The sequence below is a fragment of the Ursus maritimus genome, unplaced genomic scaffold, assembly GCF_017311325.1.
Source record: "Ursus maritimus isolate PB19 unplaced genomic scaffold, ASM1731132v1 scaffold_23, whole genome shotgun sequence".
NCBI lineage: Eukaryota > Metazoa > Chordata > Mammalia > Carnivora > Ursidae > Ursus > Ursus maritimus.
In genome coordinates this window covers 41308026-41378498 of record NW_024424786.1, presented here as the reverse complement: position 1 = coordinate 41378498, position 70473 = coordinate 41308026, and the positions used below count along the sequence as shown (strand labels likewise).

Here is a 70473-nt window from a genome sequence, read left to right as displayed (position 1 = left end):
CTTAAGAAAAGCAGATTCAGAAGTATTCCTCAGTCAACATGCTGGATAAATGTAACCGGAACAATCTGTCGTGGACTAAATGGAATAACACGTCAGCACTCCAGCCTTCTCTCGCTCTTCAGGCGCGGCTGTGCAAAGGAGGAAACAGTCCTACGTTGCAGAGTGCTCAGGGAAACGGTATTTCCACTGCAATGTGGCAAGCCTGGGAGTTAGGAGGGGACGCAATAACGGAAAATTTTAGAAGGAAATGTACGTGGGAGCGAGAAATTAATGAAGAAATGCTCATTTTAGCATGTAAAACGGGAATGGAAATAGGGCAGCCAAGTACAGCAGTCTTGCAGGATGTGGTCACCGAACGGAGAAGTCATGAAGATATGCTTTGAGCATCATCTAGGTGGCAGGACATAGAAGAGGAGAAACATAAGGTCAGGCAGTAAGTCTTGAGAGAGACCTTCAGATATGAGCGGAAGAAAAGGAAAGTTCCAGAAAGAGACCAAATGAAATGGAGCCATGAGGTCTACGAGATAGAGCACAAAAATACAGTACGTGCAGGCAACACAAGTCACGAGAAATATGGACAGCTAGACATGGATTATTTGGAGAAAAATGAATTTGACTTCTCACCAAACACGGCCTCCGAGGGCGAACTCTAGATCTACACCGTCCAAGACAGTAGCCACGAGCCACGTGTGGCAACTGACCACTTGAAATGTGGCTAGTCCAAAGTGAACTAAATGTGCTCTCAGTGTAAAACGCTCGCCAGCTTCAAAAACTGAAGAGGAAAAAAAGAATTTAAAACATTTCATTAATACTTTTTATATTGATTATATGTTGAAATATTTTAGCTTTACTGGGTTTCCAAAGTATCAAAATGAACTTCATCTGTTTCATTTCACTTTTTAAATGTCTTTACTGGAAAATTTTAAATTACATAGATGGCTGACCTTATATTTCTGTTTGGACAGCCCTGCTTTTTTCTTTTAACATTTTATTTTTAAGTCATCTCTACACCCAACGTGGGGCTTGAACTCACCACCCTGAGATCGAGAGTCACACGTTCCACCTACTGAGCCAGCCGGGTGCCCCAGGATACAGCACTGCTTTAAACTGACTACAGAACTAAATGTGAATAGTAAAAAACATTACTGTTAATAGAGGAAAATGTAGGAGAATATATTTGTGACTCAGGGAGGTAGAAAAGGACAGCTTATACAAAACTGCAAAAGCACAAACTTTAAAACAAAAATTAGATTCCATAAAAAACTAAGAATTTCTGTTCAATGAAGAGCACCATGGACAAAGTTAATAATTTGGTGGAACAACGGAAAATATTTAAAGAGATCAATGTCTAGAATGTATGAGAAAATCCTGCAAATCAACAACAAAGAGGAGATTGCAACCACTAAGAAAGTTGGGTAAAAGATATGAACAGGAAATTTAAAGAAGTACAAACCCAAAAAAACTAATATGAGGAGCTTCTTAAAATCACTAGTAATCAGAAAAACAAATTAAAACAACAGTGCTATATCACTTTATATCTATTAGACTAGCAGAAATTAGAAAACTGGACAATGTCCGACATTGGCGGTCACTGATATACAGGGCCCCTCATGTGCTGCAGGTGGGAGGGTAGACTGGTACGGTTTCTCCAGAGAACAACCTGGCACTACTTAGACAAGTTAGTACCACATATACCCTATGACCCAGCAACCTAGCAATTCCACCCTGGGTTTATATCCCCCCAAATTCCCACAGGGATCCAGTAGGGCACACATAATTACCATAATGATGTTAATTGTAACCTTGTTTATAATGGTGGGGAGTTGAAGGCAACATGAATGTCCTACACGTAGAGACAGATAGGTAAAATACGGTGGTTGCACGCTACGGTGTATTACCCACTGATTAGACAGTACACGGCAACGCAGGTGCTTGGTGAAAAAACTAAAACAATGAGCCATGCAACGCAATTTACATAAACATTTACATAATTTACCCAAATACACAATCGATGGACCTTGTTAAGATCCACGTTAAAAGAAACCAACTGCAAAAAAAAAAAAAAAAAAAAAAAAAAAGAAACCAACTGCAAAAAGACATTTGCGACAACCTATGGGAAATTTTAATATAAAGATTAGATAACATTAGCATAGTCTTAATGTTTTAATTAGAAGTAGATAGTGAAGTCCTTATAGACAAAATGACATATCTGGGATTTGCTTTTAAAAACTCCAGAACAAAAAAAAAGGTACAGGGATGCCTGGGTGGCTCAGTTGGTTAAGCGTTTGCCTTTGGCTCAGGTCATGATCTCAGGGTCCTGGGATCGAGTTCCACATTGGCTCCTTGCTCAGCAGGGAGCCTGCTTCTCCCTGTGCCTGCTGCTTCCCCTGTTTGTGTTCTTTTTCTCTCTGACAAATAAATAAAATCTTAAAAAAAAAAAAAAGTACAGGGGATAGATAAGGTCGGCAGAATGTTGATAACTATCAAAGCTGGGTCAAGAAAGCATCCATAAGAGTTCATTATAATATCCTCTATGCCTTTTTGAAAATTTCCACAATAAAACATTTTTTAAAATGGATAAAGCAAATGCACACTGGAAAGACATGTCTGGCAAGAACACAAAATAATACACATTAAACTCATTAGAATGGTTGCCTATGAGGGAAGGGGAAGTGAGATAAAAGGGAATAAAGAAGAGTAGGGAAATAGAAGAGGAGAGGCAGGTGGAAGGGTGCAGTCAGAGCTATGAGAAGGAACAGTATAAAAACACGGGAGAAAAGGATGGTGAACTAAATGAAAACTTCAGAGGGGTGAAAACTTACAAGGACATTAGTTTTGGTGATCTCAGAAAATTTGGGGACTTGGAAAAGGTGGACAGAACCCAAAACACAGTGTATGAAGGTGGGCAATAGCAGGTTCAGACTCTCCATTTGCAAAGCAGTCTGGTCTGGAACACAGGGAAGGAACCCAAGATAGAAAACATTCATAGTTAAAATGAGTGGAAGCTATTTCAGAAATGGGTAAGGAGGCCCCTTTACATGTTTTAAAAGTCTGAGTGTAGAGAGAAACTGGAAAAGACCAAGAGGAGGAGGGAAGGGGAGAGGTAGATAGAATTAGGTGGGAAAAATCATGAGTTGTATTAAAATTGGAAGGACAGTCCCTCTTCTGAAACGGCTGGGAAAAAGAATTCAGTGAAAGAAACATACCAAAGTAGCTGGGGAGGAGGAGGGAAGCCTGGGGGATTTGTGCCTGATGGTATCAGAAAAGCTTCTATGGAGGCACCACAATGAAGAATGGTGACTGCAACCACCCTGGCATGCTCCACTCAGAGATAAGCTGGATCCATCAATCTCCATAAACGTCTATTCTTTGTTCAAGGGTGACAGTGAGTAATCCACCTAATAGCTTCTCTTTTGCCACTAGGAGGCGCCCTTGGACCACAGCTGAATTTTGAATGCTAGAAAGTGCCGGGAGTCCCAGTTGCCTAGACCTCCAGCAGCTTGGTGTGGACTTGGAGACGCTTTCTCACCCCAGACCCCCGACCCGTCCCAAACAAGGAACTTCTCCGGGCCTCTGCACCAAGTATTCCTTTGGTGTATTCACCACGGACCAGGAACTGTGAAGGACACACAATTAGAGCTAATACTATAATTAGATAAAAACAGCCCACGTACATGCATGAGCAAACAAAATGTGACCGATAAACGTAGCCTGGATACAGTGCCTCTTAGAGCTATCCCAGCTCTGCCATCTTTGGTTCTGTTTCCTCACCAGTGAATAAAATGCTCGCAAGGAAAAATATTAAGTTATATTTAAAGCTCTACAAAAATTGACTACGTTTGCTTAAAATGTGGCTCTTCTGCGTCTCTAAAATGTTGACCCAAGCTACCAAACTGGCTGGCCGGGAGCCCGCTAAGAAAGCCCCCGTTTAGAGGACCCAGTGGGATAACCCTTTGTCATCAGCTACCCTCCCCCCGCCCCGCCCCAACTGGCCCAATAGCACGATCCATTGTGATGGTTAGCTACTCCCCGGGCTTCTGATTACACCAAGGTAGTGGTTGCGTCCAGAGCCCTTCTGACGCTTGAGCGCCAACCCTCCGCTTCCAGAGTGCTGATTGGCTAGCCGGGGCTGGGGGCGGGCTGACCTCCGGTCCGCAGCGTCGTCACCAGCTGGCCCCGCCCCCGCGTCGGGGCGGCTGGGAGCCTAGCCTGGGGCAATCATTTGTGTGCGGCCGCGGGATTGGTCGCCCGGCTCCCGCGAGGGGGAGGGGAAGGAGGCAGCGCGCACTCGCGCGTGCGTGAGCTGGCGCGCGAGAAAGGGCCCGGTCGCGCCGAGGCTCGAGCGGCCGTCGCCATTTTGTAGGGTTCTCTCTGACGCGGGAGCCGCCGCCACCGCCGCCGCCACCCGGAGGTGCGAGGGGGTCTTCTGGGTGTGTGGGGAGGTCGAGGGCGGGCCGGGCTGGGCTTCTGGTGGACGGTGCCAGCCCACGGTTTGGGTTTCTCTTGCTGCGGGAGGTCCGGGGAAGACAACGGGAGGAGGCGGGGCCGGGTCTTCGGAGGGGGCGGGGCAGGGGTCGGGTCGAGTCTTTGTTGGGGCGAAAGAGCTGGAGGTTGGGTCGCTGGGGGTCCGGGATTGGGGCCAAGGAAGCCTCTTTATTCTTAGAGTATCTTTGAAGGTAATACCGCACGGAGGAGAGGTACACCGATTTCCCTCCAAAACCTCGTTGCCAGGGACACTCGAGATATATGCTTCTTGCCCCCTTCTTGAGCTCTTCTCTTTCCTGCCCCCCAAAAAGAGTATTTTGAGACATAAAAGAGCCAGCCCTGTTATTTAAATGCTCATTTCACGGAGATGATAGACTGCAGTGCATGCTGACCCCGACCTGTTGGGGTGTCACACATATCTCACACTCATGTACAAACCTTTCCTCTCTATTAAGAAAAAAATAAGGAACGTTTATGAGAGGGTCTTGAATCTTAAAGGTACCAAGAATTTCTTTGGAGGATTAAACCAAAATGCAGTGCACTGAAATTTCCCACTCCACCCCTAACTTTTGGGAATCTTATTTCCTCCCTCCCAGGCTCTTGTCAGGATGGTGAAGCTGTTCATCGGAAACCTGCCCCGGGAGGCCACAGAGCAGGAGATCCGCTCACTCTTCGAGCAGTATGGGAAGGTGCTGGAATGTGACATCATTAAGAACTACGGCTTTGTGCACATAGAGGACAAGACGGCGGCCGAGGATGCCATACGCAACCTGCACCACTACAAGCTGCACGGGGTGAACATCAACGTGGAAGCCAGCAAGAATAAGAGCAAAGCCTCCACAAAGTTACATGTGGGCAACATCAGTCCCACCTGTACCAACCAGGAGCTTCGGGCCAAGTTTGAGGAGTATGGTCCAGTCATCGAATGTGACATCGTGAAAGATTATGCCTTCGTACACATGGAGCGGGCAGAGGACGCAGTGGAGGCCATCAGGGGCCTTGACAACACAGAGTTTCAAGGTGAACTGCTCTGGGGTCTGGGTGGCAGAACTGAGTAGTGGGGTCTCAGGTCAAGACAGAGACAAGAACATGGGACCAGGCGGCTGGCAGGGGGTGTCTTCCATTCTGTTTTAGCTGGATATACTAGAAAGATCGCACGTTTACCCTTCTTCACTACAGTTTACTCTTGGAGAAGCAAACACTCCCCTTTCAGATTTATTTGCTAGGATGTTCCTCAACAATTGTGTAGAGTCCCCCACTGGGTTACTTTGTCCCACAGCCTTCATTCGAGTGCTGTTGGAAGTTTAATCTTCCTGGGCAAATGAGTACCTCATGGGAGAAGGGAGGATAAGTCTGTGGATTACCTGCTGCTTTTGTTATGATCAGAAAGCCTTATGTTTGAGAATTTAAATGCTTAGGATTTATACTCGTTACGGCCTGGGGTGATAGGTTGTTGTGGGAAAGAGGAACAGAGACATCTAGAGGGATCCCTGTATTATAAATCTGGATGGTGAACCTGGATTTGGGGAAGTACCTTATGAGTGCTCAAATTTGTTCAGTCTGTGAACTATACAAGCAGGGTCCAAATCTATGCCATTGGACTATTCTCTTCCACCTACTATTATTTAATCCTAATGGGAAAAAAAAGAAAAATTTTAAAAAATACTAGGTTGAATGAGATGATGGTTCTGCTTCTGAAAGGTTCCAGTAAGGGTGTCATGAAGCATATTGTATAATTTTACAAATTATAAAGATACATAGGTTATCATTAATACCTCGAGGTTGTCTGAAGACTCTCCACTGTGCTGTCTAATATGGTAGCCCCTAGGCACATGTGGCTATTAAATAAATTTTAAATTTCAGTTTCTTTAGTTCTACTGCACACATTTAAAGCACTCAGAAGTCACATGAGGCTACTGGTGACCGTATTAGTGTAAATAGAGAACATTTCCATCATTATGGAAAGTTCTGTTGGGCAGCGCTGTTCTACAAGATTTCTGTTGACAGTGTCGTCTTGAGCCACACATTTACAGCCACTTCTCAGGTTCATAAGTTAACACCATTTTTTCTGAGTGCCACTAAAAGGTTTGTTGAGAAGTACTTAAGTGTCCTGCTAAACCTAGAAAATAGTGAGAAAAGAAATGGCAGAAGAGGAAAAGTTGACCAGAAAAGGGTAAGAAAGTTTGCAAATAGTGTAGATTGCAAATGGTGCGTCAGATCTCTCTGGTCTCGGCCAGTGGTGTCCTGGCCTTTAGCTCCTTTCTAAAGCATAGGGCAAAAGTCATAGATAACTTGCTACCACTAATGAGTTGTGTGACTTTGGACAAGTGTTTTAACCTCTCTGCGTTTCATTTTCCCCACTTATAAAATAGAATTAATGGTCCCTGCAGTACCTCCCTCACAGGATGCTAGTGAGGCTAGAATGAGGTAATAGATGTGAAAGTGTATTGACAGTAAGTCCTGTATGATGAGAGGTGAGTGGTGTTTGCAGCAATGAGTGGGTTTCCATTACGGTTAGAAGCTTATTTAAAATGTGTTAGTTAGCGTTCCTCACTTACCTATCTTATTTTCGTTTTTCTTTTATTATTTTGGAAGACTGTTGCACTTCAGACAGCTTTAAGAATATTCTTAATTATTTTTCACTTGATTGAAATGGGATCATGAATGGACAGTGTTAGGGGAAAATAGGAGTTCTGTCTTGACAGGTAACAAAATGTAAAAAGAATGCAATTAAAGTTGTGTCCAAACTCTGCAAAGATGTCATAGTAATGTCATACTGCATGTCTTTTTTTAACATACAATTGAATAGGGGCGCCTGGGTGGCGCAGTCGTTAAGCGTCTGCCTTCGGCTCAGGGCGTGATCCCGGCGTTATGGGATCAAGCCCCACATCAGGCTTCTCCGCTTGGAGCCTGCTTCTTCCTCTCCCACTCTCCCTGGGGGGTGTTCCCTCTCTCGCTGGCTGTCTCTATCTCTGTCAACTAAATAAATAAAATCTTTAAAAAAAAAAAAAAAAACATACAATTGAATAAAAGGATAAGAGCAAAAGCATGCATACAGAGGTCAGTTAATTGTGGGGAGTTGGCGTGGGAAGAGTGTGTGTTAATAAAGCAAGTTTAATTACTCTAGTAAGTGGATGTTTGAGTAACAGCGATCCAAGAAATTCTTTAAAATGTTATCACTGGAAAAGAAGAATCATTTGGTTTTCATGTTCTTAGCCTGTCCACTCTGGAGAAAGCACTCTACTCGGAGTTTTACATAAAGACATTTTTATAACCAGCTCTGTTTTCTTCCAGATGACCAGAGAGAGTTTAGCATGGGATAATATGTTGCAGTTTTACAGCAGATATCATCTAGATACCAATTTGTCACATTTGTCTATAAAGTCTTTTTGGTCAGCTCCTAATGAAGGTGGCCTCTGAAGAATGCCACTTTGAACGTCTTTTGAACGTTTATTAATAGTTGCTGTTTAGGCTTCTGCATTTATGACTTGTAAAAGGAAGCAGCAGAACCTGAGTTAACCTGGGTCTTTCCAGACCTGTGTCCTCTCCACAAGCAGCAGTGAACTGAGCCACCGTGGAGTTGGCGGAGTTTGCATTGGCAGACCCTACCTAAAAAAGCTGTTCCCAAGTAATATTCAAGCAACTGAATTGGGAATGATGTATAAGACGTCTGGTGTCTTGTTTTTCCCCATATGTAAACGAGCACTAAACTGGGGTGCTATTGTGGATCAGCTGTGCCCGCAGCCTTCTCTGGGTCCTGGCACATGATAGGAGTTCAGCACTTAGGACCTCAGGTTGCCCATCTCTCAGCATTTTAATAATCTTTTCTGTGCCAGCTTTCAAAAGAAGACACTTCTATTAGGCTCGTTTTCTGGGAAATGTTGGCAGCATATTTTAGTAACTTTTGGAGATCTCAGAAAATCTTTAAACTTTTGGCCTCTCCAAGTGCAGCAGAGTGGCAGAATTTAATCTTTCAATTTTCTTTTTGCCCTGGATCCATAAGGTAATAGAGAAGCACGGTATTTTTCAATTATAAGAACTTTAGGGGATTTAAATTAAAAGCCTAGTTACAACTTTTGGAAAGATTGGGGGGGAAAAACAATTATCACTTCTATTACAGATTTTTTAGTTCTAGTTAAAAAATTTTGTTTTCCTAAATCCTTTTCACAGTTGCTACAGAGGTAGATTATAAACATAGATGTTTATAAACTTACGAGTTCTCTCAATAAAACAGGAACGAAGATTGGATGTAGTTACAAATACCAAGGAAGAATCACTGGGTTTTATTTCTCAAACAAAACAAAACAAAAAAAACCACCAAACAAACAAAAACTGGGCCAGAATCTATAAAAGTAAAAAGCAAATTAAATTGATTTTTTTTTTAATGTACTTCTAAGTCTCTAAATTGGCTGCTTTTTATTGGCATGGTTATCTGACTTCAGAATGGGAACAGTTTGTGTCTATCACGCAGGTTAATGTCATCATGCATGTTTGAAAACTAACTTTTAGTCTTCCAGTCTAAATCATAGGGAACTCTACATTTGGGATATAAATTGGGGTAGAAAAATGTGTTTCTGTTCTAAGCAGTTAGCTCGTGGCCCTTAATAACTTCTAAGAATTAGAATGGGAGTATTTAAATCTCTGAAAACAATGGGTGGCTAAATGCTACAGAGAGTTATTGCCATTTGGTATCTGTTGACTGTCAGTGGTGATGGTGGATGCTGCCTATCTGCTGGCAGCTAGAAGTAAAAACCTGAGCACTTTTGTTTTTGCTAAAGAAGGGGTTTTAGGTTGGAGGTGGCAAATACTAGAAACTGGGGTGGTAGGAATCTTAGACATTAGGGAGAACTGCGTTTGACTAAAGTGATATTACTGCACTAACCCGCTCCCCTCTCAGGGTCAGTGCATGGCGCTGTTCTGGCTGCCGTCCTGAATCGGGCTGTTTCCAACAGGATGGTGGAGCACGAGGCCTCCTATCGCATAGCTTCATCCAGAACAAGGTCTGTTAAAGAGAGAGCGACTTGCTGATCATGGAGGGGGGATTTGTTCTGAGCAGCCCTTAAGAGTGATGTGAAACCCCTGTTCTCTGCATCTGTAGTGGCTGCCTTCTGGCTAAATTTGACAAATACTGACTTGATCTCCAAAGTCTTAGGCAGTTTGGGACTAAATACTGCCAAGAATATTCCTTTCCCTTTCCTCAAACTGCTTTTAAAGACCTTGGATGATTTCATCAGTAAGGGTCCCTGGGCTTGGTCGTACCCAAGCCCAGGGCAAAGATTGTTTCTTCTCTCAGCTGTTCGTAGTGCTGGCCATTTCCTGGAAGAATGGATGTTGCTTGTTTGTATGGGTGCCCAGAGGCTTTTAGGCAAATGCTGCATTTTTCTAACAAGTAGATATCCCCTATGAAGAAATGTAAGCTACCTGGCGGGATGAAATGCGGAATTGCATGGGAACACACTGTCCCTAAGAAACCAGTACTGCTTCAATATCTAATTCTTGCTGTTGAGAGACCTTGGTCAAGGTTTCTTTCCCACAGTAGGCATGGATTCGTCCTTGCCGAAAAACACGGGGCTAGGGTTGGAATCTGGAGGGTCGCATAACTCCTAGAGGTACTGAGGTGAAGCAGGTATGATTTGTGTATCCAACATAGCCTTCTGGTGACACCTGCAAAAATGGCTGGAGGAAACAAGATGGACAGAAGATTGCCATGGTTTTTAAGCTACAGTAAATGCTGAGGCCTTATATTGCCCTGAGTAAATCAGTGAGAGGTTGGTAAGATGCTTTTCAGATCTGGCATAACTGAGGTTGTTGGTTATTTGATTTGGAAGAATTGGCAGGTCTTAAATCGTTACAGTTCTTAACAGTGGTACGTGGAAAATTTAGCAGTTTCTGTGTTGGGGGCCAGGGGAAAAGAAGGGAAAGTTGTGGACACAGAAGCAGGGACTCCGGCTACCTGATATAAGAAAGTATTGACTTGGTGTCTGAGGACTCACATTTTCTAGCTCTCATCGGTATGAAAACTTCAACTTCTTTTGGAGGGGATTGCTGAAACAGGGTCTCAGGAGCGTGTGTATGTATGTGTGTCTTACGCCAACTAGTTTACTTGCATTTGGGGGAGGATTAAAGAATGTCAGTGAGTTATAATAAGTCTTCTTACATCTATTTCCTCAAGGCAAAAGAATGCACGTGCAGTTGTCCACCAGCCGGCTTCGGACTGCCCCTGGGATGGGAGACCAGAGCGGCTGCTATCGGTGTGGAAAAGAGGGGCACTGGTCCAAAGAGTGCCCAGTAGATCGTACAGGTCGTGTGGCGGACTTTACCGAGCAGTATAATGAACAGTACGGAGCAGTGCGCACGCCTTACACCATGGGCTACGGGGAATCCATGTATTACAACGATGCATACGGAGCCCTCGACTACTATAAGCGTTACCGGGTCCGCTCTTACGAGGCAGTGGCAGCGGCAGCGGCAGCCTCTGCCTACAACTACGCGGAGCAGACCATGTCCCATCTGCCTCAAGTCCAGAGCACAGCTGTGACCAGTCACCTCAACTCCACTTCTGTTGATCCCTACGACAGACACCTGTTGCCGAACTCAGGTGCTGCTGCCACTTCGGCTGCTATGGCTGCTGCCGCTGCCAACACTTCCTCCTATTACGGAAGGGACAGGAGCCCCCTGCGTCGTGCTGCAGCTGTGCTCCCCACAGTTGGAGAGGGCTACGGTTATGGGCCAGAGAGTGAGCTGTCTCAGGCTTCAGCAGCTGCACGGAATTCTCTGTATGACATGGCCCGGTATGAGCGGGAGCAGTATGCGGACCGAGCGCGGTACTCAGCCTTTTAAAAACGAGGTGAGAGTGGGGTCGGTGTGGTTAAGAGACACTAGTTTCCTTGAAAGAGATCTGTGCTCCATAGAGGTGGCTAACGCCACCTGTTGGTTTGCTGTTAGGACAGTATCCAAGAGATATAAATTAACATATCAATCTTAATTTATTTCTCTAGCTTAGGCCAGAGGTTCACTTGGCCTGTTGAAGTTTTTTAGTGTATGACTCCAACCAGCTTGTTCCTTCAGAGAGAACAACAGTAAACTCAGTTAGTGAGAATATTATTTAATCAAGTATAAGCAGTCTGGGTTACAGAAACATAGTTCAGAGAACATTGCTGAGTGCTCTCTTTGTACAGTACAGCATTTAATCTATACAAAAAGCCTTTAAGATATTTTCTCTTTTACAGAGAAGGTAACGAAGGCTCGGAGAGGTTAAATACTTTGCCTGAAGTCATCTGATAATTGAGAGGTAGTCAGAATTCAGACTTAGCCGTGGTGGACTGCAAAACTACTCTCCCCACTAGAAACGTCACTGCGGTGTAAGCGGAAGAGTACAGGTTCAGGAGTTAATAATGAATGTCACAGTGAGAATTTTAACTACAACTTTAGACTTCTCACTTGCTAATATAACTACTACTTAGGTCATTAGTTTTTAGCAGAGGAAACTCTTCTAATATCCTAGATCTGTAAGCCAGATAAAGTCCTATAAGCTTTAGGTGTTTAGTTCTAAGACCCTTGAAAGCAAAATGTTTTGGTGCCACCGTCCCACGGAGTCCTTTCCTTATTAGTAATCCAGAGAACCTTATTCTGCATGAGCACTTGAAGCCATGTATCTGCACAGCCTGGTTCTGTCAGAGCCCCAACACTTCTCATTTTTTTCTAGCAATTTTGTTTTTGGTTTTTGTTCAAGAGGAACACATAAGGGTCTAGATAAAACAGGTAATTTCTGAATGTGTATAAGATCCCACTGGTGGTACCCTCAGAAATTTAATTTTTCATACTTCAGAAAAGGTATACCAAAGATGTTGGAATGGCAAGAATAATTAGTAGGATGATCTAGATAAATTTCAGCTGAGTGGAAATGGCAGCGTGACAGCTTTCTGTTCTCCTGGTTTTCCTTGTACCTTGAAATCGAGCATCACTTGAATAGGAAGCCTCCTCAAGAAGCTAAATGGAATTTCCAGGGTTCCGAACTTATCCTGTTGGTATATATGTGTAGAAGAAAACAAAGCAATAGGAATTTGCCCTTTTATGTAGTGAGAAGCAAACAGTGGTTTGAACCTGTGATACATTATATCCTGTATGAGCGTGACAAGACTGGGGTCTCCTGAGACCATCGTGTAGCAGTCTGTGTGCATGAAGTGCCTCATCTTACAGCTCGTGTAGTTCGCCCTCATTTTTACTTTTAATGCGGCTGGATCTGCCACGAAATGGGATATTTCTCTAAAGGTGGTATCATCTATCAGATAACTTCTGTTTTTCTCAAATGTGTTTTATAGTTAAATTAATATACTGTAGTCTTTAAAAGGATATCGCTAAGGTATTTTAAAGTGAATTTTGACTGCAAGCAGTGGTTGTTCAACTAACCTCTTTTTAGTGATGACTTTTAAAGAAACTTACCTTCCAGGTGTGAACCTCAAATGGACTGAATAACCCTGAGTTGGTTGCAGTCCCAGGAGCCTGATGTTAATGAGGCTGCCAGGATGAAATACTCCAGAACTGTTGGGGATCTGAATTTGGGTCTCACCCTAGCAGAACTGATTCAAGAACGTCACAACTTTTGAAGTCGGTTGGTACAGATCAAGACCAAGATTTGGCCCTTTGTCTGTAATAAGTAGAGGAACTTGGTGTGAGTTAACTTCTTTTTTCCCCCAGCCATTGGTGTCTGGAGTTCCCATCATCAGTGGAAGAATTAGAGAATTTTAGGATTTCTTCTTTTGATTTGGTAAGGGAGATTTGACCAAGTAGGGGAACTACTGGAGTTATGGCTCTAAATCTGTGACAGTATGACATGTCGGTGTGTTGGAGGGTGAATGAACTGTTCCTTGATACCCTCTGTGATTGTCATTTCTGAAAACTTGTTTACTCTGAAAGAATAAAATGAAACAAATTTAGAGTAGTGCAGTTGGCCATATTTGAGATCTTGGCATCATCTGCTGCTCTGGACACAAAAACTAAATTACGGTTTTTGATAGTATCTGTGGATGCCCTTTTTGTTGCAGTGACAGTAGCCTTGTGTCACAGAGGTTGTCTTGCCTAAAAGATGGATTAGAAAATGAGAAAGATATATTTTACCACTAACACAGCAGTCTTCCAGATAGATTGCTTCTTATTCTATAAATAGCTATAAGTAGATTCCTTGGTAATTACACGGGATGTAAGTTTGATCCGGTCTGACTTGGTTTTGTTTTGTTCTTTGTTCTTTTCCCCCTGGAATACAGGACGGGACCAGGGCCCTTGTACTCGGAGCCAAGCTGCTCTCCAGGCATTGTGTAAGCCTCTTGTGTTGTGCTCTCTTTCAGGTAGGATAATTGCGGACTGAACCCTCGGGCTGCGGTCATATATGAGAACTTGCTCCGCGCGGTCCCCTTTGCCGGGATGTTTCCATTGCTTCATGTTTCAGTAAACAAAGGAGTTTGTGACCAACTATGTTTTCTTTCTTAATTTAATTCTTCTAAGTTGACTTTTCTTTCCTCCTGATACTAGTCTCTGTAGCCTTTCACTCTGTTCCTTATATTCTCAGCCTCTGAGCAGCCCTAGGTAAGGATTATGCTGGCATCCCCTTTTTCCTGTACAGTGGAACCCCTCTTATCTTGCTTTCCTTAGGAATTGAACCCTTCTCCCTGTCTACCCGCAACATCTCCTTTCCCTTTAAAATGACCATGTAGTGGCAAGCGACCTTTTACTCTTCTTTGTTAGCTCTGGACTCTAACATTGAAGCTAATCTTCTGAAACTGCTAGGACCATTGGGGTCTTGGGGGTGGGGGTTGTTGTTTTGTTTGTTTTGTTTTTTTATGTCTGACCTGTGATCGTGGTACAGCATTAGCTGAAATTTAGCCTTGTTTTACTCCACTCCTCCCACTTTTTTTTTTTTTTTAATATTTTGACAAATAAACGTTTCTAACACTTAAGTACCTTTTTTGTTTGTGTTGACTGTTATTTACCAGCAGTAACTTCTGGCTTGTTCTTAGTTGTGCTGAAACTCTAAAATTTGAATGAGTAGATGCCGGAAATTTAGATGTAGAAGGAAGGATTTAGTGCGGTCTAAGTAATAGGCCTCAATAACGGGTAGAGAAAAGTTACCCAGCATTTTGACATTGATAAGTATGCTACTGCTCGTGGCTGGGTTCCTTCTTTCTAAATAACCAGAGCTACTCTTTCCACTTTACAGCCTAGCAAACCCAGGTTAGAACCCCTGTATCAGGAAAAAGTTAAGCCAGAATATTGCCAAGGACCTATCAGGTTGGCTCAACTTGACTTCATAGTATATGTTCAATTAAATTCACTTATGAACTACTTAAAGAGGTCTCCAGTGGTGGTAATATTCTGCTAGGTTTAGACTATGGCTAAAATGAATAATTGTTACGAGAGATCAGAGAGAACTGGACATATTTTTAGCAGAAAAATAGGGTATTAATGATTAGCAGTGACAACATTCTGCAATTAAATGTGTCTATAGAATTTTTTTGAAGATTTATGGACATTATATTTTATCATTGCTTAGGTCCCCATAAAAACAAGTTTAGTGATGGACTCAGTCCTACTTAAGCTTTAGTTGAAACCTATATGTAAGTGCTAATGTGTAAACTCTGACTACCTGTGAATTTTAATCTAATTTTATAGCATTTCCCCCACATATTTTGTACTTAAAATAATCCTGACATACAGGCACCTGGGTGGCTCAGTCAGTTAAGCATCCAGCTCTCGATCTCAGCTCAAGTCTTGATCACAGGGTCAAGAGTTCAAGCCTGGCACTGGGCTCCATGCTGGGCATGGAGCCTACTTAAAAAAAAAATCTTGACATAGGTGAAGCGAAATTTTCCCTGTTTTTTTTGGGGTGGGGGGAGGATACAACAGTCTGAAGAGGCTAACCTGTCCATGCACCATTGCAACAAGTGGTAAAAGTACACAGGTCCACGTTAGCTTCATTCCCCAAAGAGGCAGGGCTGTTTTACATATAGGAAAAAAAAGCAGAGGTACTGGAATGCCCTTGTAACTGATGTATAAGGCCCCAGGCGGAACAAAGAGAAATATGTACGGGTTTTGCTGGCCTCATCAAAATCTCAGGTACATCTGTGGTTTTCGTATGTATGTGTGCATGAGTGCTAACTTTTAATGTAACAGTTTAACATATCTTGATTTCTGTCTTGCTGGCAAGACAAAAAATGGGAGTCTGCAAAACAGTTCTACATCTGCTCTGTCCAATAAAACTTGGCAGTGTTGGAAGTGTTCTAGATTTGTGCTGTCCTCAACTTATAGCCGTTAGCTACATGTGGCTATTAAGTACTTGAATGTGGCTAGTGGAGATGAGAAACTCAGTTTTTTATTTTAGTTACAATTAGCCACACATGGCAAGTGGCTACTATACTGGACAGCAGTTTAGATGGTAAAATAAGTTCCTTGTATGAGGAGGGGGAAAAAAAGGCCTTATAGAATCCTACAAAATATTTTTCCCTTAAAAAATAAACCTCTCATGGGATGCCTGGGTGGCTCAGTTGGTTAAGTGTCTGCCTTCAGCTCAGGTCACGATCCCAGGGTCCTGGGATCAAGCCCCGCATCCGGCTCCCTGCTCAGCGAGGAGCCTGCTTCTCCCTCTCCCTTTGCTGCTCCCCCCTGCTCATTCTCTCTCTACGTAAATATTTTTTTTTAAATCCTTTCAATTCCCCCCAAAATAGGTAACACTGGGAAAGGGACTGTTAGTTTTTAGCCAATTTTAAGAGGATTGTTGAGTAGGAACAAATTGTTTATTTCTAAATCTCCATTATTACCATGAGAAATTGCATGTTGTGGACATAAATCCCTTTTATTCACTAAGACTAGGTTTCTCATTATAGACCATTTCAGAGTCCTGTGAGGCCTCTCACACTAAAAGCTCCTGTGAATTCATTTATCAGTGATTGAATTCCTACTATGAGTCAGGATTTGGGTGATGAAGGCGGCCTATGTGGTTCCTAGCAGAGAGGCAAACCTTAATTACATCTCTGGTAAGTACTGTGGAGGGTCGAGTACAGGATGCTATGAAAACAATAGTGACTAATTTGGTGGGTGGGGGAGTGGGGCAGTTGCTACTCCAAGTGAGGAAGCAGCACATGGGAAGGCCCCTGATCAGACCGACTGTGGCACCCATTAGGAACCAGAAAGGGAGCTCTGGCAGAAGGAACTACAGTAGGCATCTGAAGAGGTAAGTTATGGGCACAGTTCATTAGAGCCTTACAGGCTGTTAGGAATTTCATCTTCACCCTAAAAGACTAACTGGAAGCCATTAAAGGGTTTTAAATTGGGGGTTAACAGGACCAGATTCCTTTTTCTTAAAAGATCACTCTGGAAAGGAAAAAAAAATGAATAGCATTATAAATGTAAATGTGAAATTTATGTGATCTATAAAAGGTTTCTCCCCTAATCATGAAGCCAAAAAAAGATGACATTTTAAAGGGAAAAAAAATACCCTATAGACAGGAAAAGGGCCATTCATAAGGACATGTGATTCAAGGGGCACTCAAATGGGTAGGGTTTAAATCCCTGAGGTTAACCCATAAATAACAGAATGCCACGCGCCTCTCCCACCCTAACATTTGCTGAGCACCTGTTGTTGGTTGTTGGCCAGGCCCTGAGGGCTTTGCACAAGGCATCACCAAGGGGCAGGAGAGATGAGATAAAGTCTCAATGGTATGACGAAAATGTTAATTGCTAGGAGAAATGTAAAAGCATTGTGTGGAGTTCAGAGAAGGCAATTATTTCTGCAATCCTACCAGAACTCTATTGCCAATTCTTTGTGCCTAAGACCTCTCTTCTTCAAAACAAACTTAGCAGTTTACAGAGACAGTGAACAATGGAGGGATAATGAAGGCCAAGGGGATATCCCTGGCCCAACTTGCGGGTGGGGGATGGGAATGAAGACTATCCCAGGTCTTCCATCTCCACGAATTTCTTCCTGAGCAGTCCACTGTTTGAGCTGGGATTCTGAGCATCCACCCATGCAAAGCCCAGCCACAGAAGCAGCACTCTAAGGCATGTCAAGTACAAAGCAAAATCAATCCCAGCCTGATTTAAATATTGTTGCCCAGAAGAAAGGCATCCAGATTCCCCTAGGTGGTGTTTGAGAACTCCCTGAGTTCTACAGCAACACCTTCCCTGGGGTGGTAGGGGAGAGAGAGACTGCCGCAGCTTCTACTTGGCAAAAGTCCTACTGTAGCCCAAGCCTTGCTCTACCTTTTAGGCCAGCAGCAGCCTTGTAGAGCTAGACAATGTGGCACAAAAAGGTATCAGGTGTCAGAGGTATCAGAGCCTGTCTGAAGGGGGAAAAGGGTTGGCAGGCTGCAGGACAGCCCAGAAAAGGGAAGCAACTTGTCCAAGATTGGCTTCATGGCTTGTCAGGATTTGGCTCACGAATCTGGTCCTTGAAGAGTCTCCTGCCCTAGGAGATTTGGGAGGAGGAAAGCAGAGATCAAAATGCATTCCTAGGAAAAGCTGTCAATTTATCGGAATAACCCATCTCAGGGCTTTAAGATCCGGGCTACGTTCTGCTGAGGAGAAATGAAGTACCAGAAATGACAGATTAACCCCAGGAACCCACAGGGAAGAGGTTAAGTTCTGGTGAGATGATTTTCATCAGTAGTGCCTTAGTTTTGCAGGCCCTTTGAAGATCCCAGCCAAATTCAAACTGCACAGTGGCCCTACAGATTTGACGACTTACCCATCATCTCTGCTAGTCCATAAGAACCCAATGTAGCATCCTTTGCTGCCCTGGTAATTAAAGCAAGAGGTTTAAAAGGCTAAATGACTTGGCTCCCCTCCCCCAACACAATGCTGAGGGAAAGACTTCTGATTCGTTCCTAGTGTTTGCTCTCTCTAGCAGAAAGCCACAGTTAAGCAGCTACTGGAGAAGAGGAGCTGGCAAAGGGACCCAGCAGTCTTAGGGGTAGACCCTGTCCACATGGAAGAGATACAATGGGAGGTTTTTAAGCCTCTTCATTTGGCAAGGTGAACTAGACTGCCAGTGATGGTGGCCCTGGACTGCCCTTGGCTCTGGTATCTCTGAAGCAGGGCAGGGGCCATGAGAATTGGGAAAATGAGTGGTTAGGGGAAGGGTTCTCCCCACTGAAGTTACCATTATATTCCCTCCATCTTGGTGTGTGGCGTGCTTCAGTGGCTGTGTGATGTGTACTCCACCTCTCCACACAGACACAATGAAGACTTTTAGACAAGATCATCTAAGTTGGGCAACTGGCCAACACTCCAGGGACCACACTGGTGCTGGTATGTGTCCCCACCTGGAATCACTGCACTGGAGAGGGCTGGGCGAGCCAGGCTTGCATCAGACAGGCACAGAGCCCCGGGCCCCACAAGGAAGCCAGAATCCTGTGTGCAACTCACAATAGAGCTCACTCATACCCAAGAGTAGAGCTTGCACTGCCACTAGCATACTCACTAAAGGCTGAAATTCAGGTTCTGGAACTGGAGTGCCAGAACTGAAATACAACCCCTTTCTGTGACAGGCATGTTTCTTAACCTCTCTGAACCCGTTTTGTTTTTTGGGTTTTTTAAAAGATTTTTATTTATTTGAGAGAGAGAGATAGCAAAAGAGAACACTTGAGTGGGGAGGAGAGGGAGAAGGAGGCTCCCCAGTGAGCAGGGAGCCTGACGCAGGGCTCAATCCCAGGACACTGGGATCATGACCTGAGCCCAAGGCAGATGCTCAACCGACTGAGCCACCCAGGTGCCCCTCTAAGCCTGTTTCATCATAAATTGGGAATAATAACCTTCCTGTTAAGAGCTGTTTGGAGGGCGTGCCTGGGTGGCTCAGTTGGCTAAGCATCTGCCTTCGGCTCAGGTCACGATCCTGGAGTCCTGGGATTGAGCCCGAAGTCCAGCTCTCTGCTCAGCGGGGAGCCTGCTTCTCCCTCTCCCTGGCACTTCCTCTGCTTGTGCACTCTGTCAAATAAATAAATAAAATCTTAAAAAAAAAAAAAAAAAGCTGTTTGGAGTAAATGTAAAGCACTCAATTGGCCATTCCTATCACAAATGAATTGTGATTTGGGCAAGCAAAAGAGAAGGTTCCACCCCTTCTGGAGCTCACCAATTAATGGAGTAGGTGGACTCTCAAAGATACAAGTCTATAATGACAAACTATCAAGAGGGCTATGCGTGCAGAAAGGTAGAGGAAGAGAGGTGACATCACACTCTCTGTAGTCCTTCAAGGATTCCAGCTCCCCCTCTTTCCATTTCTTACCCAGCTATGAGACCTAAAGACACTCACTTGCTCAGCCCTTAGGGATCATCACATCTCAAAGCTAAAGGGCTCGCCTAGGTTATCAAACAGTTCTACCTTCTCTGCTTTTTACTAACTGAACTTTTTTGGGATAGGGCACAACTCCAGCCCTAAAAGTGGCTATCCACCAACCAATCCTCTGGTCCTACCTACCCCAGGGCCTGGTTCTATGCTGGCACTCGTTTCTTGAATGACTATGACTGCTAAGGCATGGATGGGGGCAAGGGCAGAAGGTATTATGTTCTCAAGAGGAGCACATAATTCAAATGATAGCTTACATACATACATTCATTATTAAATGTCTATTATGTATCAGGCACTGTTGCCTAGCACAGGGGCAATTCCCTGTTCCCCTAGCTTATAATTTTGTGAGAAAAATGTTCAATAAATATGCAAAGAAAGCGGGCTAAGTACAAAATACATAAACTGGGCACAATTGGTAGGGAAAATAGAAGGGAGCTCCGTCTACTTAGAGACAGGGAGGACTCTCTGATGCTTGATCCTGAAGCTAAGATCTTAAGGATAAGAAATTAGCCCTAAAGTCGTCAAGGGGAAAATCCTTCCAGATAGAAAGCAAGCCCTGAGGGAGTTAAAGTGTTTAGTGAACTAGGTCCTAAAAGAAAGATCAGTATAGTTAGAAAAAGATGGCTGAGGGGGCGCCTGGGTGGCTCAGGCAGTTGAGCGGCCAGCTCCTGATTTTGGCTCAGGTCATGATCTTGGGGTCCTGGGATCAAGCTGTCCTCCTCTATGGGCTCCACGCTCGGGGGGGGGGGGGGGGTCTGCTTGAGCAAGATTTTCTCCCCTGCTGCCCCTCCCCTTGCACACACTCTCTCTAAATCTTAGAGAGGAAAATAAAAGAAAAAAGAAAAAGATGGGTGAGGGGGAAAGGTCCTGAGATTGGAGTGGGGTTGAGGTCAGACATTTCAAAGCATTTTAGGCTAAAGTAGAGGACTGGCATTGTTCAAAAAAAAAAAGGAAAATTGCTGAAAGGTTCTAAGTTATGGAGTAACAATCAGATTTATATTTAACAAGATCATCCAAGCTACTGAATGGACATTACATTGAAGCGGAAAAACAGGAAGATAGAAGACAGGCCAGGAGAAGGCTACTGTATGTAGTAGTCCTGGTGGGAGATGAGTATATGGTCTTGACTATCACTGTGGCACAGACATGGACACAAGTGGCAACACTTGATATAAAATGTGCTAAAGAACTGATGAGAGGGGCTCCTGGGTGGATCGTTAAGCGTCTGCCTTCAGCTCAGGGCGTGATCCTGGAGTCCTGGGATGGAGCCCCACATCAGGCTCCTCCGCTGGGAGCCTGCTTCTTCCTCTCCCACTCCCTCTGCCTGTATTCCCTCTCTCGCTGGCTGTCTCTGTCAAATAAATAAATAAAATCTTAAAAAAAAAAAAAACTGATGAGAAATGAGAAACGAGGGAGGAATCGAGGATGACTATCAGAAATCTCCCTGGAGCAATTTCAGGGATGGAAACACTATTTAAAGATATGGGAGGGGCACCTGGGTGGCCCAGTTGGTTAAGCTTTTGTCTTTGGCTCAGGTCATGATCCCGAGAGTCCTGGAATTGAGCCCCGCATTGGGCTCCCTACTCCAGGGGAGCCTGCCTCTCCCACCACCGCTCCCTGATTGTGCTCTCTGTGAAATAAACTAATAAAAATTTTTAAAAAATAAAAAAAATAAGAAATAAAGATATGAGAAAGACTGAAGGAGAAATCATTTTGGAGTGGCAAGACTCAGGAATTCTATTTCAGACATATCAAGTCTGAGCATATTAAGACAACCACGGAGGGGCACCTGGGTGGCTCAGTTGTTTAAGCATCCAACTCTTGGTTTTGGCTCAGGTCATCTCAGATTCATGAGAGAGCCCTGGGTCAGGACCCACAATCAGCACGGTCTGCCTGAGATTCTCCCTCTCCCTGTGCCCTCTGTCCCCGCTTGTGCACCCTCACTAAAATAAATAAATCTTTGGGGATGCCTGGGTGGCTCAGTTGGTTAATAAGCATCTGATTTCGGCTCAGGTCATGATCCCGGGGGTCCTGGGATCGAGCCCCACGTCAGGTTCCCAGCACCCAGCAGGGAGTCTCCTTCTCCCTCTGCCCCTCCCCCGGTTCGTTCTCTCTCTCAAATAAATCTTAAAGAACAAAATAAATAAATCTTTTTTATTTTAATGATTTTATTTATTTGACAGAGAGAAACAAAGAGAGAGGGAACACAGGCAGGGGGAGTGGGAGAGGAAGAAGCAGGCTCCCAGCAGAGAAGCCTGAAGTGGGGCTCGATCCCAGAACGCCGGGATCACGCCCTGAGCCAAAGACAGACGCTTAACAACTGAGCCACCCAGATAAATCTTTTTATAAAAGAAGACAACCAAGGAGAACTCTCTTCTCTGTAGGTCTCTGGATCCCTAAACTCTGAGCACAGAGGAGAGGTTTGGGACAAGAGAAGTAAATTTCATTCTTCAGCATCCAGATCAGCATAATCCAACAGAAATATAATATGAGCCTCAAATGCAAGCTACATATGTAGTTGACCCTTGAACAAGATGGGGGATGGGGCACTGACCCCTGCGTAGCCAAAAACCCACATATAACTTTTTTTCCCCCCACATATAACTTTTCATTCCCAAAAAGCTTAACTAATAAGCCTACTGTGGACTGGAAGCCTTACTGCTAACATAACGGTTAACACGTATTCTGTATGTTTTACGTAGTATAGATTGTATCCTTACAATAAAGGAAGCTAGGAAAATACTAAGAAAATCTGTAAGGATGAGAAAAACATACTTACAGTACTATGCTCTTATTTACTGGAAAAAACCCACATGTAAGTGAATCCACACACTTCAAACACATATTGTTCAAGGGTCAGCTGTAATCTGAACACTTCTCACAGCCACATTTAGAAAGTAAAAAGAAACAGGTGAAATTAACTATTTAATCATTTTATTTAACCCAATATATCCAAGATTTCATTTCATGTAATTTGATATAATGAGCACTTAAACATGAATGTCTTACATTACTTTTCACACTAAGCTTCTGAAACCCCATGGGTATTTTTACACTCACAGCACCCTGTAATAGGTGTGTGGCTATCTTATTGGTCACCACAACTTCAGCTGATATACAAAACCAAAGGAATTAATATAATTGCCTAGAACAGGGTTTCAAACTTGGCACTACTGAGATCTGGGCTAGGTAATTCTTTGGGGAGAGGAATTCTTTCCTGTGCATTGTAGAATGCTTGGCAGTATCCCTGGACTCTACCCACTAGACGCCAGCAGCATCCCCCCCGTTTTGACAATTAAAAACTTCACACTGCCAAATGTCCCAGCAGTCAATCACCAGTGATTGAGAACTACTGACCGAGAGAGAGGCTGTAGATCAAGAGCGTCCAAGAGAACCCTGGAGACGTCCAGATTAGCAGCCACCTTAGGGAGTATACATAGGGAATTAAAAGGAACAAAAAGGAAGGAAGGGGTATGGTGATTTCACGTGAAGACCTGAGAGATCCAGTTTCTAGCACATAAAAAACCCACCGACGTCTCTAACAGCTACATCAAGTCTTTCCCACCACCCCTTGTAAGAATTAAGTTTTTCTCCTCTGACCCCTTCCCTCTAGACCAAGGAATATCCATGGAGTTTCAAAAGCATAAACCGAGAACCACTGACTGTCCTCAAAAAAAAATTCTATACCTTTTTGGAGAGAGTGGCAGTTATCCAAATTAGAGAAAACCATAGGAACAAATTCAAATCTCAAACTTCCATTGCCTTTTGAACAGACAGCCTGCTTGAGCATAGAGAAGAAAAGCTGGGGGCTGGAGATGCACATCTGGGAATCTTCAGAACATAGACGATAGGCAAAGCCAAGGGAACTGGCGATACCACTAAAACGAGCACGGAGAAAAGAGAGAACAGAGCAGCAGCTTCCTTTTCCCGGCCCTGAAAACTTATCAGCTTCCTTTTCATCTTGAAAACCCAAATCTCCTGTTTTTAAAAAAGGGGAGGACTTTAAGGAATATCTAGAGAATAGCCAGTGTAAATGCTAAGGGAGAAGAAGCCTCGCTGTTAAAAGTCCAGGATATGGTACAGCTGAAGCCCAGTGAGCAAAGGAGTAGGACAGAGAGCTAAGAGGAGAAGCAGGGCAGATCATGCAGGGCTTTACAAGCCTTTCACTGGATTCTGACTCTGACTGACTGACTGAAAGAGCCCCTAGATAGGGTAGGGGGATTAAGGAGTGGGGTGTTTGACATTATCTGATTTCCATTTTAAAAACACCACTCTTGGGGCGCCTGGGTGGCTCAGTCGTTAAGCATCTGCCTTTGGCTCAGGGCGTGATCCCAGGATCCTGGGATCGAGTCCTGCATCGGGCTCCTCCGCTGGGAGCCTGCTTCTTCCTCTCCCACTCCCTCTGCTTGTGTTCCCTCTCTCGCTGGCTGGGTCTCTGTCAAATAAATAAAATCTTTAAAAAAAAAAAAAAAAATCACCCTGGCGGGCACCTGGATAGTTGCTGGCAGAGTGCAGAATTCTTGATCTCTGGGTTGTGAGTTCAAGTCCCACATCAGGCATGGAGCCTACTTAAATAAATAATTATAATAATAAAATTTAAAAAAGGATCACTCCGGTTGCTATAGCGTGACAGACATTAGATAATGTAGAAGCAGAGAGATCAACTGGGAAAGAACCTAGGAAATCCAGGTGAGAGGAACGTGGTTCTTACTAGAGGGCCAACAGTCCGGAAGATTGTGAGAAGTAAAACCAGCAAGATTCCTAATGGATTGAATGTAGGTGTAATCAAGTTCTTGGCCAGAATAACTGAAGGATGGAGTCTCCCATCAACAGAGATGAGGGGAAGAGTACAAGAAGAGTGGTGGTAGAAGGGGATGGATACTCATCAGATCAAATTTACACAACTTTTGAAATATCAGACGCTCAAGCGAAAGTATCAAATGGGCAGTAGGATATGAATCTGAAATTTGGAAGATCTGGACCAGAGATTTAACTTGGGAATGTTGATATACAGATGGCATTTCAATCCACAGAATCACCAAAGACCCAGAGCTGAACTATGGAGACTCTTAACATCAAGAAGGCAGAGAGAGGGGCGCCTGGGTGGCACAGCGGTTAAGCGTCTGCCTTCGGCTCAGGGCGTGATCCTGGCGTTGTGGGATTGAGCCCCACATCAGGCTCCTCCTCTATGAGCCTGCTTCTTCCTCTCCCACTCCCCCTGCTTGTGTTCCCTCTCTCGCTGGCCGTCTCTATCTCTGTCAAATAAATAAATAAAATCTTAAAAAAAAAAAAAAGGTAGAGAGAGAGAGGAACCAGCAGAGGAAATTGAAAAGGTAGAAAAACCAGGTGTTGTGTCCTGGAAGTCAAATGAATAAAGTGTTAAGGAACAGAAAGTAATCAACTACGTCAAAATACTAACGCCAAAGACAGAAGTAGGTAGATGAGGACTAAAAACTGACCAGGGGCTAAGGGGATTAAATGCAAAGCAGCACCAGGGCCTTTTGGGATAACAAAAATGTTCTTCACCTTTAATTTATCAATGTGTCAAACTGTATTCTTAAAATCAGTGTTATTTTAGTTCATGGAAAGAACACCTCAATAAAGCCTTTTTTTCTCCCTTCTTTATAAAAGGTGCATCACCCTTAAAAACAATACAAGACTATTTCACTCAAGAGTAAAGGCCAGGGGCATCTGGGTGGCTCAGTCCACTGGGTGTCTCTGCCTTCGGCTCAGGTCATGATTCCAGGGTCCTGGGTTGGAGTCCCACATCAGGCTCCTTGCTCCATGGGGAGCCTGCCTCTCCCTCTCCCTCTGCCTGCCGCTCCCCCTGCTTGTTCTCTGACAAATAAAGAAATAAAATCTACAAAAAAAAAGAGTGAAGGCCAAACAGGTCTTAGATGATCTGCCCCATCATTTAAGGATCTAACCTCCTCTACTACTTTCTCCCTGTCACTCCACTCTTGCTCCTACCAGCCTTACTGTTCAAACAGGCCAGCTACAATCCCACCCTGGGGCCCCTTGCTCAAGCTGTTCTCTCCACTTAGAATACTCGAAGTCTGTTTGGCTAACTCTTACCTCATTCAAATCTGCTCAAATCTCAGTTTCTCAGTGAGGCCTGGCCCCCTATCAATCACAGTAATCTGCACACACATACACTGCTCTAGCTCTCCTACTCCATACTCAACTCTTCCCTTTTTAATACAAAGCTATTTCCTAACACACAATTTCCTATTACCACTGTTAATCCTTGAGTCGTAAGGACTAACACAGAGGAGGAACCACGCTACCACCACAACAGACATGTGACATGAGCAAGAAATAAGCCTTGATCTTTTCAGCTATTAAAAAAAAAAAGAAAAGAAAGGGACCCCATGACTTAGCAACATAAAATCAAAAGCAATGTTCCTGTGGAATGGTAGGGGTGAAAGTCTGATTAAAGAGGGTTTAAGAGCAGGTGCCTTGGTGGTTCAGTCAGTGGAGCGTCTGCCTTCAGCTCCGGTAATGATTCTGGGGTCCTGGGATCGAGCCCCACACCAGGCTCCCTGTTCAGCGGGGAGCCTGCCTCTGCCTCTCCCTCTCCCTCCTGCTAACTCTCTCCATCTCAAATACATAAAATCTTTAAAAAATGAATAAAGAGGGTTTAAGAGAAAATGGAAGGCAGTATTAGAGACAGAAACCATAGAAAATGCTTTTGAGGAGTTTTGCTACAAAAAGGAGTGAAGAAATGAAGTGGTGGTAACAAGCAAGAGAAATACTCAAGCAATGTTTTTAGTGGGAATGACGATATTTGTAATGCTAATAAGATGGACCTAGTGAAGAGGAAAACTGGATGACAGGAGAGGTAAAGAATGCAGCAGCAAGCTGGGCCCTAAGGTATTAAGCGGGGCACTAGCCCTAGGTAAAAGCAAGCTAACCAGAGGGAATGTGATGTGGCTGCAGATGCTGGAGGGGCCCAAGTGTGACGAGAAGACTAAAATTCCCTTCTGATTGCTTGTTTTCTTAGTAAAAAGTATGAGTAAAGTAGGCCAGTAGCTGAGTAAACCTAAGAGAGGAAGTGAAAGAGACAGAGAACGGACTAGGGACCCGTATTCCTGACGGCCTGGGAGAATCACGGGTCTATACAAGACAAGGTTTGTGAACATTCATCAAAGTGAGACCAATCACTGTTTTTCTCCATCACCTTCAGCCTCATCAATCAAGTGATGAACTGGATTTAATCTGGGATGTGGTTCTGCCAACTGTGTATGATGAAGCTGGGGGACTGGGTAGCCCCGGGGCTTGCAAGGAGAAGGCTGTAAGCAAAGAAATGATAATGACTGGCATGTATTTCAAGTTGGGTAAGGAACTGAGAATATAAGAGGGTGAGGGACAATGAAAAGCTGTATCAACGAATTAGAAGTTCCAATGGGACTGAAGGATTGGAGTACTGAAGAAAGCAACCTGGAAAGACACAAGATAGCTGACATAACAACAGGAAGTAAATGTTAAGAAATTAAGAGGCTGGCATTTCAGAAGGATGGTCTCCAAACCAAAGAAAAACCAAGACACCCTTCCACATCAGTTGGTGCACCACTGATGTTATTTACCCATTGGTGGAGGGGGGAAATACTGCCAGTCAGATTTCTTAATCTACTTCCTATCTTAAAAGATTTCCAACACTAAAACCTAAAGGAAATTTGTTTCAAGAAATTTTTTATGACTAATTTGATTTTTGAAGATGTCCAGCTACCATTTCCATTATTTACTTTGATAAAAAGCCTATCACTATGGTTCTAACATAACTTTCTAAATCCAACTATATGAGCTACAGAAGAAATTAGTTTCTGATGAAAAACCACCCACCAGTAGGAATGCTGGTCTACATCATGCCATGTCAAGTCTGTCAAATAGTTTAGTGAAATTGGGAAGGGGGGGGAACTGTTCTTGCTGCAGCGTAAGAATGTACAAGAACTGAATGACAAGAAGGGAAAACAAAAACAAAAAACCCATGGCTCTGGACACCAAGAAATTAAGATATCTGCTAACACAGCACTATAACTTATAACTTGACCTACAAGCACTGCAGAAAAGCCACTTGGGTAAAGGTTCAGCAAGTCTACCACTCAGTTAAAGACCTGGGGGACTAAGATTAAGAGCTCCATTCAGGCCAACATAATGGCCTGTAACTTGGGCCAAGTCTAAGATATATCTTGCAGTCAGATAACTTACATATTGTAAAAGGCCTACTTCAAGGAAAAGGCCATAAGACCTGAGGAAAGAATAACTCCTAAGAGCGAATATAAGAACAGGCCAAATAGGCCAATGCACAGATGGAACCAGAGCAGCCAAATCAAGTAAAATGACCCCTTTCAGCAAGTAATTTTTGTGATTGCCAATGAGTATAATTGGCCAAAGAAAACTTCGAAAGCTAAGGGGTTAAAACTTAACATGTCTGCCCCCAAGTTGGTATGCATGCTTTCAGAGCTAGAAACAGTGTTGTAACATAGAGAAGAAACAGGTGAGGAGAGAAAAATCACTCTCATCCATCTTGACTAAGACCAAGATGGGTCCCCGTAGGCCCAATCCTGATAGAGAAGTCCTGGGCATTGCCATAAATGGATTGCAGAGCACCACCAGTTCTTCATCAAGTTCTGTAGGTTGAATCCTGAAGGACAGGAATGCCAACCCCAACAAATCTGATTAACACTCCGTAAAGTAAAGCCTAAGTACTTCATTTTAAGCACTTTAGGCACAGATTCACAAGGGCTGATTTTGCTGCCAGGCCAACCCCCAGAGACTATGACTTAATAATTAGTCTAAGGCAGTGGTTCCTCCCTGGATAAGCAGGAGTTGTTAAAGTAGGTAGGAGGCATCCATGTCCTGTTTATTCCAGTCTTTCATCAAAAAGGTTGCTAAAATTTCTTCCTTATAATCAGAAAAGGAGCTATGATGTTCTAAATAGGATTATTTTCATCCCTTTGTTCCACTGCAATTAAATTGGTATTTGTTTCAATTTGTTCCCCAACTGAGTGGCCATCTAGAAAAAAAAGATTGAGGGGCGCCTGGGTGGCACAGTGGTTAAGCGTCTGCCTTCGGCTCAGGACGTGATCCCGGCGTTATGGGATCGAGCCCCACGTCAGGCTCCTCCGCTATGAGCCTGCTTCTTCCTCTCCCACTCCCCCTGCCTGTGTTCCCTCTCTCGCTGGCTGTCTCTATCTCTGTCTAATAAATAAATAAAATCTTTAAAAAAAAAACGAAAAAAAAAAAACAAAAAAACAAAAAAAAAGATTGAGATCTACAGCACACTTTATACAAATAAATTCCAAACAGATTAAAATTCTGAACTTAAAAAATGAAACCATAAAAGTACCAGAAAAAAGTTAAGAATTTTCTTATCTTCTTCAAGTGCAGAAATCCCAAGTATTATGCAAAATCCTCAAGTCCTAAGAAGAAAAGGCTGGAAATTCAACTACCACACGTTTAATTTTTCTACATGGCAAAAACATCATGAAGTGACAAACTGGAAAAAACACTAGCAACTCAGCATCACAAAATTAATTTCCTTAATTTATATATTACTTCCACAAATTAATAAAACCAATAGCAGTTTTTAAAAAAGGTTAAGGACTAAGGATATGAAGACAAAAAGGAAATACAAATGGCTGTTAAAAATATAGATGATCTAGGGGATCCTGGGTGGCTCAGTCGTTAAGCGTCTGCCTTTGGCTCAGGGCGTGACCCCAGGGTCCTGGGATCGAGTCCCGCATCAGGCTCCCTGCTCTGCTGGAAGCCTGCTTCTTCCTCTCTCACTCCCCCACTTGTGTTCACTCAAAAAAAAAAAAAAAAAAGATGATCTACCTCACTCATTATAAAAACAGATGCTAAGTTTATATCATTTTAAACTATTAGGTTGGAAAAGATTAACAATGCACTGGATCAGGGTTTAAGGAAACATTTTTATATCCTACTGGCAGGAATACAAACTATAATAACTTTTTTTGGGTAAAGATGTATCTTAGAGAGAGAAGGGTAGACAGAATCTCGAGCAGACGTGCTGAGTATGGAGTCCAATGTGGGCTTGATCCCATGACCTTGAGATCCTAACTTGAGCTGAAACCAAGAGTCGGATGCCTAATGGACTGAGCCACCCAGGCGCCCCTACACTGTATAGCTTTTGAGAACAGTATACATGTACCAAAATGTAAAATGCCATTCCACCTCTAAGAATACAGCCTACAGATACACTTGCACTCCTGCAACATAACCATATCTCACTGAACACAAAAGGTCACTGATTTTAAGGTGCATCATTATTTTACATACCACTAAATTAGCACTGCTAATCAAACTACAGAAAATTTCAGAGATACTAAAAAAAGTGAGGGAAATTAAGAATTGATTAAATATATAATCCTATAACCTCATATTAATTTCATTCCATAAACCTTTTTTCTTTTTAAATTGAGGTATATATTCAATATCTGGTTCCCCATCTTTGCCAGGCCTTCCGCATTTTTATAGATGGTACCATGGTGAAACTGTATAGGAAAAGTTTTTTGGCTTCTTAGCTCCCAGACTTTCCAGGAAAAACGTCTTTGTTCACTATTCAAGCCTGTTCTTCAAACCATTTCAAGTCTAAAAATCAATCAGAAGGTCCTACTCCAGCTCAACCCAGTGGGTAAAAACTATCTTCCTTCCTCCTCTTTCAACAGCCTGGATGATATAGGTAAGACTGCAAGTTCTGTATTAAGGAAGGTCCAGACCCTCACATCTGGTTTTAACATTTCTTACACAGTGAAATTGAGAGAGGTCCCATCTTGTTGCGTACTGGAGTAGGAACAACTCAGCATGTTGGATAGAGGTACTGAATGAAACCAGCAGGCTCAGCCCTTAAAGGAAGAACCAGCCCTGGTGGACAAAGAAGAGAGTACTGTTCTCTCTGTTGGCCTTGACAGTTAGACATAACAGGAGCAGTAATAAAATGCTCAATTCAGTTTTTAAGGTTTTCTTACCACTAGCTAAGCACTTCCTTCTTTGGTGTCTTCTCTCCATGATAGACTGCTAGCACCATCCCTGCCCTGTATCTCAGAAATTCTATTTACTTGTCAATAAAGTAATACAAGTCCCTGATCCTGTCAGTTGAAAAGGTTCACTGAGTGTTTAGTCATCACCTCACGCTTAACAGAAAAGAGCTGTTAGCATGACAAAAATTTATTTTTATCAAAATAATCCATGAACATGGTTTAACAAATAGTACAATGTTTTCAAGCCTCTTGCTTCATCTTACTTCTGGGTACCCAGAAACAACCACCTTTTAGCTGTTCTTACCTTTATGGGACTCAATAACATGGTCATTATTCTCCATTTACCACTTTTTAAAATTATCTGTTAATTTCTATTATGGAATGAGTTTTGCTCATACGCATCTCGTAACTCACCCAACCACACTTCCCCATTCTCCCAATTTAGTCAGCTGACATTTATTTTACTAACAGTACTGCCATGATCATGACTAGGTTGAGCCCCATAACTCAATTTTACAAGTTTTGGTAAAGCACTTATGTTTTTCCATTTATTTTCTATGTACTTATCAGTAATTCAAGCTCCACACTCTTTAAATGAACCAAAAATTTCCTCAAAATATTAAAATACAGGAATTTTTAAATTCTGTCTTGGAATTCACTTCTGTAACTCTAGTTTGCCCTGCTTCAACCAAGACTATACTATTCTCCAAGCCCAAAGCAAAGTACTCCTGGGACTTCCCATTGTCATTATTCTGGGAATTCTTTTTTGCCTCAGCATGAGACCACATGGAAAACACCAGTAGTGAGCAATCTTTACTACAGTAGTTTGCAACAGCACTTAATACCACAATGCTGGCACGCCTGGGTGGCTCAGTCAGTTAAGGATCTACCTTCACAGCTTGGGTCATGATCCCAGACTCCTGGGGATCAAGCCCCGCATCAAGCTTCCTGCTCAGCAGGGAGCGTCTCCCTCTCTGCTGCTCCCCCTGCTTATATTCTTCAGATGTCAAATAAATAAATAAAATCTAAGGAAAAAAGAAAAGCCACAATGTTAATGCTTTACCTGTCAAGACTCTATCACCCTAGAGTCTAGTTTAGTGCTGAGGTAGCTCTGTGCTAACGAGCCTGGTTTAATTTGGCTTTCACCCAAGTCAACCCCAATTGTGATGCCTGGAAGACTCTTTTACGTCAAAGTTAAGGTCTAACACCGTCATCAAACCCCAGTATCACCCTGAAAACAGCTCTCCTAAGTCCTCTGACCCATCCAGAATCAGATGGGTCAGATCTGGGCCAGATGCCAATGCTACAGAATAGTGTGACCATTCCATCCCCACCTGACTTCCAGTGATACAATAATTATCTGCACGCCCAAGGCCTAGACAGAAAGCTGCCTGCAGAGGCAAGGTGAGGACAGGTATCTTTGTATTCTCCACAAGTGTACTTACACATAGTAGGTGACCAATTAAGTACTTCATCAACTACAAAGCCAGCTCTCAGGTGGATGCTAAGCACGCTTTACTGAACAGAAGGAATGGTGAAAGGCTACAGAATATGCGTGTATCAAAGCCTTACTCTTAAACGACCGCAGGACTTCCGAGCTAAGTGATAGTGTAATTTTATTACACAGAGCAGACTGTAGCCTCAACTCAGAGGTACACCTGACTGGAAGTTTAAACACTAATTTTCAAAAAATTTAATGCTGAAATATCAGCAAGTCCAATTTAAATAAAGTTTTAGAATTCCTTTCCACTGTTCTTTATAATAGTGTTTTGCCTTTTAACAATAACTACAGAGCACAATAGGAATGCAGCATTAAACCAGCCCAGATTTTGAAGGCATGAAAAACTGCTCTTGTCTGTTACAGGGAGACCATGCTCTCAAAGGAGAAAGAATGATTCCCTTTAAAATATTAACCAGACACTATGTTTTATAAAGCAAAAATTTATTACCTCCATCTAATCTACTGTGCCATGCCATCACCTCAGAAAAACCCTCTCCCACTACTCCCATCTAAATAAAATTCTCTATTTGACATTATTTTGTTCCCCCTCTTACACCATAAGCTCCAGAACTATATCCAGTACCTATAATACCTTGCCGAATATCACTCAAATTATTTGTTGAAGCAATGAATACTGTTAGTCTCCATCTTTTGAAACTTGCCAATTCCACCTATCAGACCAGGGGTGTACCAATGAAAGGGCAGAAGAGTGATGGGTCCGTCTTTTCAGAGAAAAGGGGATCAAAGTAGGCACCACCCTCCAAGAAGTGAGACTGGCCGACCTAGCCAAGGAAGATAAAAAAGACAAATGCAAGGAAAGTAACCATAGACTTTACTCATAATCTTCATTATTGACTACTGATCAGAAGCTAGTAAGTCTTTTCAACCTTAATCCCCTTAACTCCACCAATAGTTATCCTGGAACTGTTACTTACACTAGACCTCCCAATCATAGGCAGCCTCCATGTTCAGCAAGTATTTGTATTTTGAGGGTAAGAGGAATAAAACATTATAATTTACAGAAAAAATGGTTGCTGGGAGTATTAAATGAGAGAACACATAAACGACCAACCATGGGGTTTCATATAGAGCCAACATTGTAAGTTACAAGTTATATACATACATAGTTATTTCCATCTCAGCCATCTAAGAATTAGAACCAGTCAGGTAGAAGCCTAAAGTAGAAAAATTGAGAAATCACCCAACCAAAGACCAAATCCTTTTTATCTCCCATCACAACCCACCGGTGGTTTCCTAAAGGCATACAGTAGGTGCTCAATATTTATTGAATGAATGGTTTTAAGAAATACCCTACATACAGTCTTACTATTTGTAATGTTAAAACTGGAACCAAGATACAGATAAGAAAAACAATGTCCTGGAAGACAGTCTGTTTTGATAGAAGCATGGAACTAAGAGGCAGTGGCTCTTCTTGCACTCGCCCCCATGCACGTTATTAAACGCTCTAAAGCTCACTGTTGGGTCCTTTTTCTGCGCCTATCATTCTAATGACTCTAAGTACAAGTTAATGAGGTGCTAGTGGTACCATTCAGGTATTCTTTGGATTTTGGCAGAGCTATAAAAACAGATGGTGAAAGGCATCAAAAAGTGTTATTTACTGGCCTAGAGAGGGGCAGCAGAATGCTGACAGAGCCACAACTTTATGTTTCCATATGGCATGAAAAATAAAAGCTCACCTCCTATTCCTTCAAATGCTTCCTTTTCCTAGAACTTTATCCTGGCAATAAATCAGGCTAGATGTACTGACTGACTGGGTGGTTAGAATGGTAGTAAAGAGGTGAGTGACGACTGCTTTGCAAGCACGGAAAGACCTATATCTCAAAACTACTAGTAAGTAGTTGGTTTTATTACAAAGGTGGACTAGTGGGAAGAAGTCTTTACTGGAATAAGGCTACCTGCCCGGGTTCTTCTGCACATGACCTCTTTTTCCTCTGGCACCTGTAAGTCCTATCTACAATAAAGTAACTGCAGTGATGTCCACCCAGAGCTGAATGTCAAACTTTATACCCTCCCCTTCTCTTCCACGGACAAATAAAGAATCCAGACGCAAGCCCAAGCAAAAATTCTCTCAAAGCACACATACCCTAAGTTGAAAAACCATTTATTTCACCGGAAAAAAAAAAAAAAAAGTTATCCAACTCTATGTGTCTATCCGCCACAAGCCTTTGGGCCAAAAAGACTCAGGAGCAGTGACACTCTCATCAAGGTCATTCCCAAGTCCAACACCCACTGGAAGCAGGAGGCGGGGAGACAGCACAACCCCCACCACAGTTTCTGCACACAATGAGGCCTGCTGGGAGAACAGAACATAAATGGGAAACTACAGAAGTATTGAAGAACAGGAAGAACAGGAAAATGGGCAGGAGGGAGGAAAGGAAGAGGTGGTCTGAACTTAGCAAGGTAAATTAAGGTCCACGGTTCCTGAGGGACTGAACGTACAGAGCCGAGAACGTCCCGGAGACGGGGTACCACGAAGGGTGTATTCTCATGCACAACCGCAGCTCGGAATTTCAGCCCACACACATCCCACCTGAAAGAGAGCACAATACAGGGGCTTTACAGCAAAGCTCAAAAGGGCTTTCCTACTTAAAACTTCAAAGAACATCTATGAAGTCTGGTAACTTAACACTCCTTTTAAGTTTACTTGTACCCATCCCCAGTTATCACAATAACCTCTAAAAGTGAAAAGCGCTTGAAGGCCAGAGAGCAACTGGGAAGGTCAAGCAATCCCAGGCTGGGGCCTTTCTCTAAATTAAATAGCAAATACTTTTTCATTAGAGTAAGCAAAGACAATGCATTTCTCTTGATGTTAACATTAGCATTCCTCAGAAAAGGTTATTTCCACATCACAAATGATCACTAGAGGGCAGAAAAAAAAGAAAGGTTCCAATTAGTTCTCTGGGGTAAAAGTCAAAAGTACGTTGAATCTGGGTTTACTACCAAGGTCCAAGTTAAAAATCATTCAAGGTCTAGGCAAAAGTAGCATCAACTAAACAAACTTTAATACCTGAGGGCATCCAACTCTGCCTAGTGAAGAAACTAAAAGAATGTACAGGAGGGCATGTGTAAAGCTACCTATCAAGTCATTCTTTCTTTTCCAGCCCTACCAGTGATTTCCTAGCCAATGATCCTGGGAAAGTCACATACCTTCTGCCTTAAACTGAAAGATGACAGAATATCACTCACCGTGTCGCTACAAAATTACGGATCGAAGGTAATGTTTGGGATACACTGGGGGCTACCCAAAACAAAGGGTGTTGAGAACCACCCTTTAATACAACAGCAATCTCAAACACCTAGAGCCCAAACCTGGCAAGCATCAGAAAGAATATACTCAAGTAGAGCCAAATGGATCATGAGGCTCAAAATGTATAGTAGAGGAAAAAGCCAGAGGACTCAAGGTAGAGCTGGTGGTTCAAGAGTATTAAATGCCCATAACTAGTGGGAAGATGAAGGGAGTGATGTGCTTAAGGCAAAGCTCCCAACCCTGGTGTTCATGCAGATTTGTATTACTATATACCTTGAAGAAGTGGAGAGGATGTAACCATAATACTGTGGCACAGTTAAAAAAAAAAACTGAACAAAGTATAAATAGGCTCTTATAGGACAGATTCAAAGAAAGAGCAATGGAGTGGGCACTCTATTCAGGGTATGAATCTGAGCTGAGTGGAGAAGCTGGATTTGAGTCAATGCCCCAGACTCCTTGTTGAAAGCTTTATAAATTAAGATATCTTTTCTTCTCTCTGCCCCAACTTACCATCAAAGAAGTTTTTTCTATAAAGCTCATAGGGAGTGAACTGTACAGGAATGTCAGAAAAACGCTGCTTCAAGATTAAGATGATGCCACCTGGGTAGTCTTCACAGTAACTGGGACCTGAGCAGTGATGACTAGTTAACTAGTTATCAATTTTATATTACTACAGGTCATATCCGACCTTTCACATAGCACGAAGCAGAACAGGAAACTTGCAAACCTTAATAATGTCGCACACCTCGGAATTTCAACAAAGGCTCTGAGAAACAGCACACCTCAGTCTGAATGTATGGGTCCCAGGTTCAGTTCAATTATAGCACATAAGTGTGACCCAAGAGTCATCACACCATTCTTTGTTCTTCCAGGCACAAATAGCATCAGATTGACTCCCACTACTAGGAGCCCTGGAAAAATAGCCATGAGGGCTAAGGATGTTTATATATTTCAAAAAGTTAGGTAGTTAAGGACTTCTCCCTAGCCTCTGAACCATGCTAGTAACCTTACCCTAACCCAGCAAAAGCAAGCAAGCAGGGCAGCCTAAATGGAGCCTTTAGGCTGCAGGAGGGACGGCAAAACCAGAACAGGGGACACCCCACCACTCTCACCTCAAGCCTTAAAAGGCTGAATACCGCGCCCGATCCGCATACTGCTCCCGCTCATACCGGGCCATGTCGTACAGGGAATTCCGCGCGGCCGCCGAAGCTTGGGACAACTCACTCTCATGCCCGTAACCGTAGCCCTCTCCAACAGTGGGGACTGGGGCTGTAGCGCGACGCAGGGGGCTCCGATCCCGCCCGTAATATGAAGTGGAAGCTGCAGTAACAGCAGCAGCGGCTGCTGCAGCAGCAGCGGCTGTAGCAGCAGCAGCTCCTGAGGTCGGCAACAGGTGTCTATCGTAGGGATCGAGAGAGGTGGAGGTGAGGTGACTGGCCATGGCTGTGTTCTGGACTTGTGGCAGCTGGGACAGGGTCTGCTCTGCGTAATTATACGCAGAGGCAGCTGCAGCCGCCACTGCCTCATAGGACCGGGCAGCACGGCAGCGCTTGTAGTAGGCATCGAGCGCTCCGTACGCGTTGTTGTAATACAACGAATCCCCATAGCTCATGGTGTAAGGTGTACGCACTGCTCCATATTGCTCATTATATTGCTCGGTAAAGTCTGCCACTCGGCCCGAACGATCTATCGGACACTCTTTGGACCAGTGCCCCTCTTTCCCGCACCGATAGCAGCCGCTCTGGTCTCCCATCCCGGGCGCAGTCCTAAGCCGGCTGGTGGACAACTGCACGTGCATTCGTTTGCCTTGAAGAAACAGACGCAAGAAGGGTTGCTATCACTCTTAGTCATAGCCCCCGCCCCTACCCCAGACACTGGTCATAGCAATTGCTTTACCTAAACAACTCTAATGCAGGACTCACTGCCGAAAGATTTTTAAAAATTAAAAAAAAAAAAAAAAAAGTCCACTATATAAATTCGTCATAATGACCTGATTTCAGGCAAAGATCAATTAGATGAAGAAATGTTTCAGCTCTAAAACCAATTTAATGCTTGTGCCCCAAAACAAGCACTTCATCCTTTGCCAAGTAATTGTAGACAAAAACTACCCCAAACAATGGCCCACTGTTAAAAGAAACTACAGTAAGACTCCTCCACAAGATTCTGACATTTTTCATCTTCACTACTAAGACTGATTTCATTTAGTGGGATAATGCAAAGGCCAGTCCCCTAGCTCCCCACCCCAAAATCAAAGAGAGTAAGACCCTGAAGTTACCACTGAGAGAGAATATGACCCAGACAAAGCTGTGGCTGAATGTGACAGGCAAGTTTCTGGGAAAAGCAATCATGCATTGGGGGAAAAGGGACAGAAAATACACAATAAAGGACTGCCTTCCCCCTTAATGGAGTCCTTTAAATTGCTGGTCCTGACAGTCATTCCACCAAAGATTCTTTACAATCTGACAGCTAACTTTAGTGACCTCCTAAGGAAACAGGACAGGCAATTCACAAGATGCCTGAATTTTTAGAAAGATTTTTGAAAAACATGGAAGAAAAAGGGGAAGGAAGGTGAGAAAAATGGAGAATAACCAGTAATATTAGTGGATCAAAGAGTTCATTTTAACAAGATTAAAGCACTTTATCTCCTTAAACTAGGGATTAGAGAGATCCTAAGAATACACCCTTAATGTTATCTTTTGCTGAAAATTACAATTTATTATTCTGGAAACAAAAAATATTACTCCTAGAAAACTTAACAAAAGAAGAAACTTTTCAAGAAGTTTAAGGTTTAAATCTCTTCACAGAAACAGTTTCCAGCTAACATGATCTGTCAATTTATTGGTAAGCAAATTCCAGCAAAAACTTCCAATGCAACCGGCTATTGATGTACCCAAACATGCAGATATCAAAGTGAATGGTTAGAAGCAGGGAAGACTCAACAAATAGGTCTTCTACTCATCTAACTATACAGAAATAGACATATAGACAATCTCACACGCAAAATTAAAGTCCTGGGAAGCTGGAAAAGGGAAAAGGAGGTGGAAAGATCAAACTACCCCAAAAAATCCTGTTGTAAACATTACATCTGTTAAGTGTAGACAGATTGCAAGTTAGGAGCTAAGATACACAATTAAGTACTTAACTGTTTTAAAGTGCTCACCTATGTCCCTCTGGCATTTGCCCCTGGGGCCATTCTGGCACCTAACAAAACCAGAGAAAACAAGTGCAACCAAGGAACTAACCTTGCACATTCATGACATAAAGGTCATTAACCAACGCCCTGACCTAAGAATGCATCAATTCCAAAGCCAGAAAAAGAAGTCTTTAAAAATATCTACAATTTATGTCTTTTAAATGAGCAAATAGAGAATACACCCAACACTGAAAAACTAAAAAGGTTAAAAGACCACCTTAATAAACACTGCTACTCCTTGTACACAAAGAACTCTACTAAACAGTACTAAGGAGAATAACTAATAGTAAAAAAAAAAAGCAGTGAAATATAAATAAGCATAAGTAGCACCAGAAAGCCTACAGTTCATATGCCAAGAGTTATGCCATAAGGACAAGTTGTCCTGGATCAGTACACACTGACCTCCCCTTACACATGTAACTACTACAAGGAGACACAGCCACCCATTCTAGGACTGGGTTAAGGTGGAAAAAAAGTGTCCAAAAATTAGGTATCATATCACAAACCCTCTACAAAAGTAGACTTAACCCCAATTAAGTTGTTGACAGCAAATAATTCTCAATTTACCAATTAAAAAAGAAAAACAAACTAGACCTGAGAGACTAGTGCCACTTTTCTTTTATAATGCACAGCAATACCCACGACACAGTGCACCCATTACTTGGGGGAATGATGATCGGATCTCCAGCTCTAAGAAAGGTCCAATTTAGGGAAATAAACACCCAAAACAGCAGCAATGACTCTTAACAAGAGGAGTACTCAGGAAAGGAAGCAGTAACTACCTTGTCTGGACTAAAAAGGTTGTAACATCCTTTAAAAATGAAGCAAGAAGTTGTGGGAGTATCCCAGAACTTGGAAGTAGTTACAACACCAAAGGGAAAAGACTCTTTTTTGATACTGGAGACAAAAGAGAGGGATGGAAGGGTGGGAGAAGAGTTAGCAACTCACCACGGTTACCACACTCACCCTTCCCGATTGCCACTCTTGCCATAGGAGCTCAAATCTTAAACCAAGTACCTTCCATATAAAGCGACAATCCATACCAATACTCGCAATGCCCTCCAGGCACACTAACAATCTAGCCAGGGCTCTAAGGTTAACACCCATCTAAATGCTCTATTCACCAAGGACATTAAGAGTCCACCCTTCATAACAGTGAAAAGGCACTGCCATTACTGCCCCCCCCCCAACCCCAAGATCTCCTCCTCAGAAACTCCTAATATCAGACTTTTATTCTGGAGTGGCCTCATCCTCCAAAGAGAACCTCTTGGTACAACCATAAAAGAAACCCAACAAAAGCGATAGCCCTTTAAAGACACCAGTTATCTAAAAACTAGTTATTTAATGACTACTTATATTTACTGGGAAGTTATGAGTTGGGATGAGGTAGGGGGGGGCTTAACAGGGATTCTGCTTCCAAAAGTGTTGCTTAGGACGCTCTTGCCAGGTTCTTTATATGTAAAATAAGGTATAATGCTGATACTGGGCTAAGGCAATAAACTCAGAGTGAACCAATGGAATATGCTCTACCAAGAAAAGTGAAAAAAATTAAAAGACAAGACAACTGAGGAAATCAAAGGAAAGGATTTCTGTACTAATAGGAATAAAAGTCTTAGGAGTTCCAAACTAAAGCCATTTGGTAGGCACTGACCTAAGGTAAAGCCTCTAAATCCCATGCATTCTCCATTTTAAGTCCATCACCCACAATGCTTCACCATCAACACCAACAGCTATAGCTCTACCCCAAACCCCTCCCCTTTACTTATCCGAAACCTATTTTCTGTACATAGCCTGTGTTCAGCCCTCTTCCCAAAGAGGGTGGTTCACCTTGAAACTCTGTGTTGTCAAGGCCCCTGATGGCCTCCACTGCGTCCTCTGCCCGCTCCATGTGTACGAAGGCATAATCTTTCACGATGTCACATTCGATGACTGGACCATACTCCTCAAACTTGGCCCGAAGCTCTTTGTTGGTACAGGTGGGACTGATGTTGCCCACATGTAACTTTGTGGAGGTTTTGCTCTTATTCTTGCTGGCTTCCACGTTGATGTTCACCCCGTGCAGCTTGTAGTGGTGCAGGTTGCGTATGGCATCCTCGGCCGCCGTCTTGTCCTCTATGTGCACAAAGCCGTAGTTCTTAATGATGTCACATTCCAGCACCTTCCCATACTGCTCAAAGAGTGAGCGGATCTCCTGCTCTGTGGCCTCCCGGGGCAGGTTTCCGATGAACAGCTTCACCATCTCGACACAGCCTGCATGGTAAGAAACAAAATTTCTAACAAAAGACCTAAGGCTCACATCAATTAAAACAAAACAAAAACCTCAAACAAATATTTCCAGTTTTCCCTTTCTCTTATACGCCCACCTCCACAGATCAAAGGAAAGTGGGAAAAAGGAGGCACGCTACACTACAAACTGTAGAACCCCTAAGAATGAGAGGATATCTGTAATAGAAAGACCCTTAGTAGACAAAGGGTTTGAGAAGAGCTGGAAAACTGCTAAGGAAAATGGATATGAAAACGAGGGCATATATGCAGGGCTAGGGGTACTGGGCTTTTCTATCCACTGTAGGTCAGAAAACGAAGGTCTAACTACTGGCTGGCTGAACTGACTACCGAAATTATGAATTTGCTCTTCCTCTAGCAACCGACCTAGTAGCCACCATTTCCGGAAAAGTGGGCCTTATAATAGCTACGTTTTAGGGTTTCCTTTGGAAGCAGTGAACCGGCGACCCGGGCCGGAGAGCAAGGCAAAAGGAGAGTACAGGAAGTGCAAGAGTGGGGAACGCCTCTCCCGAGGTGCCATCCTACAAGCTCCCGCAGAATGGGGAAAAGCGTGGCCAGAAAAGGGGGCTTCTGACTCATCAGCCAGACAATGTCTCAGAGCCCAAGAAATTCTCGAAAAGGGTTTCAATTTTCCTGAGTCTAAGGAAAACGCGGTTATCTCTATGGAAACCTCAAGGCAGGAAACCGTGCCAAGTCGGAAAGAGGGCAAGGTGGGGAGAAAGCACGATATTCTCGAGGGAGGTCGTGGGGGAAGGGCTGCTTCAGGCTTACCGCGCAATGCCCAGCACCGAGGTCGCTCTCAGAGACGGGCGCGGAGGCCGCGACCCCACTACGATACCCCTGAAGCCCAAAGGAGCGAGAGAAGATTTAACAGGGGGAAAAAAAGAAAAAAGAAAAAGGCAGTGTAAGGGTTTGAAGGCTCTCACCCGCACGGAAATCAGCAGGGGCTCTTCCTCGCGGCGCAGACGCTTCTGACAAAACGCTAAAATGGCGGCGGCCGCAGCAGTGACTCTGGGTAGAAGGGGAGGTGAGTGTACCACCGGATTGGCTGCTCAGTTAAGTTAAAGGCAGGCGTTCCCACAGATCCTCTTCCTGATTGGTTACCACCAACGCCAATTACCTGAGAGGCCGGGAAGAGGTGGAAACGTCAGTAACCCCGGAGCTTTTCTGCGAATGCCAATGAGCGCCTATCTCGCGAAGCCGAAGTCACTGATTGGGCAAGAGGTCGGCGTGAGGGAGGAACTACAAACGTGGGCTTCGCCGGCGGGGTGCGGCCCGCCATTAGGCAGAGCGAGCTAGGGCCCCGGTGTGGCGGTCTTTAGCTTCGTGGCGCCAATTTTGTGAAGCTTCCACATTTTGCCACCGACACGTGCACATGCTGACAGTATCCCCCGCTCCATTTTGCCTTCTCCATATTTCTCCTTCTACACCCCCAACCACCAAGCCCTCGCAGCCAAGATGCTACGAACGATAGCTTAGCAGACCCAAACGCCAGGTAAGAAAAATAACGAAGCGTCCCCCACCTGAAGAACCAATCTCCTCCTCTGCCCAAAAATCCACACTGTAGCCCTAGAAGTCCCGGAGCTCCCCCTAGATCAAAACTACTGTCATAGATGGTGAAAGGAACTTTGGAAACGGTTAATGGGCGCGGCTTCAATTAGGTTATAACGGCCCCGAAGTTGGCCGGGTTGGAGGCTGCGTTACTCAGGCGGCATTGAAACCAGTTCCTGCGAGGAACCAGCCTCCCCGGGTGGGTCCAAGATGAAGAAACGGCTTCTCTGTGTGACCTTGGAGACTGACAACGCCCCCACCCCGCCCTGAAAAAAAACTGGAGCAGCAAATTTTTTTGTTTTATTTTATTGGGCGCCATCAGCCAGAGCTGTAGATTTAAGCTCCTAAAACCGACCTTAGAGGATCCTAATCACATCCAGCTATAAACAAAATACAATCAAAATAGCATTCTCCAGAGCGTCCGGGACATTTTCTCATCCTTTGGCTTCTTCACATAATCCCATATTCATTGAGCAAGCAATGACCCTTTCCGAGGCAGCTTTAGAGGAGGGAGTTAAAGGCGGGAGTGGGAAAAGATGCTGGATGAAAGAACTTAAAACAAAAGCAGTGAGTTATCTATGAGGAAAGGGATCATGAGTGGAGAGGACATGAGTATAACATACAACCGTCCAAAGCAGCCCCAGAAAGGGGGTTGGGGGCCACAGAAAGAAAGGAGTCAAAGTTATGAAAATGAGTTTTAAAACCGGACATGACTCAGAATCAAATGGTGGAAAACTGGTCAAGACTTATTCTAGGGTGGGAAGAGCAAAGGACCTAAAAACATTAAAATATACCATTAACAGATGTGGTGGTCACTAATCGTGGTCCGTTTTCATTGTGGATTCTGATACTGAAACTCTGAGACTGAGTAAAGGCCATGTAATCAGTGATGAAGAAAATCAATTCCATGTTAGTCAGCTGTGTGTGTGCCCTTTTGAGGGGGCCAGCCATCAGATGAGGGTCACCACTCAATCTGCAGGGAAACACATCTGGTATAGAAATCCTCTCAGCTCCTTTCAGAAAGTTTGATCTTCCAAATTTTGTGTGTCCCAACACCCCTGGAGATAAACTTTCTTCCAAAATACCAAAGCAGATGAGATCCACTCACTCTATAAACTAAGAATCTCTCCAGGCCCAAAGGGGAGAGGACTGGGAATATAAATCTCAGGATCACAATCCATGCCAGCTTGCAGACCACAGCCTCCCCCCCCACCCCTGCCCCAACACCCTCAACCTAAGTACTTGATTTACCTTCTGAAAGCCTTTAAGGTGGAGTAATAGGTTTCATTTTGCAAGCTCATCCAACTGGGTAAAAGCACATTAAATCACCTGATTCTTAAAACCCACAGCAACTGGAAAAATGTCAAACTCACCCTACCTGATCTGGTTCTTGCCAGAATCTCCCAACCTCTTTAACAACGCCCACCCCCCCCCACCGCCCCCACACACACTGTGCTCCACCCCACACATCCCAAACCCCAACTATGCTCCAATACACTGGCCTTTTTGTTCCAAGTTCATTCAGACTGGAATGTTCTTTCTCCAGGTCCTTCGGTGGCCACCCTATCTAGACATCCCCCTACTCCAACCCTACCTTGAAACTCCACGCCATGACTTCATGTTATTTTTCCAAATACTTACCACCACCTGAAATCCTATTTATTCATTCCATTTCTTTCTCCTACCTCTAACCCCCCTCCCCCATCAATACTTGTTCAGACAGGGACCTTTTCTTCTTCCCTACTCTATCCTCAGTGTTAACCGCACCTGGAACATGGTAGGCACTCAATTATCTGTTGACTAAGTTAACACAGGAGTGAATGAATTCAAGACTTAACTTCTTGGAAACCAAAAGGAGAAATACTTTGGATTTTCAGTATCAGCTTAAGACCATGGACCCTTAGTTCTAAAAACAAGCACTTTTATCCTTATTACCTAGTACACTCTCCAGTCTCCCTCAAACAGAAAAAGCAGGTGCCCAAAAGCCAGGGGGTACCTTATGCTACAGCTTTTGATCATCAGGATTACCAGCTTGACAAATGCTAAAAAATGAAGCTTTAGGCAGAAAGATCCGTTTATAGTTCAAGCATCTCTATACTGATGTTTACCTAGCCAACTCTATTTTACTGAGTACTAAGGCAGCTTAATATTCATCCCTTAAAAAAGGATGGTTTATAAATTAAAAACATCTGGTCCAAATCCTCTACCTTACCAACCCAACTATGCAAAATAGGACTGAATGCAGAGTTTTAAAAGCACCTTGTCCAGAACACTTTAAATGCTATTTGGGTGATTCTTAATTTGCTAAATCAAGTTACCAAGCACCTAAAAGGTAAAGTGTCTTGTCCAAGGTCATCTAGAAAGCTGTATCTATCATAGCCAAGCATAAATACACATTCTCACTGCAGATCTTGAAAAGACAAAAGTGCCTGGAGCCTGGACTCTTGAAAAAGAGAAATAAGGGAAAAATCCAAACTTGGGGGAAAACACTGATGTCAGTGAAAACCATCCAAATGTGAATAAACAATCTATTACTTTCACACCCTTAGGGGTGAATATAAAACAATCTATTACTTTCTCACCCATAGGGGTGAATATAATTTATACACGTTAACTCTGGCTCCTGTCCAAAAATGAGTTACTGGTTTATTAAGAGCTCAAGTGAAAAACCAGTATTCTCCAGGGATGTCCAGACTGGCCTCCCTTGACTAAGCCAGTCAAGCAAGCTTCCTAAGCTTCCAAACCCACTGGCAGCTACTCTCTCTTACCCTCCCCTTACTGTCTTTGCAGGTTTCCTATCCCATACCTTTCTTTTCCATACCCAAGGAGAATCTGATCACAGGACACTGAAGTGTTGCCTGAGACTGGACGTGACAAAAACTGGTGTGGTCCATGTCCTACTTCATTCCTGGGTACCACTCATCTAAAAAATCCACTGCTTCACTGTTATTCATATGTGCTGCACTCACACCTACATCCAAAATCCTTTGCTCAGATATGTGCTCCACCAGGCTACCCCAATCTCCCCAGAATGTTCCAACTCATGTCTGCGAGATAGCTAGCATTTAAAGAGCAGTGGCTATATATGAGGCCCTACACTTGTCACATGTTCTCATTTGATCCTTCCACCGTATTATAATGATTACGAGCAAAGTCTGGATAGTTCAATTCAAAATACTAATTCAATCCCTTGATCTACTCTCTATGTGATCTTAAGAAAAGTTATTTAACCTACAGCCTCAACTTACCCATTTATAAAAGAGGTTTAAAAATAATGGCATTTGGGTTGCAACGAAGATCAAATGAAATTCCTATATGAAATGCACTTTTAACGGTGCTTAGCAAGTGTTCAATAAATGTTAGCTATTATCTTCAATTTATAGATGAAAAAACTGAGGCAGAGTTCCTGACATGTCCAAGATCACACAGCTAAGTGATAGAAACACAATTCAAACTCAGGAAACCTGATTTTAGAGCCAACACCCTTAGTCATTCTCTCTGTGCCAAGTTGATTTTCCAACCAAACGAATCCCATTTCTAGAAGTTTTAACTAGTGGAACTCCCTCTTCCTAATCTTCCACTACCCTAGTATTGTTTATTAACTGTAACTAGTTCATTGAGTAGGTCCTGCCTCCCCATATTATAAATTCGAGGTCAGCCCTAGGGCTCAGCTACTTTAACACTGTATTTCCAGTATTATAGACACAATATTTCAAATGATTTAGAGCTGTACTTGAAATAATTTTAAGAACTCCTTTTTCTTTCTTGGAAAACTCTTGATTCTACCATTCATGATTTCTCTAAAGATAACTAAAATTTAGGTGAATATAAATTTTTCACCTGCTCGTCTTTTTTTTTTTTTTTTTTTAAGATTTTATTTATTTGAGAGAGCGAGAGCACGAGCAGGGGGAAGAGCAGAGAAAGAGAAGGAGACTCCCCACTGAGCAGGGAGCCAGACGCGGGAGGCTCGATCCCCCCCCCCCACTCTGGGATCATGACCTGAGCAGAAGGCAGATGCTTAACCGACTGAGCCACCCAGGTGGCCCTCACCTGTTCTCCATCTTATCTTCTCTGTTACCCAACCTTCTACTACATACAGTCCATAAATCTAGGAAATTTATTTTCATTATGACCTCAGTCATCCCCTATTACGGTCAGCTTACTTGGCTTGATAGGACAAAATGACTGAAGAACCAACAGTCTGTGCAGACACTGGTAGACCTTAACTGATGGGCATGACTAGAAAAGCAGCCTATCCAGAGGCTGACCTCTCAGTGACAGTGCCATTACCTCCAGTACAAGGGATGGGGCCCCAGGCCTACCCCAGACAGAAACTGAAACAAAGTCCAAACCTCAGAAGAGAGCAGACTGACAAGGTTAGAAGCCTCTATGTGATCTTGTTCCAGGAATAAATCATCTTAAACTTCTCCAATGAAAACCAAGTTGTAGAGGTAATAGATGCAGAAGCACAAAAATCTGAAGGACACTGGGAGCCCATATTCCCTACCCTCTATCCCAAAACACATTAAATGTCTGTCCTCCCATTCACTCAACCCAACCATCTCCAAGTTATAGGACCCGGGAACTCAGAAATCCACAAAAAGCAAAGTATGAGGAGTGGGCTACAGGATTAACACAGGTGGCATAATTTAAATAAAAGAGGGAGAAGGGAATTTTAAAACAATCTGCAAGAAAGAGGAGGATGACAAATGATTTAGATTGGTAGTCTCTTCTGCTTAAACAGCGAAAAACCTGAGGGCTGAGGCAGCAAGGGCATCAGGACCTGAAGATGATAGGCAATTAGAGTGATCATCTAGGCCAGGTCACTCTGAAGAACTTGGGCTGCAATAAAGAACACTGGCCCCAAGAGCACATTTAGCTGTTTTCCACAGGAACCCTGGGATTGGGGTAGTGGCACAACCCTCACTGGAGAAAAAGCAAGACAGAAAGCCACATGACAAAGAAATATTACAAATACACAGACCACAATCACAGCCCTGTAATCAACCAACCCTCTATTTTCCAGAGTAATAACCTAGAGCTAAGCTTGTTAGCTTGGCCCTCAGATCACCCCCACCCTCCCTGCAGAAAAGTGACAAGAAACCTATCGAACTCCCCCTCCCAGTCATGTAAAGAAATGAGAAGGAACAGCAAAGCACCTGGAGGCAAAGCAGTGAGCAGGAGAGCAAGGAAAAGAACTATGGCCCCAGTAACCCCCTGAAATTACCCGTTAGGATCCACAAGAGCTCATGGTTATAAAGATCATAAACTTTTGCCCACTGGGCAGAGGGAGGAGAACATCTGGGGGCAAATTACTCTGTCACAGGCAAGTTCACGAGAAGCCAGTGAGAGGCAGAAAAGAACCCACCTGAACTCCACTTGATTGTCACACACAACTCCCCAAAATCGCCTTGTCCCAAGAGGCTCCCAATCGAATCTCTAAAGCCCCCTTTCCCAAATAACATCAGTAGGTTCCGACCCAGTCGTCTTCTGTTCACTCATTATTAGTAAGCACAAGCCTCCATCTTGTACCTGGCTGGAACTTTTTATTTTTTATTTTTTATTTTTCTGCCCAGGCCCTCTCAACGCCCCCCCCACCCCAGAATAAAACATAGAAAGAATCTTCAATTTCTCACTCTAACCGAGCATCCCTACTTGGGTTATGCTTGTATCTCACCCCCATCCCAGTCTGTGAGAATACCTTCAACTATAAACCCAGCAAGAAAACATCTGGAAACCCTAACAAAGGGAGATAGGGGAAGTGAGTCTCAGGACACTATTATGGCAGAAGTTGGCAGGACGCAGGAAGGACGCTCCATGGTGATGTTCAACAGGCGGAACACCGGGTCTATGGCCAGATCCCCCATACCTGCTTCCAATTGTCCCTGCTCCTCTAACCACAGGGAAGTACCAGACACTAACACCACCCCTACACCCCACCACTGGCTCCCTTCTGGGTCCCAGCTCCAGCACACACTCAAGCCCACCCCCTGGAGAATCCATTAGACTTGTAAGCACCAAAGCAGCCCACTTCCCCACTTCTCACTTGAGAAGCCATACCCCAGAACCACCCTGCTGGAGCACACATTGTTTCTGAACTGGAGGTAAGTTAGGGGGAAATGGGCAACAAATTTACAGCATCTTGGTGTGATCAATTCAAATTAAGGGCTGAGAAAGTCCAAGCAACTTGGTCTGGACTCTCCAGTCCTAAAGATGGCAGACTAGCAGGACGACGATGACCTAAATCCCTCTGGGCAGCGGGACAATCACTAATTCCCACATTCAAACCCTTTTCCTTATCTGCCCTGGGGTTCTCCAGCTACCTTTCCTTTAGCTGTCATGTCTTCCTGGATGTCAAACTGGCTCCTCTGAAACTGAGTGCAATCAAGACAATGACAACCAGGTTTCCAAACTGCAAATTGCCCCAAGTTTTATTTGTAGTCCATACAAAAGGGAAAAAAAAATCAAGGTTTTCTAACACCACCTACTTGGGGGAATGGGGATGTGGGACTGTGCCACTCAGCATCAGCTAGAACATCAGGGGGTCAGTAGGGATTTGGACATATACCAACTGACTGTCCCGAGAGGAACTCAGTCTCAACACAGTCTATAGAGGGACAAAGTCAGGGCCCCCTGAACTGCTGGCACAGCTTGGCGCAGAGGAAACGGTTAAGCTAACCCTTTCCTGGCCTCCCTCACATCTAAAAAGAAAAAGGCGCCGCCGACCTCAGCTGCAGGTTGCTTCCCCATCCAGACGACCTTAAATATCGCGCACAAAAATAAAAGGGAGCCAGGAAAAAATAAAAACATAAAAGAAATTCCCATCCTAGGAGATGGGAGGCAGGGGAGAGGGGAAACCGCAGATCTAGAGCCAGTAGCAAGATTTGCTGCTGAGGCGAAGGAACAAAGTAGGTTACTGCCGAACACTCAAAAGGATCATCTCCTGGGGAAGGCCCACAGGGTAGAGGGGATGAAAAACCGCAAACGGGAGAGGTATGGGCCAGTGGTTACAACCTGGGTCTGCACCCTACCCCACCTTTCCTCTCCTTGCCTCCCTGTGGTGCCCCATCCCAGGATGGCCCTACATGCGGCGCTGGTAGCCAGAGTGCATCTGAGCTGCCCGCAGGTAATCATTATAGGAGCCCGAATAGCGTGCGTAATCGGAATGGGCATCGGGCAGGCGACGGTAATCCAGCGAGGACTTTGTCGGCGAGCGGCGGAACGAAAGCTGCGACTCTGATAAACGGCGGTAATCAGAGAGCTCGGCTAAACGCCGGTCGGAACCATACCTAGTCGAGAGAAGAAGACAGTTGGTGAATGAGACAATTGAGGGGAGGGCTCCAGGTGGGCATGGGGGAGATGCCAATGGGGATAGGGAGGGTGTGATCAGATTGGTCTCCAACAAACAAGATTTTCTCAGAAGGCTCATCACCCTATCCAGGGCAAGAAATCAAGCCTGGTTCAACTCAGTGGGAAACCAAGCCCACCACTGAAGCCCTCCCTTCTCAACTGGCCAAGGTGGATTTGGTCTACATTCCCAAACCACAAACAAACTATCCCCCCTGGGCCCTGCACAGAAAGACCTTGGTTGTTTATCAACAGAACGGCGGACGAAAGCAAGGTCCCCAACTTCCCAAAGAGTGGACGCACCTCATACACCTTGCCTTCAGCCAGTGAGTGCCAAAGGGACTGCTCTTTCAAACCCACCCCACCAAAGCCAGGACAATCACGTAACAGGCTTAAGGATCCTTGAGACGGTGGGAAAGGCTATGGGCCACAATCCTGCAGGCTGTAGCTCCAATGGCACTTGGGCTAGCCTAGACAGGTGACACTTTTCCCAGCCTGACTAGCTGGTACCACCCCAGGCTGAGCACTAACGCTCCACCTGAACCCTGGTGACCAGAAAAGTTCACAGACATCAACCCCCTCCGCCTTTGGACATCCCATGGGAGTAGAGGAGAGAAGAACAAGGGAGGGGCCAATGGCTCCAGTTTCCCTCCCATGCCAACCTCAGCCCCTTGCCCTAAGCCCCAGCTGGGGGCAGAGGCGGGGGGGCATACAGTACCTTTTCGACATGGCGACAGCCTTTTTGTAGGGATCGTCGTAGCTGGCCCGGGGTGGGGAGAGGCGGGTACGCTCATAGGGCGGCGGGGTGCTGTTGGCGTTGGCAACGGCCCCCTGGGACATGGACAGGTAGGCTGCAGACGGCTGACCTGCCCCATCGTAGGCATTGCCCGGCTGGCCACGGTAGGAGGCAGCAGCCTGGGGATGCTGCTGGGCAGCATAGGAAGCAGCCAATGAGGCTGACGACTGAGTGCGGTACGGAGCTGCCAGGGTGGCAGAGGAGCCAGTGGCCGCAGCAGCTGACTGAGCCCCATAGGAGCCTGACAGGCCCATTGATGCTTGAGCCCCGTAACTATTCAGCTGGGTCTGAACAACCGGCTGGGCCCCATAGGAGCCAGCCATTGGGGTAGTGGCTTGTGCAGCGTAGGCGGCTGGTTGGCTGGCATAGGCAGCAGCTGTAGCTGGCTGTGCCACATAGGCAGCCGGCTGGGAAGAGTAGGAAGCAGCCTGTTGTGCAGCATACGGGGCAGACTGGGCATTGTAAGAGGCCGAAGGCTGGGCATTGTAAGAAGCTGCCTGGGCCCCATAAGCTAGTGAGGAGGCTGCAGACTGGGCCCCATAGGAGGCTGCCTGGGCCCCATAAGAGCCTAGGGAGGAAGCTGCTCCCTGGGTGTTGTAGGAGGAGGCAGCCGCGCGAACCCCATAGGAAGAGGCAGCCTGCGCGCCGTAAGAGGATGGCTGGTTACCATAGGAGGCAAGGGAGGAACCCTGAGCCCCATAGGAGTTGAGCGAGGAAGCCGCAGCTGGCTGACCCCCATAGGAGGAGAGGGCCGAGGCCGAGGGCTGGGCTCCACCATACGGGCCAAGCGAGGAGGCTGCGGCAGACTGGGAGCTAGGGCTAGCCAGCTGGCCCCTGTATGGGGCCCCGAGGGAGACAGAGGGCTGAGCGCGGTAAGAGGCTGCCTGGGCTGTCATGGGCTGAGTCCGATAGCCAACACCCAAAGAGGCAGAAGGCTGGGCCCTGTAGGCAGCTCCCAGCGACACTGAGGGCTGGGCCCGGTAGGTGGCTGGCTGGGCCGTCAGAGGAGCCACATAGGAGGCTCGGGGAGGTGAACGGCGCAGGGGGCTGCGGTCGCGACCAAAGAAGGGTGGTGTGGGCTGACGGGCTTGCCCATCAAAGCCACCAGTGCTGTTGCCAAAAGCCTGCTGGTAGTCGAAGGTGGCAGAGAAGCCACCAGTTCCAGGGAATGCCGTATCCCCAGCCCCTGGTTTCTTGGTCTTGTCCCCAGACTGGATAGCCAGGCCAGGCCCCTTCTTCTGACCCTTGGTTGAGAGTTCCACGTTGATGCGCTTGCCCTTGACTTCTTTGCCGTTGAGCTGCGCGATGGCGGCTTTGGCATCTGCTTCCTTCTCCATGTGAACAAACGCGTAGTCTGATAAAGCAGCAGACAGAGGGTTAGCAATTAGGGGGGCAGGGCATGCTACCTGATGGGTCCCAAACTGGACACACAACAGCACCCAGCTGTTGCCAGCTACCTCCAGGCCTCCAAACCCTCCTCTCCAGGAGTATGTCATAAAACATGGCTCCCACGTAACAAAGCTTCCGACTGTCCCAAACAGTCACCTTTCCTTATGGCCTTCTCCCCATTCTCCCCTTTCCCCCTATTACCTCACCCAACTTTCTGCCGAAAGAAGAAAGAGCAAAGATGAACTGTAACACAGGATAAAAATCTTTCCAGCTCCTCTAAATGTAAACCACCAGACAAAACACAGAAAGGGTTCCTGGATCACTCAATTATTTAGTGTTCTCTAACCCAAGGTCACCAAACACTACTGCTCACCTTTGAAGCTTAACTCTGAAACACTGAAAATGACCACTTATGTCTTAGCATGACCCATGTCTCAGCCCAGTGTCCAATTAAAGCAAGAGAGCTAGACTGCAATGCACAGTTCATTAAATTCCTCCAATGTGATCTCCCCTTTTCTCAGAGTACTTCCGTTTTCAAAGTATTTCCATGCACAGGCCTCTATCTGGGCTTCACAACAATCCTGTGAGGCAGGCAGAGCAAAGGATCGTTATCTCCATTTTACAGGTGGGCAAACATGCTCAGAGAATTTATGTGACTTGCCCTAAATCAAAAATTGTTGAGCCAGGAACAGAATCCCAGTTCTTCCATTCCCCTCCACAGTACCAGTCTATCCCTGAGAAGTCAATATGCTAAGGTAGGACCACGTAACATGACTAGAAATTTTAAACTTAGAACAGAAGCTGGAACCCACGTAAGCCAATGAGGTGTGGGAATAGAAACCAAGCCTCTAGGCTGAGTTCAGGCCCAAGCCCCCTCCCCCAGGCTATATATCCTCTACTTGTTCCTCTTCAAAGGACAGAAATATACCTTACCCCTTGGACCTCTGTTCACAGAGCGACTGTTTACAGGAAAGATCTGGTTTCCTAGCTTCAAGGTGAGAGGCTGCAATTACTGCAGCTTGCAGGCTCTGCTAAGCTCGTTACCCTTGAGGTCCTCATTCAGGATCTGAATGAGCTGTGGTGGGATATAGACAGGATAGGATGCTGAGGGGCGCCTGGGTGGCACAGCGGTTAGGCATCTGCCTTCGGCTCAGGGCGTGATACTGGCGTTATGGGATCAAGCCCCACATCAGGCTCCTCTGCTGTGAGCCTGCTTCTTCCTCTCCCACTCCCCCTGCTTGTGTTCCCTCTCTCGCTGGCCGTCTCTATCTCTGTCGAATAAATAAATAAAATCTTAAAAAAAAAAAAAAAGATAGGACGCTGATCTCAAAGTCCTACTCATCTACCACACAGAAGGAGACAATTTTAGATTAAAAGGGGGAGGAGTGGGAAGAAATTCTTATTCATGTCCAAACTCACAAACCACAATGGTGCAAGCAGGATATGAAAAACAATGACAAGATCATGCTTACGGGAAATAAGGCCATGCACTTAAAACCATCTGAATCCATGGCTACTTTAGTACCAAGTATGAGGACCCTACCTCTCTCACATCAGTTTAGGAAATGAAGAACTACCTGGATGAAATCACTAAAATTCCATTCTTAAAAATAAGAAATCCTTTTAAACAGCCTTAAATAAGTGTCCTCTAATTTCTAGAAATTTTCATACCGGGATGCCCTCTCTAGCTGCTCTGAGAGAACAAGTCATTTTTTTTTTCTCAATGTGAGGAAATGCCACCAACCTGCGTCTCTTACAAATGAAAATAAAAATATAATCAACAGGTACAAATCACAAGTATGGTATAGCACAAGGAATCCTGGGTTAGGCACTTAAAAGCCTCGGTTATAGATCCAGATATCACTGACTTGCTAAATCTGTCCTACCCACCTCAGAGTTAGGAGATTCAAATAAGAAAATAAAAGTGCCTTGCAAAATATAAATAGCTATATAAGGATAAAGAATTATGAGGATTATTTAAGCCTACGAATAACCATAGGCTTCTCTCCCTACAGAATATTATCCTTCATCTGTAATAACAAAAAACAAAAGCTACCCTACCACTGTATATGCAAACTCAGAACTTGCCAGAGATGATAATAAAACAAAATGAACCATTACAACTCTCAGTCCTCACACCCCCATGGACAGAACCTGATTTCCTAGCTACCAATTAAGGCAAAAGTGTTCCTTTTGGCTTAGCCACAGGGTACTAGAACTGTCCTATGGTCTCTCACCTCCACTTTGGGTAAAGATAGCTAAAAATAGATACTGGTGGTCAGAGATCTTGTTAAAAGCAGAGGCTGGGCTGACCCTCCAGAGAATGCAATGGCAAGCAGAAAAAGGGACTTGGAGGCAGATTACAGGAAATGAAAAAAAAATCTCTAGGCACTAGGAGAGAATATTAATGAATGGTATTATATAGTCCTGGCTAAACCAACCACAGATTCCTGAGACTAGAATAAGCTAGGGAAAAAACAACAACAAAAACTTCAAATGGTTTACAAGAGCAACAGGACATCCCACTGTCTACTCCCTATTTAGCTGGGTTTTGTTAAGAAACCTACCAAGTTGAAATCTGAAAACTGAGATTTCACATGTAGAATTGAATTGACCGCCCAGATGAGTTATAGCACTGATTTTATATCACTGGTTTTTTAAAAAGCCATCAGATACAATTATAACCAATTTAACATCAAAAAGTTTCTAAGCCTGACATTATAAAGAGAAGTGTGACTTGGTTGTCCAGCTGATTCAATCACATCAGGGCTAACCCTATCACAGCCAGCAGCCAAACCAAAACCTAGCCCTATCAAAGGTGCCCAGGAACCCACTTAATCCTAGGACAATGAAAAACCAGGTATCTAGAGAATTCCAGAAACCCACGTGCCTCAAGAGCTAGTTCAAGAAACAGTAACCTCTGAAAGAAATCCACTGCATTTAAAGGCACTAGCAAACAATGTTTTTTTACACAGATCACCTATTGGTCTGGTGGCATCACAACTCCTCTAGCACCAAAGTTAAGAGAATCCAGAAAAATGAGTTTTCCTATCCTAAGAAGAGTAGAAATCTCTTTAACTTTAAACTACAGATTTGTGTACAGGAGGGTAAAATGGCCACCTACAAAAAAACAAAACAAAACAGAGGAAACAGTTTCCTTTTCTGCCTTTCAGACCTCCCCTGAAGCCTAAATGGTTCCTAAAGCGGTCAGCAACTCTCATACTTCAGCTTTGAACATCCAATAGAATGTAACCTGTGGACAGTAGTTACAATCGCTGTTGCTATGGAGATTTTTGCTCTATAAATCAAATCATATCTAAGCTTCAGTGGTAACCAAGCAACTGTTTTTCCTCTGTGAAATAAAACAGAACTTGTTGTCCTGTGCAACCCCAATCTTCTGGGCTTTTCAAAGACCTCACAGCCCAACACCAGAAGACTCGATCATCGAGTGCCCATTACCAACCCAAGAAATTCGTGTTTATAAAGCCAGAGCCAGTCTCTTCTGCTACATTCCCAACTTAAAAACCTCACCTTCTTTCACCCCAGACAGACAGAAAAGCATCAGTGGAGAATACAACAGTCAAATCTTTCCCACAGTCTCTTACATCAAAGTATAGTAGGACCTCTGATACTTACCAGGATAACTATAAATAACATCTAACCACTACTCCCTGATGAAGTTAACACATTCCTGCTAACAATATTTACAAAAGAATAAACAGACAAAACTTTCGCTTTCCCACTAGGAGTCAGCCATGAGTTCTATAAACCACATGCAGTTATCCACTTCACCCTCCCCGCCACTGTCACTTGGTCTCAGTTCAGAGCGAATCCAGGCAAAGTTTTGGTTTCTCTACCAGCCTGACCAAAGAGTTCCATGGAGACTGTCCCCTCAGATGCTAGTGTCTAGATTCCCAATCTAGTAATCATCTTGCCTGAGAACAACAAAAGAAACTTGGTAGATCAATTAAACACAGAACTCTCATAATGAGTCATGTACCCCCACCATTTCCTGGCCAGATGCCCAATCTGAAGTCCTTCCTACCCAAACTCTAAACAAAAGCAAAAAAACCAATGTACCATACAGCCTGCCTTCGAGCACAGAGCAGGAAAACCTGATTCGCGGACTTGCATAACCTGAGTTGAAGAAAATAGAATGCGGTATTAACGCAGAACAAGGAATTGCTCCTAGCAATGACTATGACCCTTTACACTTTCCCAGTTACATTAAGGACAACGAATGGCCCAAAAGATCTGCCTTTCCAGGAGAGCAAATGCAGTGTCTTGATGGAAATAAGCACCTGCACCCATTTATTTCCTATCCCCAAAACTTTTCACACAGGGGAGGCCAGGTATGAATCCAACACCAGGAGTAGGGCATCAGATGCTCCCCCAAGCTGCATCCTTAAAAATGGCAAAACAAAGTAACTCTGATCTGTTTCCAAGAGGAACAGAAACTGGCCACATACACAAGGGCTATCCCACCGAACCCTGCTAACATAAAAGAAAAAGAACTTACAGGATAGAAACTAGACTACAAAAGTCAACTGGGTCCCAAAAAGGAAGTTGGGCCTAAATTATAGTGATATATTTTTCTCGAAAGCAAACTAGGGATCTACCCTAAGGATTAGACTACTCCAGCAAAGACGAACAGCAAGTAAATCTGTTTTGCCAATGTTTAAGGAAGACCTCTCACACACCCCTCTCCATCCCCCTCAGCCAGAGTCTGTGCTCCCTTGCAAAATCAACGACCTTATAAAAGAACACTGCCCCGAGGGCATGGGCTGGCAAATAAAGGGTAAGGAAAAAAAGGCCTTCATAGAACAAGCCTCCTTCCACATTCAAAAGGTCCAGGTTTCCAGTTTATAGATGTAAAATCGAGCCCAAAGAAAAAAATTCAAGTTTGAGGGACTTGGAAAACAGCACTGCCACGCCTAACCCACCTAATCATACTGGAAGGCCAAAGTGATTCGGAAGGGGCCCCTCCTGTACCCACGAGTAACTATATCCATGGGTATAGACCCATGCCACACACAGCTAAAAGATCCCAGCCCGAGAAACGTCCAAGGGCCCCGTTACCTTCCGCTCGGGAGCATTCATCGGGAGGGAACACGAGGGTGGCCTTGGGGCGTCAGCCCCCACCTTTTCCCTCTTCCCTTGCTCTCTGACCGACGTCTGGAGAGAAAGTGGGGAAGTGGCGAAATCTTCCCCGCTCCATGATCCGGCTTGTGCCCGTCACTTCCCAATTTCCGGTCGGTGCCAGGCCCAGGAGACCAGTGGAAGGCGCGCCCCCGGTACACTCGCAAGTCTCTCAGGCGCGTCCCCCGGCCCCGCAGCTCGGCTCACATTTGCCGCCGAACCCACCCAGAGCCGCTTCCTCCCCTCTGAAGAATGGTGCCTGGACCGCAGGGGAGGAGGGTGGCTCTACCCAACGCGCCCCCAGCACCTCCGGCCTCGCTCCCGCTGACTTCCCCACCCGCCCCAACCGCGCGGTGACCGACCCCCGGGAAAGGGGCGTGGCTAACAAGCAGAGTGCCCAGAGCGCGCCCGCGCCCGCGCCCCCGCCCCCGCGCGCCCCCGCGCGCCCCCGCGTTACCTTTCACCACGTCACACTCGATGACGCGTCCGCGGCGCTCGAATAGGCTGCGCAATTCCTGGCTCGTGCACGCAGCCGACACATTGCCCACGAAAATCTTCCAAGTGTTAAGAGGCCGTGGGCGCGACATTTCCACCACGAGCGCGCGCCCCGGCCGCAGCTCGTGGCCGTGCAGGGCCTCGATGGCGCGCACCGCTCCTGCGTTCTCGCGCATGTGCACGAAGGCGAACTGTTTCATGACGGCGCAGCTCATGACCGTGCCGTAGGGCGCGAAGAGGGCTGCTAGCTCCTCCGGCGTTGTATCCGCCCCATCGACGTTTCCCACGAATATCTTCATTTTGCCGCCGCAGCCGCCTTCCCGGAGAGCCGGTACCGCTCCTCCAGCGACAGGCGAGACGTCCGACCGGCCGGCAGTCCTCCCCAGGAATGGCTGGCGACCGAGAACCCCGCCGCGCAGGCGCTCTGACCTAGCCAATCGGGGCCCACATCCCGCGCGCCCCGCATCCAATCAGAGAGGCTGAAAGAAGATGCTCTCAGGCGCAGCCAATCCCAGAGGGGCTGGAGCCCGCTCGTTAGCGGAGGGGGCGGGAAAGGGACGACGGCGCGCGACCAACCGCCACTGCCGGGGGGAGGGGGAAAAGAAGGGTTGGAGAAGGGGGAACGCGCGCAGGGAGCGTCGGTGGCGGAGAGGCCTAGTCGGTGAGGCGGCCTCTGGCCCGGGTGGGGCCGGGATCGGCGGGCCCAAGGAAAAACTTTGTTCAGTCGGAAGTCAGAGCTCCTCGCCTTCTGGCTACCTAGGCCAAACCTGGAGGTGGCAGCGAGAGTGTCCACGAGAGGGTCGGGCCTGGCGGAAGAAACCAGGACAGCCGCCTTCAGTCAGCAAACTGCTGCCTCCAGGACTGTGCTGGGCTCTCTGAGGGGCCTGAGAGGCGTCTGCCCCGGAGAACCCTCGTGCTGTTAATTCATGCTTTGGAAACACATTCCCTGATGTTGCTGAGGTCCTGGCAGAAGATGGAGACTGAAAAATCGGAGTTTCGTCTCTGCCTTTATGGAATTTCCAAAAGTGGAATAATGAGATGTATCTCTCTTGTGTGCGTTTGAAATTTTCCACAATAAAAAGTTTTATGAAACAATATTAGGTCAGAACAGTCCCTGAGGGAACAAAAGTTGAGCCTTAAAAAAAAAAAACCAAAACCAACAGATGTATGTAAATAACAGTATTTTGCATGGCAGAAGACATCAAAAACATAAATACATGTGACAAACTCAGGAAAATATTTACCTACATGTTCATTCTGCTAATTTTATTGAGCACCTACCAAATGGGCAGCACCAAGGATATAGCAGGGAACAAAAAGTGACAAAATCCTGACCTTGGAGTTTATACTATGGTGGAGAGAAACAGATAATAAACAATTAAGTAAAACATATAGACTGTTAGATGATATTAGGGGCGCCTGGGTGGCTCATTCAGTTGGGTGACCCACTCTTGATTTCAGCTCAGGTCTTGATCTCAGGGGTGTGAGCTCCAGACCCACGTTGAGCTCTGTGCTGGGGAGCCTACTTAAAAAAAGTCAAAAGTAAAAAAAAAAAAAAAAAAAAAAATGTTGCTAAAGATTTGAAATGACAGAGCAAACCATCCTAAGGGGAATCATTCCAGCTAGAACCTACAAGTCAAAAAGTCTTGAGGCAAGAGCATGTCTGCCTATTCAAGGAATAGCAAAGTGCCAGTATGGCTGGAGACTGTAACAGTAAATAACAGAGCATGAGGGTATAAGGGGAGGTGGTAACACCCTGGGGGCCAGTGAAATGACTGGTTTTTGCTTTTTTTTAAGTATTTTATTCAACAATTCCATACCTCAGGAGGTGTGCATCGCAAGTGTACACCTTAATTTCCATCACTTATTTAACCAATCTCCCACCCATCTCCCCTCTGGTAACCACCAGTTTGTTCTCTACAGTTAAGAGTTTGTTTCTTGAGGGGCCTGGGTGGCTCAGTCAAGTAAGCATCCAACTTGATTTCAGCTCAGGTCATGATCTCAGGGTTGGGCAGTGGAGCCCCACATCAGGCTCCACACTGGGCGTGGAGCCTGCTCAAGATTCTGCCCCTCCCCACCTCCCTCTCTCTTTCTCCCTCTAAAAAAAAAAACCAAAAACAAAAACAAAAAAAGTCTGTTTCTTGGTTTGTCTCTTTTTTCCCTTTGCTCCTTTATTTTGTTTAATTCAACACATGAGTGAAATCATATGGTAATTGTCTTCCTCTGACTGGGTTTTGCTTAGCATTATACTCTCTAGATCCACCTATATTGTTGCAAATGGCAAGGTTTCATTCTGAATAGTATTCCATTATAGATAGATAGATAGATAGATAGATAGATAGATAGATAGATATGCTATAATAGCAAAGTGCCAGTGTGGCTGGATAGATAAATTGATCGACTGATTGATCTATATATCTCACAGCTTCTTTATCCCTTATCAGTCGATGGACACTTGGGCTGCTTCCGTGTCTTGGCTATTATAAATAATGCTGCAGTAAATATAGAGGTACATATATCTTTTTGAATTAGTGTTTTGTATTCCTTGGGTAAATCCCAGTAGTGCAATTGCTGGATCATAGGTTAGTTCTATTTTTAACTTTTTGAGGAAACTCCATACTGTTTTCCACAGTGGCTGCACCTCTTTGCATCCCCACTAACCGTGCGAGCAGGTTCCCCTTTCTCCACATTCTCGCCAACACCTGTTGTTTCTGGTATTGTTGATTTTAGCCATTCTGACACGTGTGAGGTGATATCTCATAGTGGTTTTGATTTGCATTTCCCTGATGATAAGTGATGATGAGTATCTTTTCATGTGTCTGTTGGCCATTTGTATGTCGTCTTTGGAGAAATGTCTGTTCATGTCTCCTGCCCATTTTTTAACTAGGTGTTTTTTGGGCGTTCAGTTGTATAAGTTCTTTATATATTTTGGATACTAACTCTTTATCAGATATGTCATTTGCAAATATCTTCTCCCATTCCATAGGTTGCCTTTTAGTTTTGTTGATTGTTTCCTTTGCTGTGCAGAAGCTTTTTATTTTGATGTAATCCCAATAGTTTATTTTTTCTTTTGTATCCCTTGCCTCAAGAGACCTATCTAGTAAAAAGTTGCTCTGGCTGATGTCGGAGCAGTTACTGCCTGTGCTCTCTTCTAGGATTTTTATGGTTTCAGGTCTCACATTGAGGTCTTTAATCCATTTTGAATTTATTTTTGTATATGGTATAGGAAAGTGGGGCAGTTTTCCCAATACCATTTGTTGAAGAGACTTTTTCCCATTGGGTAGTCTTTCCTGCTTTGTCAAAGATTCACTATATAATTGTGGGTTTATTTCTGGATTTTCTATTCCTGGATTGCAAGAGTGGTTCACTATTCACAAATCAATGTGATACATGACATCAATAAGAGAAAGGATAAAAACCATATGATCATTTCAATAGACACAGAAAAAGCATTTGACAAAGTAGAACATTCATTCATGATAAAAACCCTGGCTTTTACTACTAAGTGATGCTGGAAGTCTGTGGATGGCAGAGGGCAGGGGGGTTCATCTGATATGGCTTATCTTCCATAGTTTTATAAATATCTTTTTTGGCTGCTATTGAAATGAGCGAAAACTAATGGAAAACGGTTGTTTGTTCAGAACACTATTGCTAGAATCCAGGAGAGAGAGGATAGTAACATGGATCAGGATGGCTCCAGCAGAATTCAGAGGAAGTGGTCAGATTTGGATGTACTTGGACAGTAGAGCTAACACATTATGCAACTGGATGTGAGTTGTGAGAGAAAGAGGAGTCAAAGGTGACAGTAAGCAACTTGGAAGCATGGAATTGTCATTTACTGAGATGGATGTTGTGGGAGAAACATTTTCTGTGAAAGACCAGAAATTCAGTTTGGGACATGATTAAGTTTGAGATGCCTCTAAGTCACCCAAGTGGAGATAGAATGGTCAATTAGATATGTGTGCGAAGTTCAAGGCAGAGGTCTGAGCTGAAGATATAAACTTGAGAGTCTAAAGAGTTAATATCTGTACTGTACAAAGAACTCCTACAAATTGATAAGGAAAAAAAAAAAGGATGACATAAATGGGCCAAGGATACAAACTGGCCATTTTATAGGAAAGGAAGTGCCAATGGCTAATAAACAAGAAACTTCATTGGTAGCCAAGAAAATACAGCTTCCTAAGAAAATGAGAACATTTTTCACCCTTGAATTTGAAAAAAAAAAAGGGAAAAAAAGGATACCTATTGCTGGTAAGGGTGTGAGAAAAGTACACGCATATTGCTGATGATAGTGTAAACTCTACATCCTTCTTAGGAACTATTCTGGCAATATCGCAACTTTCAGTGTGGTGATTCTTTAATATTTATTTATTTATTTGGGAGAGAGTGAGAGCAAGAGAGATCACACGGGGACAGGGAAAAGCAGACTCGCCACTGAGCAGGGAGGCCATTGTGGGGCTCCATCCCAGGACCCAGGAATCATGACCTGAGCCGAAGGCAGATGCTTAACCAACTGAGCCACCCAGGCGCCCCAGCCAATGTGGTGATTCTTTGACATAGTAATCCTACTTTGGAAATCTAGTCTACAAAAAAATTCATCAATAAGAATATCAGTATAAATTTATTTACTGTAGCATTGTTTGTAACAGCAAGCAATGGAAGCAACCTGAATATCTGTGAATAAGGGAATAAGGTATTGCTTTAAGATAGAATATTATGGGGACACCTGGCTGGCTCAGTCAGTGGAGGATGCAAGTCTTGATCTCGGGGTTGAGGGTTTGAGCCCCAAGTTGGGTGTGGAGATTACTTAAAAATAAAATCTTAAAAAATAATAATAAAAAAATAAAATCTTAAAGATGAAATATTATGTTGCTACTAAAAGTAGTTCAGAATTTATTGATACGGAAGGATGACCATAATTTAAGAGGGAAAAATACAATGTAACTGTATAATGTTACATCTTTCTAAGGTATAGGGGGAAAAAATTCTCCATATAGGTGCATATGTTTTTTCAGCAGAGAAATAACATTGGTTATGGATGAAATGGGGTTTAATTTTTTTTTGTACTTTTCCATATCATTAGACTTTTAACGGAGACCATCTAATTCTTTTACAATTAAAAAAGTACCATTTTGATACCACTCTGGTATCTTTGCAAATCCTAACTGCTGGCAGTATTCCCAGACTGGGTACCAGCAGGCCCCTGGCCACCCAAGCAAGCACAGCCATTTTAAAGGTATTGTGGGGCAGTTCTATGTTTGTTCCTATAACAAACATGGTGAGGTGTAGGGTCAGAACACTGTGAAACAGAAATATAATGTAAAATCCATATGTGCTTTTAACTTTTCTGCTATCCACTTTCAAAAGAAAAATAAACAAGTAAAATTAATTTTAACAATATATTTTAACCTAATAAATCTAAAAAACTATCATGTAATAAATATATAAAAATTATTAATAGTCTACATTCTTTCCTTGTACTAAGTCTTTGAAATTCATTGTGTATTGTACATTAAGGGCACTTACATCGCAGTTTGGATTAGCTACATTTCAAGTATTAAGTAGCCACATGTGCCCGGCGGCTGCCATATTGGCTATTGCAAGTTTAGCCTTCCTCCTGAAATGGCCTTCACATCCTGAAGAGACATCCTTTGGAAAAGCAGAACTTCAACTCTGGTGACGTAATAGCCAACCATCAAGCTGATGGTATAACTGGGGCTAATTCAATGTTCTTTCCATTATGCCAGGTCAAAGAGTTAGATCCTCATTCAAATCACAATTTGCCAGTTGTGAAAACGTGAGCAGGACTCTTTTTTTAAAGATTTTATTTGTTTATTTGACAGAGAGATAGCCAGCGAGAGAGGGAACACAAGCAGGGGGAGTGGGAGAGGAAGAAGCAGGCTCCCAGCGGTGGAGCCTGACGTGGGGTTCAATCCCAGAACACCGGGATCACACCCTGAGCCAAAGGCAGACGCTTAACGATGGAGCCACCCAGGCGCCGCAGGACTCTTCACATCTACGAGGATCACCTCCTTCACTTGCAAAATAACTGGCTTTCCTGCAAGGATTTTTGGGTTTTGTTTTCTTCCTTCCTTCCTTCCTTCCTTCCTTCCTTCCTTTCATTCATTCATTACGCTCCACATCCAGCATGGAACCATCCTGGGGCTTGAACTCATTACCCTGAGATTAAGACCTGAGCTGAGATCAAGAGTCAGATGCTTAACCAACTGAGCCACTCAGGTGCCCCTTGTTTTCTCTTTAAACAAGTTATGTGTGTGTGTGTGCAGTAAAAATATACACGACATCAAATCTACCATTATAACTATTTTTTAAAGATTTTATTTATTTCTTTGACAGAGAGTGCAAGCACAAGCAGGGGGAGTGGCAGAGGGAGAGGGAGAAGCAGGCTCCCCACCCAAGCAGGGAGCCCGACGTGGGGCTCGATCCCATGACCCCAGGATCATGACATGAGCTGAAGGCAGACACTTAACCGACTGAGCCACCCAGGCGCCCCCCCATTATGACTCTTTTTAAGGGCAGAGTTCTGTGGCATAAAGGACACTCGTTCACATTGTTGTGCAACCACCGCCACAACGCTGTCTCTGAAACTTTTTCATCTTTCCCAAGTGAAAATCTGTACCTATTAAACTCTAATTCCCCATTCCCTCCTCCCCGCAGCCCCCAGCAACCATCATTCTCCTTCTGCCTGTATGATTGTGACTACCCTGGGTTCCTCATATAAGTGAAATCCTACAAATATGTGGCCTTTTGTGACTGGCTTACTTCACTTAGTGTAACGTCTTCAAGGTTCATCCATGCTGTAGCATGTGTCAGAACTTCCTTTTTATTTATTTATTTTTTTAAAGATTTTATTTATTTAATTGACAGAGAGAGAAACAGCCAGCGAGAGAGGGAACACAAGCAGGGGGAGTGGGAGAGGAAGAAGCAGGCTTCCCAGCAGAGCAGGGAGCCCGATGCGGGGCTCGATCCCAGGACCCCGGGATCATGCACTGAGCCGAAGGCAGATGCTTGGCGACTGAGCCACTCAGGCACCCCAGAACCTCCTTTTTAAAGCTGAATAGTGTTCCATTGTATGTTTATACTACATTTCGTTTATCCATTCATCTGGCAGTGGATATTTGGGTTGCTTTCACCTTTTGGCTACTATGAATAACGCTGCTATGAAAACAGGTGTACAAGTATCTATTTGAGTTCCGACTTTCACTTCTTTGGGGTATATACTCAGAAGTAAAATGGCTGGATTTTATTTTTTAACTAAAGTATAATTTATATACGACAACAATCTCTCTTCTTTTGTGTTCTTTGAGTTCTTCGAGCTTTGACAAGCTTTGACAACGCGTATAACGCGTATAGCCACAGAATCACCACCATAATTGAGATAAAGACAGGTCCATCACCCGGAAGTTTTCTTATGCTGTTCCTTTACAGTCAACCTCCCCTCAAACCCCAGGCCCTGGGAAACAATGATCTGTTATCTTTCATTATAGTTTTGTCTTTTCCAAAATGTTATACAAATGGAGTCATAGATTATATAGCTTGTTGAGTCTAGCTTCTTTCACTTAGCATAACGCACCTGATAGTCATCAATGTCCTTGCCTGTATCAGGAGTTAATTCCTTTTTATCAACGATCGACATTGTCTGGATGTACCACAGTTTGTTTTTCCATTCCCTAGTTGAAGGACATCTGGATTGCTTCCAATTTTTGGAAATTATGACTAAAGCTGGCATACAGGTATTTGTGCAAACGAAAGTTTTAATTTCTCTTAGTAAATACCTATGAACCACAAGGTCATTCTGAGAATTAAATATGGTACAATAAAGTGTTTAGCACCCTGTAAGGCACATAGTAAGCTCAATAAATGGAGCGATTAGAAGTTTGCCACAGAATTCTATTATAAGTCAAATAAAAAAGATACCTGTAGTATCCTGACGAGAATTTTATGAAGCACCTACCACCTGCCAGGTGTTTTTCTAGTTCCTGGAACAACATTCAGATAGAATCAAAGTCCTGTGTGTTTAAAGACAAATATAAAAATTGCCCCCCTCTGTTTTCTCCATACTTCAAGCCCACGGTTAGATCTATTTCTCTGGTGACGAGGCTCGACTTGCCCTGATGCTTCACCTCTCCCCATGTGGTAAGCCCAGTGACATATCTAGCCCACCATTGCTGTCCCAGATGGCCTTAACTGTCATAAAAAGGAGAACTAAAAAGACATCTTTAGGGGCGCCTGAGTGGCTTAGATGGTTAGGCGTCTGCCTTCGGCTCAGGTCATGATCTCCAGGTCCTGGGATCGAGCCCCACATCAGGCTCCCAGCTGACTCAGCAGGGAGCCTGCTTCTCCCTCTCCCTCTGCCTCTCCCCCTGCTTGTGTGCTCACTCTGTCTCTCTCTCAAATGAATAAATAAAATCTTTGAAAAAAATAAAAAATTAAAAGACATTTCTAGTAAAATAATACGTATCATCTGAAATATTTATAACAAAATACGTCTTCTGGTCAGCTACAGACGTAGACTGATACACAGCTGTTGCATTGGCAACTCAGATGGTACTAATGTCACTACCACCGGCAGTAATATTCTCCAAAATGGTGAACAACTCTTAGTAATATTCTAAACCAAAGAACAAGATAAATCAGTGTATATTAACACTGCACCAAAAATACTGTGTTTATAAATAGTCTATTAAATAAATTGGGTTCTAATTATAAACATGTTTTTCACCTACAAGGATATCTGGTAGGACATTTGAAAGTTGTGCAGGTTATAGGACAGTTAGTTCTTCATTGTGCCAGACTACCAAGAACGCTGCAGGTTGGCAAGGATCCCCCCACTAAATGCCAGGAACACCTCCCCACACACACACACTCCGCATTGTCACAACCAGAAAACTCTCCCTCACAAACTCTCAAAAGTCTCAAAAGAACTAAGTTTGGGTAAAAAAAATTCACTTCTGTAATAAAGCAATCTGATAGGAAAAGTCCTTATCTCTCTACAGTGAATAGAAGGAAATGTTAGAAATTCTGTCCTCTAATGGAGGGAAGAGAGCCCAAACTTACTGACGACCTTTACCTCAGTTAATTGTTATGAACAACCCAAAAGTTCTTTGGTTTAATAGGTCAAGAGACAGGCCAAAGGTATCAAGTCCTAATCCCTGGCATTTGGAAATGCTACCTTATTTGGAAAAGGAGTCTTTGCAGATTAAGTTAAGGATCTTGAGATGGGTGGATTATCCTGGATTATTCCAGTAGGCCCTAAATACAAGCCCATGTGTATCCTTATAAGAGGGAAGCAGAGGCAGAATTGGCACAAATAACTAGAGGAGAAGGTGTTGGGAAGACAGAGCAGAGAGAGATCTGAAGATCTGGTCCTTGAAAATTGGAGTGGTGTGGCCACAAGCCAAGGAATGCCAGCCATCACCATAAATTGGAAGAGGCAAGGAATACTTTCCTAGAGCCTCTGGAGAGATTGTGGCCCAACTGACACCCTGATTTCAGCTCAGTGATAGTAATTTTGAACTTCTGACCTCGAGAACTGTGAGAGGATGAAATTCTGTTGTCTTAAGCCACCCGGTTTGTGGTAACTTGTTACAGTAGCCAGAGGAAGCTAATAGTTATAAATTATATTTTCTTTTTTTTAAAGATTTTATTTATTCATTTGAGAGAGACAGACAGAGAGAGCACAAGCAGGGGGTGAGGCAGAGGGAGAGGGAGGAGAAGACTCCCCGCTGAGCTGGAAGCCCAACGTGGGGCTCGGTCCCAGGCCTGAGATCAAGACCTGAGCCGAAGGCAGACGCTTAACCATCTGAGCCACCCAGGTGCCCCTAAATTATATGTTCTTAACAACATGGATGAAGCATTTTCATAGCATGGACTTACATGATCTTCCATAGATGCTCCTCCCTGATAAAGGGCAAGAGCTTTTCCCTTTTCACCTCCTTCCCTCCTGCTACCTACCTTGACCTCGTTATGTGTTAGCATGTGAGAAAGGGAGGCTTAGCCGTGCAACCAAAGAGGAGAAACCGCAGTTCAGGCTGATGTAGTGTCCTGACACCATGAGCCACTGGACCCACTCTGAATTCTCAAACCTCTAGTCTGCTTATCTTACAAGATAATTAAAATGTCTTTATTGCTCGGGCCACTACTAGTCAGAACTCTCATTACTTGCAGAATTCACCCTAATATAGAATTCAACAGACAATGTCAAGATGGCAAATAAAAAATAGCATTACCGTCATGTTGCCTAAAAATATAGCAGTAAATCCCAGAAGAAATGGCCAAGGGAGTTAGTTGAATGCTGTTGCCTCTAGGAACTGGATTTCAGAAGAGATGAGACAGGGGGTGCTGTTTTCATCATAAACCTAGTAGTACTATTTGACTTTCTACGTTGTACGCATATATTACTTAGATAAAAATAAAACTAAAAGTTAGAGGCTCCTGGGTGCCTCAGTTGGTTAAGTGTCTGCCTTCAGCTCGGGTCGTGATCCCAGGATCCTGGGATCAAGCCCTGCATCAGCCCTGCTCAGCAGGGAACTGCATCTCCCTCTCCCTCTGCTGCTCCCCCTGTTTGTGCTCTGTCAAATAAATAAATAAAATCTTAAAAAAAAAAAAACAAAAAAACTAAAAGTTAGGGGTGCCTGGATGGCTCAGTTGGTTAAGCATCTGACTCTTGATTTCAGCTCAGGGTCAGGTCATGATCTCAGTGTTGTGAGATTGAGCCCGGTGTTGGCTCTGCACTGGGCATGGAGTCTGCTTAAGATTCTCTCTTTCCGTCTCTCTCTCTCTCCCTCCCTCTACCTCTCCCCCCCATACAAAAAATAATAAAATAAATAAAATATAAAGTACCTTTAGCAAAGGGGTGCCTGGGTGGCTCAGTCAGTTAATCATCTGATTTTGGCTCAGGTCATGATCTCAGAGTCCTGGGATTGAGCCCTGTGACCGGGCTCCCCCTCAGCAGGAAATCTGCTTGTCCCTCTGCCCCTCCCCAGCAAAACACCCCCTGACTCATGCTCACTCTCTCTCTCAAATAAATAAATAAAACCTTAAAAAAAAAAAAAGAACCTTTAGTGAAAATAAAAGAAAATCTACAGGACACAATGGGTAGTTGAAAAAAACTTTGAATTTTTTTTTTTTTTTTTTTGAGAGAGCAAGAGAGAGTGTGTGCACACGAGTGCTCGAGGGATGGAGAGGAGAGGCAGAGAGAGAAGGGACAGAATCTTAAGCAGTCTCCACACCCAGCGTGGGGGTGGAAGGGGTGGTGTTCAATTTCACAACCGTGACATAATGACCTGAGCCAAAATCAAGGGTCGGACACTTAACCGATTGAGCCACCCAGGTGCCTTGAATTTAATTTTTAAAGTACTAAGTTTGTGGGGTGCCTGGGTGGCTGAGTTGTTAAGCATCTGCCTTCAGCTCAGGTCATGATCCCAGGGTCCTGGGATTGAGCCCCGCATAGGGCTCCCTGCTCTGCGGGAAGCCTGCTTCTCCCTCTCCCACTCCCCTTGCTTGTGTTCCCTCTCTCGCTGTCTCTCTCTGTCAAATAAATAAATAAAATCTTTAAAACTAAATAAATAAAAATAAAGTACTAAGTTTGTTATCAAATAAGTTAAGATCAGACATTTACATTCTGCTGATGTAAAAAGCACAGAAACAAAGTGATCAGAAAGATGGGGAAAGATCTTATATAACATTATTTATACAGATTCTACCTCCTCATGTAGCTAAGCAGTGGCAGAAAGCTTCCTGACATGGTTGCAGGTTCTGAATGAATGAATGAATGAACGAACGAACGAACGAGTGAATAACAAAATAATAGTTAACACTGAACAGTTACTAAATTTGCCAGGTGCTGCGCTTTGCACGGGCAATCTTATTTGATTATCATAGTAGGCCCATGAGATTGGCCCTACTGTAATCCCCATTTCACAGAGAAGGCGGAGAGGCATTCCCCAAGGTCACATAGCTGGGAAAGCAGCAGACCTGGGATCTGGACCCAAAGCCAGCTCATCGCTATTACATTTTCCTGGATATATGCATGAGTTAGAAGGATTATTAAACATGGCCATACATAGAACATAAAGGCAGTGTTGATAACACTGGCAAGGAATTCATTCATTATGTAAAGATGCTTCTTTGTCGTAAATACATTTTCAGAGCCAGAAAAAAATCCGTCCTTAGAATGTTTTTAGGATTATGGCAAAAAAAAAAAAAAGGGAAGAAGGAGAAGAGCCAACTTCTAATAGATTACTTGGGTTTAATTTGAACAAATCAAGAAGAGATCTACAAGTGTGGGAGTGTGGGGACAAGGAGGTAGTTTACACAATTTTTCTTGCCTAAATAAGGTAATAGAATTAAGAGATTATGAAAACATACCTTACAGGCTTAATCTGGATTTAGGGACCATAGTTTGTAAAGCCAATGCCATCTGTAGGGTTTGGCCTTGGAGTTCCTGTTACCACAGCAACAATTTAAAGAAGACCCAGCAGGTACACTTAATGCAGAGTAAGAACTGCCTTCGACATTTGCAGCCCCAGAGTGAGTAGCACCTGTCCTGGGGATGAGAACCCCAACTTCTTTTCAGCTGAAAAAGTATTCCTTTAGTGGGTAATCTATCTTAATACCAGAAGATATAGAATTAAAACCAAACGTTTGCTGAAGTAAATGAAACACAT

The 70473-nt window shown here is 44.2% G+C and overlaps 3 protein-coding genes across 14 annotated transcripts; 1 reads left to right on the top strand and 2 right to left on the bottom strand.

Annotated features, from left to right (window-relative positions):
* Nucleotides 1-4256: 4256 nt before the first annotated feature.
* On the top strand, nucleotides 4257-14434 carry LOC103679500 (RNA-binding protein 4B). Of its 8 annotated transcripts, XR_005837175.1 has the most exons (6): nucleotides 4257-4411; nucleotides 5082-5505; nucleotides 10658-11332; nucleotides 12935-13096; nucleotides 13183-13252; nucleotides 13749-14434. XR_005837175.1 is itself a non-coding variant. In XM_040639473.1 (4 exons), the coding sequence occupies exons 2-3, from the start codon at nucleotides 5094-5096 to the stop codon at nucleotides 11323-11325; spliced, it is 1080 nt and encodes a 359-aa protein (XP_040495407.1). In that variant the 5' UTR covers nucleotides 4257-4411; nucleotides 5082-5093; the 3' UTR covers nucleotides 11326-11332; nucleotides 13830-14434. The 8 variants fall into 8 exon arrangements, 2 of the variants coding, with proteins under 2 accessions (XP_040495407.1, XP_040495405.1); XR_005837176.1 differs by lacking the exon at nucleotides 13183-13252 and having other exon boundaries at nucleotides 13830-14434; XR_005837174.1 differs by lacking the exon at nucleotides 13183-13252.
* Nucleotides 14435-34429: 19995 nt separating this feature from the next.
* LOC103679499 (RNA-binding protein 4) lies at nucleotides 34430-42132 on the bottom strand. Of its 3 annotated transcripts, XM_040639470.1 has the most exons (5): nucleotides 41994-42132; nucleotides 40612-41034; nucleotides 37319-37397; nucleotides 36704-36988; nucleotides 34430-34874 (listed from the first exon to the last, which is right to left on the bottom strand). In XM_040639470.1, the coding sequence occupies exons 2-4, from the start codon at nucleotides 41021-41023 to the stop codon at nucleotides 36712-36714; spliced, it is 768 nt and encodes a 255-aa protein (XP_040495404.1). In that variant the 5' UTR covers nucleotides 41024-41034; nucleotides 41994-42132; the 3' UTR covers nucleotides 34430-34874; nucleotides 36704-36711. The 3 variants fall into 3 exon arrangements, with proteins under 3 accessions (XP_040495404.1, XP_040495403.1, XP_008707282.2); XM_040639469.1 differs by having other exon boundaries at nucleotides 36704-37397; XM_008709060.2 differs by lacking the exons at nucleotides 36704-36988; nucleotides 37319-37397.
* LOC103679602 (RNA-binding protein 14) lies at nucleotides 42050-58207 on the bottom strand. 3 transcript variants are annotated; one of them, XM_040639466.1, is made up of 3 exons: nucleotides 57747-58197; nucleotides 50684-52115; nucleotides 49027-49907 (listed from the first exon to the last, which is right to left on the bottom strand). In XM_040639466.1, the coding sequence occupies exons 1-3, from the start codon at nucleotides 58081-58083 to the stop codon at nucleotides 49700-49702; spliced, it is 1977 nt and encodes a 658-aa protein (XP_040495400.1). In that variant the 5' UTR covers nucleotides 58084-58197; the 3' UTR covers nucleotides 49027-49699. The 3 variants fall into 3 exon arrangements, with proteins under 3 accessions (XP_040495402.1, XP_040495400.1, XP_040495401.1); XM_040639467.1 differs by having other exon boundaries at nucleotides 49745-49907; nucleotides 52005-52115; nucleotides 57747-58202; XM_040639468.1 differs by lacking the exons at nucleotides 49027-49907; nucleotides 50684-52115 and adding an exon at nucleotides 42050-42187 and having other exon boundaries at nucleotides 57747-58207.
* Nucleotides 58208-70473: the final 12266 nt, after the last annotated feature.

Bases quoted from the DNA above. Each gene is read 5' to 3' on its own strand.
- LOC103679500 (XM_040639473.1), top strand. From the start codon at position 5,094: ATGGTGAAGCTGTTCATCGGAAACCTGCCCCGGGAGGCCACAGAGCAG. The intron at 5,506-10,657 runs GTGAACTGCTCT...TATTTCCTCAAG, and splicing joins TGACAACACAGAGTTTCAAG to GCAAAAGAATGCACGTGCAG.
- LOC103679499 (XM_040639469.1), bottom strand. From the start codon at position 41,023: ATGGTGAAGCTGTTCATCGGAAACCTGCCCCGGGAGGCCACAGAGCAG. The intron at 37,398-40,611 runs GTGAACCACCCT...TGTTTCTTCAAG, and splicing joins TGACAACACAGAGTTTCAAG to GCAAACGAATGCACGTGCAG.
- LOC103679602 (XM_040639466.1), bottom strand. From the start codon at position 58,083: ATGAAGATATTCGTGGGAAACGTCGATGGGGCGGATACAACGCCGGAG. The intron at 52,116-57,746 runs GTAACGCGGGGG...CTGCTTTATCAG, and splicing joins CGAGTGTGACGTGGTGAAAG to ACTACGCGTTTGTTCACATG. The intron at 49,908-50,683 runs GTACTGTATGCC...TCTCTCGACTAG, and splicing joins GCTGTCGCCATGTCGAAAAG to GTATGGTTCCGACCGGCGTT.